Source organism: Zalophus californianus, chromosome 12 (genome assembly GCF_009762305.2).
Source record: "Zalophus californianus isolate mZalCal1 chromosome 12, mZalCal1.pri.v2, whole genome shotgun sequence".
Classification (NCBI taxonomy): Eukaryota; Metazoa; Chordata; class Mammalia; order Carnivora; family Otariidae; genus Zalophus; species Zalophus californianus.
In genome coordinates, this window is record NC_045606.1 from 57047997 (window position 1) to 57118843 (window position 70847).

The 70847-nt window shown below is 41.9% G+C and overlaps 3 protein-coding genes across 14 annotated transcripts; 2 read left to right on the top strand and 1 right to left on the bottom strand.

Annotated features, from left to right (window-relative positions):
- Window positions 1-3076: 3076 nt before the first annotated feature.
- NFE2L3 (nuclear factor, erythroid 2 like 3) lies at window positions 3077-35333 on the top strand. 2 transcript variants are annotated; one of them, XM_027573612.2, is made up of 4 exons: window positions 3077-3785; window positions 25259-25435; window positions 29232-29315; window positions 30207-35333. In XM_027573612.2, exons 1-4 carry the CDS (start codon window positions 3207-3209, stop codon window positions 31443-31445), a joined length of 2079 nt encoding a protein of 692 aa, XP_027429413.1. In that variant the 5' UTR covers window positions 3077-3206; the 3' UTR covers window positions 31446-35333. The 2 variants fall into 2 exon arrangements, with proteins under 2 accessions (XP_027429413.1, XP_027429414.1); XM_027573613.2 differs by lacking the exon at window positions 29232-29315.
- On the bottom strand, window positions 24424-46916 carry HNRNPA2B1 (heterogeneous nuclear ribonucleoprotein A2/B1). Of its 9 annotated transcripts, XR_003516412.2 has the most exons (14): window positions 45887-46128; window positions 42952-42987; window positions 42744-42854; window positions 42407-42553; window positions 41923-42133; window positions 41690-41791; window positions 41527-41607; window positions 40591-40653; window positions 39201-39320; window positions 38822-38944; window positions 38086-38168; window positions 37004-37232; window positions 36571-36708; window positions 35469-36013 (listed from the first exon to the last, which is right to left on the bottom strand). XR_003516412.2 is itself a non-coding variant. In XM_027573616.2 (12 exons), exons 1-11 carry the CDS (start codon window positions 45890-45892, stop codon window positions 38107-38109), a joined length of 1062 nt encoding a protein of 353 aa, XP_027429417.1. In that variant the 5' UTR covers window positions 45893-46128; the 3' UTR covers window positions 24424-24491; window positions 38086-38106. The 9 variants fall into 9 exon arrangements, 6 of the variants coding, with proteins under 6 accessions (XP_027429417.1, XP_027429420.1, XP_027429416.1 ...); XR_003516411.2 differs by lacking the exon at window positions 37004-37232; XM_027573616.2 differs by lacking the exons at window positions 35469-36013; window positions 36571-36708; window positions 37004-37232 and adding an exon at window positions 24424-24491.
- CBX3 (chromobox 3) lies at window positions 46796-57818 on the top strand. Of its 3 annotated transcripts, none has more exons than XM_027573622.2 (6): window positions 46796-46931; window positions 48371-48422; window positions 51329-51471; window positions 53787-53949; window positions 56100-56194; window positions 56551-57818. In XM_027573622.2, exons 2-6 carry the CDS (start codon window positions 48399-48401, stop codon window positions 56675-56677), a joined length of 552 nt encoding a protein of 183 aa, XP_027429423.1. In that variant the 5' UTR covers window positions 46796-46931; window positions 48371-48398; the 3' UTR covers window positions 56678-57818. The 3 variants fall into 3 exon arrangements, with proteins under 3 accessions (XP_027429423.1, XP_027429421.1, XP_027429422.1); XM_027573620.2 differs by lacking the exon at window positions 46796-46931 and adding an exon at window positions 47093-47206; XM_027573621.2 differs by lacking the exon at window positions 46796-46931 and adding an exon at window positions 48144-48212.
- Window positions 57819-70847: the final 13029 nt, after the last annotated feature.

A 70847-nucleotide genomic window follows, 5' to 3' on the forward strand; every position in this document is an offset into this window, starting at 1 on the left:
GTCCCTTGTGAGGATACAACAAGATGTTAGCAGTCTGCAACCTGGAAGAGGGTTCTCACCAAAACCTGCCCATGCTGGCACCTTGATCTTGGATTTCCAGCCTCCAGAACAAGAGATTTCTGCTGTTTATAAGCCGCCCAGGCCTACGGTATTTTGTTATAGCTGCCAGAACAGACTAAGCAAGCAAGAAAGAAGCCACTGAGTCCTTTTATAACCTAACCTCGAGGAAGACATCTCATCACTTTTGCTATATTCTATTTGTTAGAAGTAAATCACTAGGTTTGGCCCACACTCAGGGCTTGGGAAGCACTGGGAATCATCCTAGAACCTGCCTACCTCACAGGAATGCCACTGAAGGCAGTGCTCTGTAAACTAATCCTTGTGAAGGACCAGCTTTCTTTTTTTCCCAATCTGTTGTAGGTCAGTACTTTTGTAAAATAATTCATTTCTAAAAACATAACAGTGGCATAAAAAAGCAAACCCACTGATCATGTGTTGGATGTCACACAATGTCAAATTGCTGTAGAAACTGCTAAACACTCTCAATTCTATTACCTACCTCATTTGAACCAGAAACAGTCTGTGGGCTGGCACCAGTCTTGGACCATCCTTTGAGTAGCACTGACTTAAGGACTTTAACAAATGTAGGTGACTTTTCAAGGCTTTTACAAGACAATGCTTTGCACTTTTCACCTGGCTATTCCTGGAGGGAGGGATTTTAGAAATTTTTAAACACCTAAGTAGAAGTCATTCTTTCTAATTGCACTGCTCTCTGCAAACCTAAAATTGGGACCTCTTGATTAAAGTCAAGAGTGTGTGGGATTGATTCTGAGTCTCCTGCTTAAGATTTTACTGCAGAGTCCTTTATGTGCTCTCCTCTTCACCAATCTGTAAGCTAGAATTAAGATACTTTTGAATGAAGCAGTCTGACAAATATGATTGTCTAAGCACATTTTTAAAGATGAGGGGTCAACCCCCTTCCCAATTAATGTTACAAAGGAAGTTTGAATGTCCTTCCTGATGCTAGTCTATTATTCAGATCCCTCAAAACACCTCAAGTCTAAATTCCTCAATTCAACTGAAAAAAATATATTTTGAGCACCATCTCTGTGTGCAAGATTCTGGAAGATATGACCTTGAAGAAAGCACCATCTCTGTTCTCACCTGGTTTATAACACTCCCTTTAGGGTCACATACATCTCAATATTTTGGCATGTGAGTACATTCTTTCTCTTGTTTCTGAGTATGTCAAACATCTCTATCTAATCTCTCAGCATCAGGCAATTTAGTAGGTGCTTGGTAAAAAAACCTGAGTTCAGTGGACATGAACTGAACCCAGAACCTGAATCCCCTGTCCGGGGACTAAGTGCTGTGAACAAGGCTTTGGTCCCAAACCTCACTAATCTGGCGAGCATCTCTCTTCTAGCCTCTTTGTCACCCCCTAACCCATGCTTCAGGGTTTAAGGCAGAAGCAACTTTAAGAAGCCTGCTTCTGCCCCCATGGCTCTCAGTGGGAAAAATGAAATCTCATGTGAACTTTCCACACTAGGCCCAGAAGAGAGAACCAGGTAGAGAAAGGGACCTTTAAAAACAAGTCTTTCTTGCTCAACTCCTTACACAACTGCTAACCCTCAGTTGGTCATCTCCTCCTTCTCTGTCCCCCATCCGAGGAAGGGAGTGAGAGTTATAGTAAAAGCTACATTTGCAAGGCCCAGTACTGAGTACCATGTAGGCACAGAAGTGAGCCAAACAGGTTTTTTCCCCCCCTCAAGAATTTACAATGGGCAAATGAAATCAATCCTCAACTACAAAACAAAGTGGAATGTGCCAAGTGTTGTAATGTTGGCATATGGAGAAAGCACTGTGGGAGAACAGATCGGGGAAGAGATTAATTCCAAATGGTGAAAACTCAGAGGATATATCTTTGGGGTTAAGCCTTGGAGGATGGGTAACATAAATAATGGGTAACATTCAAAAAACACTTCCTATACCAAGTGCTGTGGTTGGTGGTTTAGATGCATCTCATTTGGGGTTCACAACAGGTGTGCTAGGGATGTGCTATTATCAGTCCCACTTTACAGTGAGGAAACTGAGGCACAGACAATTTGTCCAAGGTCCAGGGTAGTAAGAGGTGGAGTGGAGGATCTGAACTCAAACAGGGTAATTCTAGAGCTGGTGCTCTTAACGATTACTTAACAAGCAAAGGAGACCAGAAGGGAAGGCCTGGCAGTGTGCAGGGAGTGTCCAGGGAACAGTGAGGGGTTGTGATGTTGGAGCGCAGGACCTGGAGGGCTGAGGTGTGGGGTGTGTGAGGAGGAACAGGGGTTTAGGTGGAGTGTTGTTTGATCTCAACAGCAGCTGTGGAATCTATATGTCAAACTCTGGACTTTACATAGAATATTTCGTCTGACTTAACCACATCCCTATTGGACAGGCACTATTATCCCCATTTTACAGATAAGAGAACTGAGGTACAGAGAAGTTAAGCAACTTACTCAAGGTCATACGACTGGCTGATGGTGGGGCTGGGATATGAAATCAAGGGTCGGACTCCCGAACTCACTGTGCCAGCCAGTGTTCTCACTTGGTGGTAGCCCTTTGCATGCAAGCCCAGTGCCTCTACCTTTCCCCCAGTCTACACATCCTGTCCCTTCCCACCCACCTTTACTCCTGACCTCACCCCGCACATTCACCTACAGTCGCCCAGCCCACGAGCACTGAATCGGGACTACCTCGGGCCCAAAACAACCCCCTGGTCCCAGAAAGCTTTGCGTTTCGCCCGAATGAAGAGCTTTTGAGCCGGGGAGCCCCGCCCCCTGCGGGCTCCTCCCACGGCCGCCGAGCCCGGGGCGGCTGTGGGCGTGTCCCCGGCGGCGGCGCCCGCGGCTCGGGGCGGGGCCTAGCTGGGGGCGGGGCCTGGTCAGGCGCTAGGCTGCAGGGTGGCCGGGCGGGCTGACACTACTTGCAGGTGGCTCCTCTTCCGCCTCTCCTGACCACCCCCAGACGCCGCGCCGGCTGCCGTGGGAGCGCCTTTGTGTCCGGCCCCGAGAGCCCGCGACGGCCGCTGCGCGCCCGGGTCCATTGTTTCGCTTCTGTCTCTTCCGGGCAGGTGCCCGCGGCGCGCGGGGCCCGCACGTGCCAAAGCGGCGGCAGGAGGGCAGGGACCCGCGGGCGCCGGCAGGGGCGTCCCGGGCGCGCGGCGCGAGATGAAGTACCTGAAGCCTTGGTGGTCGGACGGCGGCGGCCTCCTGCACCTCACCATCCTGCTGAGCTTGGCGGGGCTCCGCCTGGACGTGGACCTGGACCTCTACCTGCTGCTCCCGCCGCCCACCCTGCTCTGGGATGAGCTCCTGCTCGCTGGTGGCCCGACGAGCTCCGCCTACGCGCTCAGCCCCTTCCCGGCCTCGGGAGGGTGGGGGCGCGCGGACCAGCTGCACCCCAAAGGCCGCGAGCCGGACCCCGAGGCGGAGCCCGAGGGCCGGCTGCTTCGGGAGGTTCGCGCGCTGGGGGTCCCCTTCATTCCCCGCACCCGAGTGGATGCGTGGCTCGTGCACAGCGTGGCGGCCGGGGAAGCCGACGGGGCCCACGGGCTGCTCGGCGCCGCCGCCGCCGCCTCCTCCGCCGGAGGAGTCGGCGCCAGTGTGGACGACAGCAGCCAGGCTGCGCCGGGGGATGGCGGGGACCCCCGAGCGGCTGCAAGTAGCCCCTTGGCAGCCGGGGAAGAGGAGAAGGCACCGGCAGAACCGACGGCTCAGGTGCTGGACGCCGGCGGCCACGCGAACCAGGTAACAGGAGAGCGGGGACGCGAGCGCTGGGGGAGCTGGCCAGGAGCCCTGCAGGCTTGTGACGGACCACACCCGCTCTGCTTCCACCCTCGGCCCCTGGTGGTTGCAGTTTCGGGACCACGCTTGCCTCCCCCTTTTTGTGAATCTAAACGGAAGCTGTTAGTGCGGTTGCTATGGCTTTTAGGTGTTTGAGAAAGAAGTAGGTGAGATCATCCGTTCGGTTGTAGAGGATACCTTTCCTGTGTTTGATGGCCGTCAAGAGTAGTTCGGGGCTGCGGAGGGGAGAAGGGATGCTGGTAGTTTTCTTTCCTACGGTCTTCGTTCTGTACCTCGTGACACGGAGATGTCTTTTTCTGGAACCAGAGGATCCAAAAGAGGCCTTGGCCACAGGGAGGACGCCTTTCTCTTAACCCATGCTCCCCGGTCTAACGTGATGGCCCCTGCCCAGATTTCAACCGAGTTACAGTTCGTTTTTGCTGCTTACCCTGGATGAAGGAGCCGTGGCCAGTGTTCAGTTCCAGGCCAATTGGCAGACGGTCCTGCTGTGACCTAACCAGCCCCGGCGCCTAACGACCCTCCTCCTCCCTCTGGAACATGTGTAACTTTTTTTGTTTGTTTTTTAAGGTTTTATTTATTTGAGAGAGAGAGGGAGAAAGCAGGAGCGGGAAGGAGGGGGAGAGGGAGAGAGACAAGCAGAGGCCCCGCTGAGCAGGGAGCCCCACCCAGCCGATCCCAGGACCCCCAGACCATGACCTGAGCTGAAGTCTGTCATTTAACCGACTGTATTAACCCCAGGTGCCCCATGTGTAACTTCTCATGAGCATAAAGAAAGCAGGTACCCTGACAGTCACCTAGTGACTTAACAAGTGCCCTCTGGTTTATGGTTTCATATCCTTCGGTTTAACATCCTTTTGAAGCAAAGTTCACTGAGATTGACTGATGGAGTATCTGTGTGATGCTCCCGTTGGCTCTTGGAGTCTAAAGACACTTATTACCAATTTTTACAAAAATGCCTTACCCAGAGTTCCTTCAAAGGGACCTTTTTAGTATCTTGGCCCAAACCATAGTATTAGCAGTCGGTATCGATCAACAGGTGTTCCTTGGATGTTTTTGTGGGGTGCAATCTTATGCAAAACGGGAACTGGGGCTAGACAGGTTTGTTTGCTGCTCTTCAGAATTGCCCTGTTTGTGTAGGCAGTTGCCAGACGAGCTTCTCCACCCTCTCCCAGAGGGGTCATTGTGCCGAAGTGCTTGTGATTCACTGTTATGCAGATCTGATCCCTTCCTCTTCCTGAGGCCGGAACTAATGGGGTGGGGGTTACCGAGAGTCTCGGTGGGCTTCTGTCCAAAACAAAAATGGAAGGTTCTTCCCCCTCATTTAACCAGTCCCGACCTTCACCTGAATCTTCTGCTTCCTAAGGAATGGTGCGTGCTGCACTACGACCTTTTCAGATCCTGGAACCGGGGTATGTGTGTGTGAAACCCAATGCACCGTGCTGTGGCAGATGGCACCCTCCCCTCCTCCGCTGGATGCCACCCACCTTGCAGAGCATACCAGGGCCTGGAGGGAGTTGTAGCTGTTCGCTCTGGGAGGACTTCTTTCCCCTTCTCGGCATTACCTATTTGGCCTGGCAAACCTGCTTTGGGGGAAACTCTGGGGGCCAAGGACCGGCCACACCTCCATGGAGGGTTGAGCCCCGCTTGCCTAGGGGGGAGGATGAAGTTCATACGGGGTCAGTCTCCTGGTGTAGCCTTCCCCAGCTGGCATGTGTGGGCCTGCTGGACCGTGATAGCTGCTAGGGTGCCCTGGGTAGTTTCGTTCCGGCGATGATCCGCTGTGGAACACCTTAGAGTTTTCACAGCCAGTTCACCTTTGTTGGTAACACCTTTTAAAAAACAAACAAAAAAGCATAAGGAGCTTTTATCTGGTTGTAAGTTTGTATCTATTTGGTAATACTTTTTTTTTTTTACATCAACTTGAGAGAGGTAGGCAGGTGGGGCATCCGTCTATCCAATTTGTACTAAAGCAAAATAGAGGCCCAGCGAGGTTAGGGCACTTGGCTAAAGCCACACAGTTAATTGGTGTCAGAAGTGCAACCAGACAGAACCTGAGCTTCCTGACTCCTGTGCTAGCACATTAAGCCCCTGTGCTGTACCCAGGTTCTCCGACACAGCGTGCAGCTGGCGTGGGGTGATGCCCGCACCCCCACTCCTGACCTCAGCACCACTGCTCTCCAATGCTGGATTGACTTTTATTTTTTTTAAGATTTTATTTATTTGAGGGAGAGAGAATGAGAGATAGAGAGCACGAGAGGGAAGAGGGTCAGAGGGAGAAGCAGACTCCCTGCTGAGCAGCGAGCCCGATGTGGGACTCGATCCCGGGACTCCAGGATCATGACCTGAGCCGAAGGCAGTCGCTTAACCAACTGAGCCACCCAGGCGCCCTGGATTGACTTTTTAAAAAGCAGATTGTACCATCCGTAATACCGAGCTTACAATCTGAAACGTTGACTTGGGGGGAAAACGGCACTGGGATTTGCCGTCAGCAGACCTGGGTTTAGGTCCATCACTTAGTAATGTCAGGTGGGAGAGTGCTGCTTATTTCACGGTTTGTGCGAATTAAATGGGCAAAGCCTGCGTGAAGCGCCAGCCCAGTGCCTGGAATGTAATTGCTGTTCCTTTGCCTCTGTTCTCAAGCCACCCTCCTTGACCTGCCCCCACTCCCTCCATTCGCTTTTCTCGTTTATGAGTCCGCCCCAGTTGTTTGCTTGCTAAGGGGGTGTGGTGTGTTGCGGCCAGACCCGCCTGGTTTTGAATCCCAGCTCTGCTGCTTACAGCTCTGTGACCTTGGGCCAGTTTCTTCACCTGTCTCTGCTTCAGTTTCCTCACCTGCACAGTGGGAATCATCAAGGGTGCCCCCCACATAGGGTTGAGAATTCATTCATTCCACGTCAGAGGCTTAGAAATGTGCCGGTCACGCCTCAAAGCACTTAATAAAAGTTAGCTGCTGTTAACTTCGAAAAGAGGGAGTGCTTTGTCCTCCAGGAACATCAGAGGTTTGTGGTGTTTGTTTTTTAAATAGATAATTACGGTGGCTTATATTTGAGTTGTTGGAGATTCTGGTTGTAGAGGATAATTTTCCATAATTTTTGTACATTTGCAAAAATGTTTTGGAGTGGGGGATTTTCCAGGTATCAAAAGAGGTACTGCTTTGGTTTCATTTCTTAGTGGAGCCAATCATTATCTGAAAACAGAATCCGGAATTCCCCGGGGCAGACCTGCTTCCCTTGAAAACCACAGCCATTCACTCACAACCGATGGCGCCTGTGTTTTCAGAGTAAGGCGCGGGTTAAATGAGGACTTGAACAGTTTTTGCAGATTTGACTGTGTGAGCATATTTGAAGGTGGGTGACTGCCTGTAGCCAGCACCAGTGTTTTAGAGCACTGTCTCCACTTTGAAGCTGAGAGGCTTGTAGTCATCTCGATAATGGTTTCAAGCCCCAGAACCAGGACCCGGTGATGGGTGAGGGGTCCCATGGGACCTCGTGGGATGGACCGGGTTTCTTCCGGTCACAGGAAGAATCTGATACAATCAGGACTGGCTTCTAAGAGTAAAGGAAGAGGAAGAGCTCCTTGATTGTTAAAATTTGTTTTTCATTCATTTCAAAAGCAAAGTTAATCCCCGGTGCCTGGGCAATTGGAGATAGATGAAATTTCAAACACTTGTTTGTTTTTAACTCACAACTGTGGTACAGAGATAGTCTTAGACATTCGTACAACTCAGTAGAACGAAGTTTCAGAGGAGGCTCTTTGCTTACTTAAGGACTCGATAAAAATTCACCTGTGGTCTTGTGGTGAGGGATGGCATGCATCACTTACTAGTGTCCTAGGGCAGCAGTAATAAAATGCCACCAACTGGGTGGCTTGAACAGAAATTTACTGTCTCCCAGTTCTGGAGGTGAAAAGTTGGGAATCAGGGCTTGGTTCCTTCTGAGGCTGAGAGGGAAGCTGTTCCAGGCCTCTCTCCTAACTTCTGGTAGTTTGCTGGCAATCTTTGGTAACCCTTGGTCCTTCCCTCACTCCCTCCCATTTTAGTTTTAAGGAATCTCCACACCCAACCTGGGGCTTGAACTCACAGCCCCAAGATCAAGAGGCGACCCTTGGTTTCCACTGAGTCACCCCAGTCTCTGCCTTCATCTTCACAAGACATTCTCCCTATGTGCTCATTTGTATCCAAATTTCCCCTTTTATAAGGACACCAGTCATACTGGATTAGGGCTCACCCTGCTCATCTTAATTACATCTGCAGTGACCCAGTTTCCAAATAAAATCACATTCTTAGGTTACTGAGGGTTATGGCTTCAACATGCGGATTTCGAGGGACACAAGTCCTCATGCCCCTTTTCCTGGCAACTCATGCCCCTGTTTAGCTTGCTTAGCAAGTAGGCTGCAACAATTTCTGGAAGCATCTGGGCTAAGTGTAGGATTTGGTGTATGTTCATGAGCAAACCTGGGTTGGTTGGTTGGTTGGTTGGTTGGTTTTTTGCTGACTTCATGTGCAGCTAACCCCAAGGAACCTTACTTCCAACTTTTTGCAGTCAGTCCTTCATCTCAGTTTGTGGTTTACAGAAATCTCCCCTCTGCACTGTCGTTTTAATCATTTGGCTACTCTCCATTTTCCCCTGCTTCTCAGCTCAGAAGTCAGAGTGCAGGGTCCAGGCCCCAACTCCAGGGCAGGCCGGGCTAGTGGTCAAGTGTGCTTGGCGCTGGGGTCAGACCAACTGGGGTAGCTGCAGATCTCGGCTCCACTGGTGACTGGTCGTATGATCTGGGGCACACTTCTTAACCTGTCTGTGCCTTGGTTCCCTTATCTGTAAGAGTACCTTAACGGAGTCGTTGTGAGGATTAAAGGTGATCATACAGGTTAGCAGGTTGGTACATAGTAAGCCCTCAGTAACGTCAGCGACTGCTGTTAATTCAGCTGGGGCTGTAATGCCCCTTCCCTGATTTATTCCTGTTCATTCTCTTGCCGAGCACAGGTTTCCAAAGCTCACGTTCGTCTCTTCACTTTCATCTGGGGAGCCTCCACCAGCTCATTACCTACCTACCAATTTGACATTTTGTCATTCGAGGCTCCGCATTTGGCTTGTGTGACCTAACTCCCCAGCTGCCCTAGCTGAGCTCATCCCCCACTACCCGTGGCCTACTTTCCACCTCAGACTTTCTCCCTTCCTTTTCCCCACACAGCCCCATGCTTTCCCATGCCTAACTCTCTGTTAACCTGTGCCCAGAATGGCATCCTTTCATTCCTTCCAAGTTTTTTATTGTTAAATTCTCAGACTCATCTCAACTATCACCACCTCATCTACAAGCATTTCCCGTTCTTTCCTTCGAGTCCTGTCAAGCCCTGTCACACCATGTACTATTTCATCTATGGGCCTTGGCACGCTCTACTTGGAACCGCAGTGTCTTGAACATGGAAACTGGGTCTTCATTCTAACCTGGAGGGTAGCAGCAGAGACAGGGTTAAGAGCAGACGCCCGCCCAGCTGGCCTCAGCTGAGCACTCCTCATCTGTCCCCCGCATCGGCCTTGCAGAACTTCCAGGATCCCGTGAGCTTGAGTGTGTCTTGGGTCATTCAGGGTAGAGTCCCAACTAGAAAGTAGGTCAGATCTGAAATCCTGATAGGCTGTCTGAGCATTTAATGCCAATTTGAGTGGATGGAGGCCATGGAAAGCTTTCAGGTTGGCATTGGAATGAATCAGGTGGTGAAACTTAGGATTGCCTAAAGTTATATAGCAAGTTAGTGACCTTACCCAGAATAGAACAAGCCTCCCACCCACTACAAAACTGTGCAAACTTGTGAAGACACACTTCTCCCATCTGTGGCAGCCTTTTGATACAAAAAAGTTATTCTCAGAATCTAGTTGTTAAGGATCTGTGTGAATTTTCAAATATGCTTCTGGGTAGCCGAAGCTGGCTGCGGCTCAGGCACACCCCTGGGTCGGTTCTGGTTCAGTTGCCGATAGTGGTTGGCAGAGTCTGGACAGTGCATAGAGGTGAAGCATAGCTTTTTGAGGTTGGACAGAACTGGGTTCCCATCGGCATCAGAGAGCAGAACCAGTATAATCAGTATGCGTGTGTATGTGTACATGTACGTGCCTCTATCTATTTCAGAGATTAATTTCAACTGGCCGATGTGATCTTGGAGGCTGGCAGGTCCAAACTCTAGGGTAGCTGGAAACTCTGGACGGGCGCTGATGCCACAGGCTTGAGGCAGAATTTCTTCCTCAGTGAAACCTCTGTTTTGCTCTTAAGGTCCTTCCACTGGTTGGATGGGGCTCACTCAGATTACCAAGATTGTCTCTTCCTGAAAGTCACTTGATTGGGAACTTGGTTGACTAGCTGTTAACCCCATGTCCCGAATACCATCCTGGCAGCGACACCTGGGTGAGTATTTAATTGCACAACCAAGAGCAGCAGCCTAGCCACTTGGACACACAGAACCAACCCTCACACCGCCCCAGCTCCATCTCTTCCGGACAGCCTCTGTGAGCCTTGGTTTCCGAATTGTAGGAGAATATTAACCTGTGTCTGGGAGAGTTCTTAGGAGGATTACATCACGCCGTCTGTCAGAGGGCTGGTACAGGTCCCGGCATGTTACTAGATGTGTAACAGAATTTGCTCTGATTGCCTCAGAGCTGGGGGTCGAATCTCCAGGGAACCACTGTCCTCTGGAGGACAGTATCAGACTGCTAGGTCATGCTGGGAACCTGCTTTGGTGTAGAAAGAGGAACCCTTCTCTCCGTGAGGGGGAAATCATGCTGGAAATGGTTGAGTGCATTGGGGATGTCCCATGCTGAGATCACACTGAGGGAAGAACACGATGGGCAACTCAAATATTTGAAGAGCTGTTATGTAAAGGAGGCCTTGAAATTGTTGAGGAGGCAGACCCTGAACCTGAAGGCTCATCTAAAGGAGGAACCCCCCCTTTTTTTTTTTTAAGGTAGGCTCTACACCTAGGCTGGGGCTTGAACTCACAACACTGAGATTAAGAGTTGCATGCTCTCAGGACTGAGCCAGTGAGGCGCCCCTTTCGTAGCCTTTCTTAAGAGCTGAGTTTCTTGGGGTGCCTGGGTGGCTCAGCCAGTTAAACGTCTGCCTTTGGCTCAGGTCATGATCTCAGGGGGCCTGGGATTGAGCCCCACATTGGGCTCCCTGCTTAGCGGAGAGTCTGCTTCTCCCTCTGCCTGCCGCTGCCCCCGCCCCCCCCCCCCCCCCCCGCTTGTGTTCTCTTGCTCGCTTTCTCTCTCAAAAAAATTAAATCTTAAAAAAAATAAAAGAGCTGAGTTTCTGCAAGGGTGATCCAGTGAATGCATCAGTTACTGAGTTGCCTGTTAAAATGCAGATTTGGGGGCCCACCCCAGACGGGCTGAACTAGAGCCTCTCAGGTGGGGCCTGGGAGTCTGCAGTTTACCTGACCTCCCAGTGATCCTTGCACCAGCCCAAACCTGCCCTCAGCCATAGTGCTTCTCTCCTGGGGCCCCCAGTATTCCACAACCCCTGCATGGAAGGGGGGCCTATCTGGCTGAAAGCCTGCCCTTCTGTGAATTTAAGGCCCAGAACAGCTAAAGGCCTGGGCAGCAGGGCCAGAGCTAGTGGTCTGGTTTACCAGGTGTTTCCAAGCTGAAGCCACATCTGTCTAGTTCCCTGCTGGAGCATGGGGAACTGGCTTGCCAAGAAACTAATAATGAGTGCAGAACTTCAACAGTCGGGTTAGGCGTGCTGACTCCACACACAGGTGAAAATCCATGTAGAACTTCTGACTCCCCCAAAACTTAACCACTAATAGCCTACTGGTAACTGGAAGAGTCGATGGCACATACTCTGTAGGCTACACGCGCTACACTCTGTGTCCTTGCAGTAAAGGAAGCTTGAGGAAATACAGTACAGGACTGTAGGAAATCCACATATACGTGGACCTGGCACAGTTCAAACCTGTGTTCAAGGGTCAACGGTAGCTTTGCACAGAAAGGCAGTTCAAAGCTCTTGCTTAAGTTCTAAAACAGGCAAAACCAAGGTAGAAATAATCAGAATAGGAGAGAACTTTCTAGGCAGGTAAAAATGTTCTGTGTCAAGTAGAGATGTGAGATAAGTGGGTGCCTCCATTGATCAAAATTGCACAGCTAAGGTTTGTGCATCCCCGCCTGTGTAAATCCCGCCTAAACACCGTGATGGAATAGTTCTGCGGGACAAGGGGTGGTTATTGATGATAGAAGCATGGCGGCAAGCTGATGGTGGCTGAAACTGGGTGATGGATACCCGGAGGGTTTACTAGAGCTTGTTTTCTGCTTATTTTATGTGTTTGAAATGTTCGATAGTAAAGAAAATACAAAAACATCATGCGTTTTGAGGCCCACTTGGCCTGCCTTGCCTGTCGGGGTAAGCCAGCAGAAAATAAATGAATCGTAACTGCATTTCTACTGCCTACCTCCGCACTCCCCTAGCCCCTCAGCCTGCACGGAGGGGCCACTTGGCATGAGGAACAGCACCTTTTAAAGTGAGAGCCTGTGAGTTGGTGCTCGTGCCCTTGTGGCATAGGTGCAGAGGCTCCTATTTAGAGACACTGCTTATTTCTATACTTCTAGTGGGCAGTCACATCGAATGACTTGGTGTTAGCCCTGTGGAGCATTCCTGCCAACTGTCCAGCTGCCTCCTCCCGCCTCCAGGGGCTTTATACAGGAGGTTAGACTCTAGCACGTGTTGTGACGGAAAATTCTCCAGCATCTGTTCCAAGTGGAGAGAATGGGGCCTCGGGAAATGGGACCTCCAGGCGCTGTTGTCTAGCTTTAACAGTTGAAGTTCATGGCCGGTCTTGGTCTGTCCATAACAGCCCCCACCCTACCCCCTTATTTTTTTATTTTTTTAATTTACTTATTTGACAGAGAGAGACACAGCGCGAGAGGGAACACAAGCAGGGGGAGTGGGAGAGGGAGAAGCAGGGGGAGTGGGAGAGGGAACACAAGCAGGGGGAGCGGGAGAGGGAGAAGCAGGCTCCCCACTGAGCAGGGAGCCCGACGTGGGACTCGATCCCAGGACCCCGGGACCATGACCTGAGCCGAAGGCAGACGCTCAATGACTGAGCCACCCAGGCGCTCCTCTACCCCCTTATTTTGAAACGAATCCCAGACATCGTTTCTTGTGATTCCTGTGCCAGTTCTTTGCAGGGACTTAGCAAAGAGAAGAGAAAAGCCCAGCTGTGCCCTGGTCTTACGCTCCCCACTACCTTCGTTGACTCAGAAAAACTTCTGTAAGGATTTCCGTACATATCCCTAAAATAGAAGGACTCTTCTAATAGAGGATAACCATTAACACCCCTAAAAAAGAATCAGCTATAATTCTTCAATGTCACCACATTTCCAGTCAGTATTCAAGTTCCCCCGAACGCTCCGGGAGTAGCCTTCGCACGGTTGGTCTGTTGGACTCACGGCGCAGACAAGATCCACACCCGGCTGGAAGCCAGCTGTGTGTGCGGGGAAAGTGATGCTCATGCCGCCAGGGGCTTCATTTCCCCAGTGGGGTCAGCCCGTCCCAGCGCGGAGCCAGTGGCGGTGCAGGCAGGGTCCTGGCGGGAAGCAGAATCTCCCCCTCGATGGCTCCCGTGAAGGGACTTAATGAATGACTTTTTATAGGAGCAGATGGGGGTGTTAGAGCGCCCAGAGACCCGCCACTGGGCGGGGTGGGGGCGGGGAGGCTTGAAAGTGTTACCAGAGCCCAGTGAGGAGGGTGAGGAGGGTGCAGTCATGGAAGATCAAGGGGGAGAGATGCTCTGGTCTCCAGCCTCTGCCTCCCCCTGGTGAGCCCAGCTGGAAGCCAGCCTGCTCGGAGCCCCAGAGCTTGGCAGGGGACAGCTTCTGCGGGCACATCAGCTGCAGAGGCCTGCAGCCAAATCCTGCTTCTGTCGCTTCAAAGCTGTGTGACCTAGGCCAAGTTGCTTAACCTCTCTGGGCCTCCGCTTCCTCCTCTGTCACAGGAGGTAACAATAGTACCTATCTTACAGGGATGCTGAGCCGCTTAAAGGAGATCATGTATGGGGTGCCTGGCCCCCAGCGAGTGCTCAATGAATGGGAGCTATAATTATTATAAACTGCTATTAAAACCCCCCCGGGCCAAATAGGACACAGCCTCTCTTTATCTGGCTCCTTGTTTCTCTCGAGACCTGATGACTCCAGCTTGCCTCCAGCCAAGAGACAGGCCTCACAATTCTTTGGCCTTTACCCCTCTCCCTCTGATGTCATGCTTCTCGTAGGCAACACATTGTTCTTTGTCTTTAAAGGTTCATCCAGCCCTAAAGGTCAAAGCAGGCCTCAGTCTTGTTCCTCCCCCAGAAGCATAAGCGAAAGGCCCAGTTAAGCCAGCTGGGACTGTCCACAAAGACTTTTTTCAGGGTCAAGCTCTGCATCACACTCTTCAGGTCCCAATACATTATAGTGAGTACAGACTTGGGAATCACGTTGCCAGTTATCAGGAGCTTCAGAGAGTCAGCAGAAAGAGAAGAGCCCAGCTTTGCTCCCCGCCTCCACTGACTCAGAAAACTTGTGTGCAAGGTCTGCTCCTTCATGTTGGTGGCAGAGGTGAATAACAGCTGGAGGACAGCTTTTCGTAAGTTTCCAGCCCCTCGGGAGGGAAAAGATCCAAATAATTGTAGTTTTAGATAGGATAGGATAAGTGTCAGAAGAGAAAATCCAGTAGCCACTGTGTTTGAGAGACAGGAGGACCAAGTTTTAGTTGAGGGGCCCAAATGGCATGGTCTGGACCCGTGCAGAGGAAGAGATGAGTCGCCTCCCAGCCGAGAGGGCTGTGATGGGGAGGACCTTTCCAGCAGGTGCCAGTTCAGTCCAAGTCACTGGATTTTTAGCTGTGATTCTTCAGGGCGGCAACTCACAAGTTCACGACGGCTTCCTATGGTGAGCATGGAAACTTTTTTTTTTTTTTTCTTTTTGAGTCTCAACCCCACAAAAGTAAAAATCACCTACACACAAATAAAAAGTAACTTAATGACGGGTTTGGCTGACCCATTCTTTAAATTAAGAGCATGGCCCATAAATCTCCAGTATATACAACAGTACTTGTAAAGCACATATGCTCTGTATCTCAGCTCCATGTCACCGGGTGGAGAAAAACCAGAGGAGACGTGAGCAAAGATAAGAATTCCTGGTACCAGGGCCTGTATCGCTTTCTCTTGAATTTCTGATGGAGCGGCCAGCAGTTAGTCATTAATTGCAACTCTTCAGAATTGCAGAGTAGAAAGAGTAGTAATTAATATAACATCTTAAATGTATAAAGTGCTTTCTCTCAACTAATTCCTTAAAATGTGAATTAGAAAATATCTTTTCACTTCAACAGACAAGGAAACAGAGGGTCAGAGTGGCCCAAGGCCATACGGCTGATCAGAGTAGGATGGGCCTTTTTACTCAGCCATTTCTGGATCTGAGCCCTCCATAGGGCTTTTTTTTTTTTTTTTTTTAGATTTTATTTATTTTGAGAGAGAACGAGCACATGGGGGTCGGGGTAGGGGGAGGGGAAGAGGCAGAGGGAGAGAAAGAATCTCAAGCTGACTCCATGCTGAGCACGGAGCCGCACCGGATCTTGCAGCCCTGAGATCATGACCTGAGCGAAATCAAGAGTCGGACTCTTAAAGGGCTGAGCCACCCAGGCGCCCCTCCATAGGGCTTTCAAGGCTGTGCAAATTAATACTACAAATACGACACGCCTTTTTGTACTTTCTAAATAGAAATGTTATAATATCATCCTCTACACCTCCCTGCCTTGAGATCCGGTCTCCTTTCTTCCCGCCAAGATACAATTATTAACTGTGATGTCACAAATTGGGTTCCCTGGGAGGGGAACTCTGAGATCACGTTAGGTGTGCGGGATGATTCTAAGGGAGCAACCACAGGCACTACATCTAGGGAAGGGAGGACAAGAAATCAGGATTGGACAGAAGCAGAAGTCTAGCTCGATGCAGGCTAAGGAAACCAGGAGCTTTGGGGCTAACGTGGTTCATCACAGTTGTCCCACTTTGGGCCAAGATGGCCAGGCCTTCATACCCTCCCTGCTCAGTCACGGGATGTGGGTGCCCAGGGAAGGGTGTGCCCTTAGGGGGAGTGGCTGTCAGCAGTTGAGGCCTTCTTAAAGGCACAGCTGGAGGCTCTCTGCCCACCAGTCCTTCCTTGAGGGTAGTCTGGGTTACACAGCTCCACGTGTGGTACACTGACCCAGGGAAAATTCTTCACATTCGTCTCTTCTCATGATCCGTTTCTGTTAGCTTTGCAGCAGCTGCCAATAAATGATAGTTGAATGAATGAGTGAAGAGCCAGCCAGGGAAACACTGAATACCTAAGGCAGTGCATGTTGAAGCATCTCTCTTCCCCACATCTGTGAAATTCCATCTGCCACCAAGATTCTTTTTTTTTTTTTTTTTTTAAGATTTATTTGACAGAGAGAGCACAACCACTGAGCAGGGAGCCCGATGTGGGGCTCGATCCCGGGCCCCTGGGATCATGACCTGAGCTGAAGGCAGACGCTTAACCGACTGAGCCACCCAGGTGCCCTGCCATCAAGATTCTTGATGGTCACCAGTCTCCTCTGTCCCCTGTGGCCTCACAGACAGGGTGACCATGTGGGACAGTCTTAGTTTGTGCCTGTGGTCCAGCTTAATTGTTAATAGCACCATCTTACCTTTTCAGAAGTGGCCTGGTTTGGGGGATAAATTCTGTAGCCACTTTCATAGACCTTTGGAGAGTCAGAACCGGCAAGGGCCCTCTCAAGAGCCTAGGTAGGTACTCACCACTGAAGGGAAGCGCTCCATGTCTCACCACCGGCCTCTCCTACCTCCCTCTCCTACCTCCCTCTCTCTGTGGCCGGAGAGGAGGAAGAAATACCTGCAGGCAGCATGGCTCAAATCCCTGTTCCAACCGTGACTTTCCTCCCTTGTCTCCTTCAGCTAGCTCCTCATGCCTCCATCTTGAAGGGTATTCAGAAACCCTCTTACATGTAGACTCTGTGTCCCCCAACTTGAATCTAGAGCACTGCATCTACTGTCTTCATGTCACCACTTGCTTCATGGGTACATTGAGAGCTCCAAGATTATTGCCACCTAATGAGCTGCATTTTTAACCTTTTAATTAACAAAATATTAAGAAACAAATCCAGAGTAGGTAGGGTATGAGGAAGTGGATATATTCAAATACCATTGAGCCTTTTTGGAGGGCTCTTTGGCATACCCCATGAAAGAAGGTCTTTGTTTTGTTTTAAGATTTTTATTCGAGAGAAAGAGCATAAGCATGAGCAGCAGGGAGGGGCAGGCAGAGGGAGAAGCAGACTCGACCTGGGACTCAATCCCAGGACCCTGGCATCATGACCTGAACCCAAGGCAGACGCTTAAACAACTGAGCCACCCAGGCACCTCCCCATGAAAGAAGTTGAAAACAACGTCAGCATAATTTTTTAAAAAAGTTAAAAAATACAGGGCGCCTGGGTGGCTCAGTTGGTTAGGCGACTGCCTTCGGCTCATGTCATGGTCCCGGAGTCCTGGGATCGAGTCCTGCATCGGGCTTCTTGCTCAGTAGGCAGTCTGCTTCTCCCTCTGACCCTCTTCCCTCTCATGCTCTCTATCTCTCATTCTCTCTCTCTCAAATGAATAAATAAAATCTTAAAAAAAAAAAAGTTAAAAAATACACACTGGTGCGGGCAGAATTCAAGAAGAAATCTTTGAGACTTTCCAGTAGGGAGTTCTGTTACATAAAGTTTCCCAATTTTTTTTTTTTTTTTCAAAACCAGCACAGCAATTATCCTAAAAAAACACATCAGAGAAATCTAAGAATCACTCTTACACCTATTCATGCAGAATACTAAATAAAATATTAGCAAGGCATACCAAAAATTTGATGCAAAAAGCATTTTTACTGTTTATATTAATTTTACCCATTGTTGACAAATTGTTGCAAATTTAATGGCTTAATACAAGGATTTATTATTCCACAGCATCTGTGGGTTAGAAATTCTGTAGCCGCTTGCCTGGGTGGTTCTCATTTTTTTTTTTTTTTTTTAAAGATTTTATTTATTTATTTGAGAGAGAGAATGAGAGAGAGAGAGAGAACATGAGAGAGGGGAGGGTCAGAGGGAGAAGCAGACTCCCTGTTGAGCAGGGAGCCCGATGCGGGACTCGATCCCGGGACTCCAGGATCATGACCTGAGCCGAAGGCAGTCGCTTAACCAACTGAGCCACCCAGGCGCCCCTGGGTGGTTCTCATTAAGGGATTCATGAGATTGTAACTAGGGTGTTGGTTGTGCTTATCTGAAGGCACGATGAAGCTGGAGGATCCACTTCCAAGATGGATCCGTGTTGACTGTTAGCAGGAAGCCTCAGTTCTTTGTCAAGTAGGCCTTTCTGCAGAGAGCTTGATCTTACAACACAAGCAATGGCTATTGCTAGAACAAGTGATAGTGAGCCAGGAAGAAACCAGGGCTCTAACCATCACTTCCACCTGACTTGTTGGGAATAGTTCACTAGGTTTTTAGCCCCCAGCAAGGGGAGGGGAATTAAGCTTTATGTCTTGAAGAAAAGAGTCAAATAATTTGTGGACATATTTTAAAATCCTTTTAATATTCAGTATCCACTTCTACTTTTTTTAAAAATACCCTTAAAAATTAAGGATAGGTATTCCCACTACTAAATCCTCAAATACAATCTTGCATCTACTTCCTACTCCTTATCTTGAAATAAAGGCTTTAACTTGTTTCTGCATCAGCCCTGCCCCCTGTACTGTGGGGTCCATCCTCTATTGCCTTCTGGAGGACCTTGCTTTACTGTTACCCTTTCTCCTACATCATTCCCTTACAAATGTACTCTAGTTTCTCTCATCTTCAAAACAAAACACTACTCTGCCCCATGTATTCATTCATTTCATAGCCAGCGTTCCTGAACAGTTGTCAGTATGCTGTTTCTAGTTTGTCAGCTCCCATTTACTCTTCTACACAGTATCACTGGCTTCTACCCTAAATTGATTTTTTGAAGGCCACCAACAACTAACTTTCTTTTTTTTTTTCTTTCTTTTCTTTCCTTTCCTTTCTTTCCTTTCTTTTCTTTCTTTTTCTTTCAGATTTTATTTATTTGACAGAGCACAAGCAGGGGGAGCAGCAGAGGGAGAGGGAGAAGCAGGCTTCCCCCACTGAGCCTGATGTGGGACTTGATCCCAACCCTGGGATCATGACCTGAGCCGAAGGCAGACGCTTAACTGAGGACTTTTCTGTCCTTACCTTGTATAACCTCTGAGCAGCATTCAACACCATCAACCACTCCATCCTTCTTGAAACACTCTCAGATTCTGAGACATTGCTGTCCTCTGGCTTCCCCCTGTACCTCACTTCCTGTCCTCTTCAGAGTCTTGGCTGGCTCCTCTGCCTGACCGCAGAATGTTGTGGTTCCTTGGGACCCCCTGCTGAGCCCCTTCCCTTTGCTTTGTACTCTCTTGCTGGAATCCTGTGGGGTTTTGTTGTTGATGTGTTCCCAGTTTATACCTCCAGTTCAAACATTCACTCTGAATTCCAGATTCTCATCTCACCAGTGTAATGGACATTTCTACTGGACTTTTCACATCTCAAATTTAACATATCCACAATGGAAGAACTCACTGTTTCCCCTGTTCTCTCCATAACTGTCTGCCAAGTTATTCAAGCCAGAAATCTAGGAGTCATCCTTCATTCTTCTCTTTACTTTATCTCCCATTTCCTGTCTGTCAGCAAGCCCTGTGTATTCTTTCTCCACAGTACATGGATTCTTCCACTTCTCTTTCCATTACCACCACTCTCTTCCAGATTCTCCTCTACTCTCCCTTAACTTACTGCAGCAGCCCCCTCACTGGTGTCCCCACCTCTACTCTTGAATTTCTACAGACAGGATGGGAGGAGGGGAGTAAAAATGATCTTGTGCTGTTAACAATAAGAAAAAGACTAACACCCCAATAAAAAAAATGGGCAAAGGCTATAAACAGTTCACAGAAAAGGAAATACAAATGCTTTAAAGCTTGTGAAAAATGTTCAACCTCACTCAATAGGAGAAAGTAAAATTACAATGAGATACCAATTTTCATCTATCAAATTAGCACGTTTATCCACTGTGGGTAGGAATTTGAATTACCACAAACATTTTTGGAGGGCTATTGGGTAGAATCCATCAAATAAAAAATGCACTTATCTGGTGATCCAGCATAAATTTTAGAAATTTATTCTACTTGCACATATATGCAAAGAAGTATGGATGAGACGTTTTAATAGTTAGAAATATTGGAAACAAGTAAATATTAAGAAACTAAGGAAATATGGTAACAGGCACATGAGTAAACTGTTTGGAGGTTATCTGTGCCTTCAGTGCATTCCTTTCTTCACACAGCTCTGTTTCTTCAGATCTCAGCTCAAATATCACCTCTCCTGAGAGCCCTTCCCTGGCCATGCTCTAAAGGAGATCTCTTTCACTTGCCATCGCTTGCAGTTATTTTGTTAGTTCACTTGTATTTCTGGCTCCCTCCCTTTAAATGAAAACTCTGAAGGGGCAAACTGAATGTATTTTTTCACTCTTGTATTCCCAGCATCTAGTGTAGTGTGTTTGGCACTCAGTATGTATTAATTGAATGAGTGACTAAAAAAATTGTTGAATCTCAAATCAAAGTCCATATGTTATCCTTATTGGTGAACCATTAAAAGCATTCCCATTAAGGTCATGAGCAGGATGAGAATGCGTCAGGTATGATTATGATTTAAAGGTGTATTCGGTCGTCATCCCCCTTTCTGGCCCAGAGCTCCCAAAACTGTTGGTTTCCTAAAAGTTAAGAGCAGTGGGAGCATCTTTTGCTATATACTATTTGGTCTTTTGTCTTCAGTTCTTAAAATATCTCCAGAGCCATAAAGGTAAAAGGAGTGTCTTGTTATTTATAACAAGCCCCTTGCAACCACTCTTGATTTATGTTAATGAGGTGACTTTTGGAAAGTCCCTAAAGGTGGGGTGCCAGGGGAATTAGCCAGATGATTAGACGGTTGGAACTTTCAGCTCCTACCTCTCAGACCTCTGGGGAAACAAGAGCAACTGGAGATTGAGTTGATGATTTATTCAGTCATGCCTACATGATGAAGCCTCCATAAAAACCCTGAGGGGTAGGGTTCAGAGACCTTCTAAGCTGGCGAACACATGGAGGTACTGCAAGAGTGGCATGCCCTGTGTGTGGAACCTCTGTGCCCCTTCGCACGGAACTTGCTCTGTGCACCTGGTTGTTCCTGAGTTAAGTCTTCTATAATAAAAGTCACCTAGTAAGTAAGATTTTTTTCTTGAGATCTGTGAGCCACTCAAGCAAATTAAACCCAAGGGAGGGGGTCGTTGGAACTTCCAATTTATAGCCAGTTGTTCTGAAGCACAGGTGACAACCTGGACTTGCACTTGGCATCTGAAGGGAGGTGAGTGGGCAGTCTTGTGATACTAAGCCCTTAACCTGTGGGATCTGACGCAATCTTCAGGTAGGTAGCGTCAGAATTAAGTTATAGGACGCCCAGCTGTGTTGCAGAATTGCTCGGTGTGTGGAAACACACACACATCTAGTGTCGAATGAAGTAGTGTAGTAGTAAGGTATCAAGAGTAGACACAACAGTAGTGTTTTCTTTGAATCGGTATCACCATTATTATTGAATATTATTCTGAAAGCATAACCAAAGCAATTAGGCAAGAAAATGAAATCTGAAATTTTAATGTCAGAAGAGGTGAAAATAATAAAGCAATTGATAGGACTACTGTACACTTTGGGGAGAAAATACAGATTAACAGAAGATTTAATGGAAGAATAATTCTGGGTCAACCTTTTGCTATTGCTTTGACTAAAGTGATTTTGCCATGTATAGATTTTTAGGGCAACTCATTAGTGAGATATAATTTCAAACTTTAAAAAAGTTGCAAGAATAGTATATATCCTTTATATATAGTTATATATAGAGAGTTATATATATAGAAAATCTATATATATATATATATATATATATATATATATATAGTTACCTGTTTTGCATTTTGCCCCATCTGACTTCTCTATTTTGTAATTATAGCTAGCTATCCATCTATACATAATTCTTTTTGTTGGGAAACATGTAAGAGTGAATTAAAGCCATTTTGTCCCTCAATATCCAAATACTTAAGTGCATATTTATCAAAATTATCAAAATCAGGAAACTAACGTAAATCTAAGACTATTACATAATCCATCCATATTCACATTTTATATATTGTCCCAGAAATGTCCTATATAATACTTTTTCCTCCTAGATCAGCATCTAACCCAGGATCACACATTATGTGCCAAGTCTCTGTCACATTTATTTATTTATTTATCTATTTATTTATATATTTGAGAAGATAGAGCAAGAGCAAGGAGGAGAGGCAGAGGGAGAGAGAGAAGCAGACTCCCCACTGAGCAGGGAACCTGACATGGGGCTCCATCCCAGGACCCTGGCATCATGACCTGAGCCGAAGGCAGATGCTTAACCAACTTAGCCAACCAGGCGCCCTGCTCACTTTTAATCTGGAAAAGTTCCTCAGCCTTGGATTTCTTGACCTAGATTTTGGAAGAGCATCAGTCAGTTGTTTTGTAAAATGGCCCCATTTTTCATTTATTTTTGATGTTGCCTCGTGATTGAGCTGAGATTATGAATTCTGGGCAGGACTAAGAGGCATATGACGATGTTGGTTTATTTCTGTTTGTGATGATGGATTTTACCACTTGATTGAGGTGGTGTTCGCCATATTTCTCCTGTAGTGTCACTATTTAAATGTTTCTCATCAAACTTACTCCCTAGTTTTAGCATCCATTGATGATTTTCTAACCCCATCATTCTCCTGTATTCATTAGTTGCATTCTACTGTAAGAAATTTTTTCCCTCATTTACTCGTTTATATTCAAATGAACTCATTGATTATTCTATTTAACTCATTTTGTTTAATGGGTTATTATTATAAGGTATGATTTTTAACCCAATTTCTGCTTCTTGTAAAGTAAGTCGTGCTCATACAGAATTTCTCTACAGTCAGTTGGCCTCTTCCAGAGCATTTAGGCAGGCCGTTACCAAACTCTCAAAGTTTTCCCCTCCAAAAAAAAAAAAAGCTTCCCAGACTAAAGTTTGCTTGGTTTCCTTATGGGCTTTATCCAGGCCTGTGTTATTAGCTACCTGTTCCCTCTGTTTCGTTTGTGTAACATGATATAACATAGTCTCATTTTTGCAAGTTCATATGTTGTATTAACTCACATACTACACATTAATGAAAGGTACCTTGCTTCATGGCTCTAAAATAGATCAATTTAGTTTAGAAGCTCCTGTGCCCACTGACAGCAAATTTATAAACAAAGTTAGCTGCCTCAGGATTCCAGAATTTTGGATTTGATTATCTTGAGGCTTAACAAAAGAAACCTTGCCTTGGCAAAATATAGACATTGAAAGACTGATGACCAGTCACTTCTTCCTTTCCCCAAATTTAGATAGGAATCAGAATTGTAATTGCAGGAAAGAGCAAGACAAAGGCAGCTCACCCACTGGAAGTAAATCCCTACCAAAAGTCTTCAGATGCTGTGTCTGGGAGTTCATCTATTCAACAAGTATGCCTAGTAAGGGTCTACCATGTGGCAGGTTCTGGGGTAGGCAGTGTGCATGCAGGAACTAAACAGAGCCTCTACCCTCAAGAAACTAGCATTCTAGCGGGATAGATGACAAATACATTCAGCTGGTGCTAAATGCTATGAAAAAAAGCAAGGGACATTGATGGGAGAGATGCCTTTTTTTTTTTAATAATAAAAGTAAGATGGTAATATTTGAATAGAGATGTTAAGCTTCAAAGTCATGGGGCTGGGGCTGGGGCTGGGGATGTGAACAGAGTAAGAGCCCTACAAGCAGAAGGAACAGCAAACACAAGCTGAAAGGTGGGAGAGTGCCTGCTGTGCCTGAGGCTTAGCTGAAGAATCATCCACAAAGAGTAGTTGGTGAGGAAGGATAATAGAGAAGGTACCTGGATGCCAGGTAAAAAACCTGTTTCCAGGAGGAGGGAGTAAGGAAGGGAAGTGTTGCTGATGGGTCTAGTAAGGTGAGCGTGGAGAATTGGGAAGACCCTGTTGAGATGTTTCAAAATTCCCACTGGAGTAGGTTCAAGAGAGAATGCAGAGTCCAGATGACTCTTTGGAGGATTATGCTCTAAAAGGACCAGAAAAATGAAATGGGATCGAGAGAGTAGTATGGGATACCAAGGGAGAGATTTTTAAAGATGAGAGGTATTTTAGGTTAGTAGACTGGTGAGAGTAACCAGACAAGAGACACTGGATGCAGAAGACAGCGCCCTTGAGCACAAGAGCAGGGTTGTGCACAGAGACTGGCTGAAAAAGGAACAAGACCAACACCGCATCAGGTTAAGTACAGTGAACAGAGAAGCAAGTAAAACCAAGCGGGCCGCTAGCACGTCAGTTTCCTTTTTCTGCTCGTTTTGATTTATCTCCTCGCTTCTGGCATCTGTAGATTTTACATTTCACTTCATGTGTTTTTAAGTGCTTGTTTTTTATATGCATTTCTCTGCTTTAGAGTGTGGGGGTGGTGCTGCTGTCCTTGAGTTCAGTCCAGTGTGCTATGCTGTTGAAAGAGAAAAATTAAAAATAGATCTTTTGAAAGAGTTTGAGAGGCTTTGATGTTATGTTAGAGGGGGAAAAAACTGCGCTTTTAATATAATTAAAAGTATCAGTATACACAGTGTATGTTAATGGTTAACTCTTAATGGTTAACTCCAGTTAAAAAGTAGGACTCATCTGGGTATGTAAGCATAGTTTAAAATATCTATGGAGATGCTAGTCTCTAAAGCTTTGTTAACTTCTATTTTTTCAAAATAAAAATATACTTTTCCTGACTTTAAAAGAAATATTTGTTGTAAAATATCTGAACAGTAATGTATAAAAATTTTTCTCCCACACTTCCCCACCCTTATTCCACCTTTCAGAGAGAACAATACCTTGTAATACTACTTTTCCAGGCTCTTCTGTATATATTTGATCACTGTTTGCTTCCAGCTTAGCTGATTTATTTTCAACAGAAAACTAAGTAAATAAACTGCCTGTTGGCAAAACTGATTTCTAAATCTAATCAAATTTGTAGGTATTTTAGACTCCAGGGCTTTATAAATGCATATAATTTAAATTATGCAGATTACAACAGCCTGTGTCTGAGTTCTTGGGCTTTTTCAGGATTAAAAAGTTTAATACTGAAATATGCAATGCCAGTCTTAGCTTTTCACTTGTGGTTTTTTTTTATCACTAAGCAGTAAGTACAATGCAGTTTTAAAGGTTGTTTGACTTATTTGGCGAAATATGGATTTCTGCTTAGCACATTTTTGGGTACTTTTATAGGAGAATGAAGTACTAAGAGAGAGGCATGAAGCTGTGGATCACAGCTCCCAGAATGTGGAAAATGAGCAAAGAGTTTCAGCTCAAGAAAAATCACTACCACAGAAGAATGAGGATGAAAGTAAAATAGCAGATAAACCTGACTGGGAGGCAGAAAAGACCACTGAACCTAGAAATGAGGTAAGCATTACCAGAGTAGCTCAGCCTTACCGTTTTGGCTGTAGATTGTTTTTAGATTTTTATTAGAAAGAGTACACAGGAGTGGTGGGGAGGGGCAGGGGGAGAGGGACCTGCAGACTCTGGTGAGCAGGGAGTTCAATGACGATGACCTTGAGGGGCTAGATCCCAGGATCATGACCTGAGCCTAATGCAGATGCTTAACCGACTGAGCCACCCACGTGCCCCTGTAAGTTAGACTTTATGGCTTTGACAATATGTGTTGGTAATGAATCTTCCATTAAGTGCCCTACTATAAGCAAATCAGATATATGAAAATATGTATTTTTTTATAGTTGTGGAAGTGGTTGATTTACAAAGGAATCCGCCCATAGACTTAGTTATCTCTGGTTAAACTCAAGATTGTGTGTGGGGGGGAGGGTGTATTTATACACACAACCCCCCTCCAGGAAGTTGCTAGCAGGTTTTGTTGTGTTTGCCATGGCAAGGGTTAAAGAGGTGACTGGCATGGTAAACCCAGGAATCCTCAACCAGCCCTCTGCAGAGGCACCCAAGCTGGCTAGGTCTGGGATAGTGAGGCAGAATAACTTGAAGGCAGATCAGCCCTCAAAACCAGCTAGGTCTTGGGCTCAAACCCTCACTCAGTCTCCTGAGAGGTAGGCCATTCTGAATTCAGGAGCCCACTTTGTACTTCTGGCCAGATCCAGAGGGACAGCCCCCTTGGCTACTCTAACCATACCCTTTGGCTATAAGAAGATGCATTATTATAGAAAGATGAATTCCAGAGGCCAGGCTGAGATGGATTCTTCCTGCAGCCTGTACTTTCCCTTCCTTCTACTCTGGTTTTTACTCAGCCCTGAGGACATGCCTGTCCACTCTGAAGACAGGCCTGGAGGTTCCACAGACCCTTAACCCACTTGGCACTTCCAAAGGTCCACCCTTGCAGGTCTTGCCCTGATGGCTCTCTCAGCCAGTGACTTGCCCCAGACGGGGAACCATGTGTTTATATTTAACACAAAGTTTTAGTAAAAATTCTAACAATCTGACTTTAAAAAAAAGAGAAAGACTGACCATTTCTTGGCAATCTAAATTACCATTAACGGGGCACCTGGGTGGCTCAGCTGGTTAAGCATCTACCTTCAGCTCAGGTCATGATCCCAGGGTCCTGGGATCAGGTCCCACATGGAGCTCCTTGCTCAGCGGGGAGCCTGCTTCGCTCCCTCTGCCTGCCACTCCCCCTGCTTGTGCTGTGTCTAATAAATAAAATCGTAAAAAAAAAAAAAAACCACTTAACATATGGAATGTCTCGTGGATGAACTGAAAGAATGGCTTAGTTGTCCATTTTTGTGCAAGAGCTAATATCTCAAAAAAATTCTTTATAATTTAAGTGTAGTAGACAGAAGAACTCTGTCACATGGACTTCAGATGTTAAGGCCCTCAACTAGAAAGCATGTAACACATCTGATGAGATTCTGAAAAGAAGTAAGGGATTTTCATTGCTTAAGAGGTGAGGGCATGTTTAAGGGAAACATCAAAGAATAAGGAAAACTCAAGGACCAATAGCAACATGAAGCTGTTATCCCCCATCAGGGCAGAAGGGAATCTGGGGAAAAAAGTGCTCAGTCACATCTGTCCCTCCCATCTCAGATCTGTGTCTCCTGTGGACCCAGCCAGGGGCCTGGCTCAGTAGGAGTTAGCTCCTCAGTTTGCCATCTCCAGGGGCACTGAAGAAGGGAACAAAGGTTTAATGAAACGTATCTGACTAGCCTAAAGGATCAAGTCCATAACTCAAAGCAGAATGGGCTTCATACCCTTACCTCTATTCTAAATATTAAGGCTTTCCTTTCTGCAAATAGTTTTATTATTTTGGGATCATTAATGGACATAGAACACTTTTGAAATTTAAGAAATTAAAAATCATTTTGAATTGTCATGTTAGCAAATAAGTCTCCAGCCCACTAAGAATGTATATACGATTTGCTAGTAAATGAAAAAATCTTGTCCGACCACTTCAGCTTAGATGGTCCTATAGCATCCAGACACAGAAAGCCTCGTATTTGTTGTACTATGGGCCTTAAAAACATGGTATTTGGTGGAAAGGGAAACCAAATATACATTTAAAACAAGTCTAACTGGTCTGAATCCTCAAAAAAGAAAACCCTTAAGTACAAAGCTAGGGGAGGGGAGTCAGGAATGTGAGCTTACTAAAATGTAAAGATAAAACCCCCATGACAGACCAAAACCGGAAATCCTGGGTAAAAATATTTTTTAAGTGCATCGAACTCAAAAGCAAGAAAGGGAACTCTGTAGATACTAGAAGCAAAGAGGCTACTCCAGAATATTTTTTTTAAAGATTTCATTCATTTATTTGACAGAGAAGAGCGACAGTGACAGACGGAACGGAACCCAAGCAAGTAGAGTGGGAGAGGTTGAGAAGCAGGCTTCCCGACGAGCAGAGAGCCCGATGCAGGGCTCAAGTCTCAAGACCCAGGGTCTTGGGATCATGACCTGAGCCAAAGGCAGACACTTAATGACTGAGCCACCCAGGCGCCCCTCAAATCCAGAATTTAAAAGATAATCAGACACCCAAACTGAAGAAGCCCCAATGAAAAATTAGATACAGATGTCATGACAGAGACTGGGGTTGAATAGATGAGGAATGAGGTCTCAAGCCCATACCTGGGGGTACCTAAATTCCCCACTTAAAGCTCAGAATTTATAAAGACTCTTCAGGAGATGGGACTAGGACAATCCTAGCCACCACCTAGGAGACAAGAGCAAGGAAGCAGTCTATCCATCCTTAGGGATCAGAACCCCAAATGAGCCCAACGTTTTAGAGTCTGAATACACACTACCATTACTATCAGGAATCCTGAGCCAAAAAAGCAAGGTCTACAAAATGATACAAAAACTGGTTGGTCCTTGCAGAGAAAAACAAAATTGTTTTTATAGTTAGCGGGTAACCCTTGGTATGTAGGATTCCTACAGAAACAATTACCAACAAAGATGAGTTCACCCTTAATATAAAAGAAAAATTAAGACAGAATGAGAAAATCTAAGTTATTTCTAATAGGAGTCCCAGAAAAGACTAGAAAGTATGAAGGTGAAGTAGTCTTCAGTGTTTATGGCAAAGTATTTTGAAAATTAAAGTGATTTTAGGACTCAGATTAAAGGAGTACAGAGTCCTAAGCAGAATAAATAAAAACAAATTAAGTCCAATACATCAAAGTGAAATAGGACAACAAAGACTACAAAGAAAAAAAAACTTTAAAATTACTGGGGAAAAAATTGGCTATAAAATGACAGACTGACATCAGTAGCAATACATGCCTTACTGCAAAGCACAAAGGGAAAACATTAAACTTGATCATTTTACCAAATCACTGTTTTAAGCATGAAAGCAAAATAACTCCCAGGTTATAAAAACTGAGTTTACCACTGGTGGAGCCTCTCTAAAAAGAGCTGTCAAAGGAGTTATTTCAATAAGAAATAAACCTGAAGGCTGGGATGAAGCAATGAGTGAAACTGGCAAAACATTTTGGTGTATCTATGTATTTGACATTAACCATGGTAAAAGTAAGGTGGAACGAAGAATACTAGCCAAAAATATGAAAGATGGTTAGGGCAAGAACGGGGGAGGGGAGGAAGATACTGAAAGAGGAACGTAGAAATTCCAAAATAGGGATAAAAAAATCCAGAACGGAGACACGACCTGGTTATCCTTTCAAGATTAAGCCTGAAGGCCCAAGCAACCTCCTCTGCCTTTTAACTTAATGGTGCACCTTACATTTTTTTCTAGAGATCTCTAAATGGGACAGAAACAGCTTTCTCTCTGGAAGACTTATTTCAGATGCTTTCATCACAGCCTGAAAATTCACTGGAGGTAATTGGAACCTTGGCTTTTACCTTGTAGGAAAATCTGCACTGATCATGAATACATTTAACCTCTTTAATGCGATGACACGGTTTATGACAGAGTAATACTGTTAACAGTACTGCATTATGTAAGTGCACAGATTTAGGATTTTTATACAACTACTTCAATTTTAGAGAATTAACCAAATATGTATACTGTTCCTCCTCCATGATCATAAGGATATAGTTAAATTTAGGATTCATTGAATCAGAACGACAGTAAATAAGGGCACCTGGGTAGCTCAGTCGGCTAAGCCTCTGCCTTTGGCTCAGGTCACGCTCCCAGGATCCTGGGATTGAGCCCTGCATCAGGCTCCCTGAGCCTGCTTCTACCTCTCCTCCTGTCCCTCCTCCCCTGCTCATGCTGTTGATAAATAAACAAAGCAGTAAACATTTGACAAACTAAGGCATAGATTATTTTTGATACCATTTATGTCTTGATCATACTCTACTATGCTGGTCCGATTAAAAAAAAAAAAAAAAACCCAGAAGACCCACCCACCTTGCCCAGAGACTACTTCAGTGTGGATTCAACGCTAACAGCTAGGTTGCTTACATCTATAAAGCAGCGAATTACAGTTAAGATTAGAATAGCAAGACCAACTTTTATATTAACTGAATTAAACTTTCTAAATTTCCAATATATACAAAAAAATCTTTCCCCAAATACGGCATCATTCAGATTTGGGCTCACATTGCATATTGTATTTGTCTAGATTTAGTAAAAGTGATTGTGATTCATAGGTAACTGTATAGAGGAATTGACAAAAGAGGAAAGAGTGCTCTATTAAGTTACTAGAACTGCTGCTGAAATAAGGTTGTGTATTTAAAGTGCTTTCCCACCCTCCCCCCTTTTCAGGGCATCTCCCTTGGAAATACTTTTCTGGGAAGTATCAATGATGGCATGAATTCTTCAACACACAATGTAAACTTTAGCCAAGCTATAAGTCACGATGTGAATCTCCATGAGGCCATGTTGCTGTGTCCTGACAATACATTTAGAAGAGAACCAGTAGCAAGGACTTCACAACCACAAGAATCATTTCTGCAGTTAAATTCTCATACTACCACTCCTGAACAGACCCTTCCTGGAACTAATCTGACAGGATTTCTTCCCCTTGTTGGCAGTCAGATGAGGAATCTAACAAGTCAAGATCTTCTGCATGACCTTGATATAAACATATTTGATGATATAAATTTAATGTCTTTGGCCACAGAAGGTTTTGATCCAATGGAAGTGTCTCACCTTTTTGAAGAACCAGATTCAGATTCTGGGCTTTCCTTAAATTCAAGCCACAATAGTACCTCTGTCACCAAGTCTAATTCCTCTCGGTCTGTGTGTGAAGGCGCTGCAGGTTGTAGTAGTGACCTTGAATCTCTTTCCCACCATGACTTGGAAGGAGCTGTAGGAGGGTACTACCCAGAGCCCAGTAAGCTTTGTCACATGGACCATAGGAGTGATTCTGGTTTTTGTGGGGACCTTGCATTTCAACACATTTATCATAATCACACTTACCACCTACAGCCAAGTGCCCTAGATTCCACTTCTAGATCTTTTTCGTGGCATGGGAAGTCACAGAAAGTGAGTAAGTACCTCAATGACACAGACAGAAACTTAAGCCGTGATGAGCGGCGTGCTAAGGCTCTGCATATCCCTTTTTCTGTAGATGAAATTGTCCGTATGCCCGTTGATTCTTTCAACAACATGCTAAGCAGGCACTACCTGACAGATTTACAAGTGTCACTCATCCGTGATATCAGAAGAAGAGGGAAAAATAAAGTTGCTGCTCAGAACTGTCGAAAACGCAAACTGGACATAATTCTGAATCTTGAAGACGATTTATGTAACTTGCAAGCCAAGAAAGAAATCCTTAGGAGAGAAAGAGCCCAGTATAACAAAGCTATTAACACAATGAAACAAAAACTGCATGACCTTTATCATGACATTTTTAGTAGGTTAAGAGATGATGATGGTAGGCCAGTCAATCCAAACCAGTATGTTCTTCAGTGCAGCCAAGATGGAAGTGTTTTGATTGTACCTAAGGAACTGGCGACCTCAGGCCACAAAAAAGAAAACCGTAAGGGAAAAAGAAAGTGAGGAAATTAAAGACAGATTCCATTAAGACGTATAAGGTTATCAAACGGGTACATAGCCACAAACCACTGAAACTGCTTCAAAGTTTGGCTCAAGTATCTTTTACTACTGCTACTTGAATCACTCAGGGCTACGTTTTGAAGCTTTTGGACAAATTTGTGGTTAGTTTTGGGGAAGCCACAACTTTTCATGAAGCCCGACTGCATTATATGCAGGACTCCAGACAGGACAGTCCAGTCACTTGGTTGCCACTTTTTTTTTTTTGGTGACTTGAAATGCAATGTAATTTAGCTTTTAGCTTTAAGTATTTTAGCACTGTAGTTAGCACTGAATATATGGAGTCTTAGTATGAATACTTAATTTACAACTTTCTGTGGAAACAAATTTTGTATTTGAATTTATAAAAATTTCTTATATAGAAATTCTAACCATATTTATCTTGGGTATTTGTTCTCCACAAAACCCACATTCAGGTATACAGGTGATATACGTAGCCAACAGGGCAGCATAGTGTGGCTTTCAGTATTTGCACAAAAATTGGCTTAAGTCCAATCAGTCACCCCTTGGACTTACCCAACTTCTAAACCAAGGTGCCAAGGAACATTGCGGCTTCAAAACATGTCTAAGGACAAAGACCTTTACACAGGTTTATGCCTCTTTTAAGTACACACAGCTACTTGCATATAGAGAAATAGACCTACCTAGCAAATTCAACCAGCCTGTAGAAATGTTTGCACATCTATAACATGGATCGCTCCCCCAAAAGGCCTCAACATAGTAATGTGAAAACATTACAAGCAACACAAGCCAACAGTAGGGGAAAGGGGAAGTCAGTAGAGTATGGGCTTTACAACCAAATAAAACCTGCAATAATTGGAACCACATGAAAGACTCTTAAATGCTTAAAAAAGGCAAAAACAGAGTAAGTGGATTTGAAAATCAACTAAATGGTCTTAGAAATAGTGGCATTTGGAATGAAAGCTCAATGACCTTATTTCAACAGCAACCTGAAGATAATTTTCTGAATATGTTCAAGGTTTGGCAACATTAAAATGAGTCGATGTCATAATGGTCTACCAAAGGATATCACAAGAGTACCACCTTGGTTTAGAGAAATGCAGTGGCTTCAGAGTCTAGATTTTTATTAACGCTTTTAAAACAAGTTATTCTAGTCAGTTTTGTAGTGCCCAGAAATTACTTCAAATCTACAACTTAAACTTCCACAGTATTACCTCACCTACAAGTAGCCTTATCCACCCAATTGTTAACACTTATGACGGTGCATTATCCTCAAATCCCTGAAAATATCAAGCACCACAACAGAACTATACACGAAAGGATCAAACGTGGATAAATAGGGACCTAAGAACAGGGACTTAAAATTTTGACATTCACAGTAACCGAAACTTAAGATAGTTTAGTTTTAATCTGGAAGGTATTTGGTGCATTGTGAGCAAAGGTAAATGCACCAAACTTCCAAAGGAAAACCTGGCCTCGAAGCATGTAAACTTCAGCTGCTTACTCTCATACCAGTTTCAGCAGTGGAAAGCCCACTGCCAAGATTTTAGTCCAAGTCCCCTTCCTGATTAGGAATGTAATGGACACCTGAAGGATCACTAAAATGTTCTACAAGCTAGTGGTCTTAAAACGTTTTCCTGGAGTTCAGAAAGGTTACAGAAAAGGAGAAATCTGATCTATTCAGCTTCAGATCGTAGAAACTGACCATGTTCAGAATCTCAAAAAGTTCTCACTGAAGCTATATCCACTTTGCTTGGTAGAACCTGAACCAAATTGCTCACTCAGCTAAGACATGGTTATACAGTTAAAGACTGTTGTACTGAGAAGCTATTATCAGAATAAGGTTTCAAGGAAGGGGCACGTGTCCTCATACCCCCAGTGTGTTCCTAAGTAGTTGGTATAGGGCTTACAAATGCAAATTTCAAGGGGATCAGTAAGACTTAAGACAGCTGAGATCAGTAATGCTTACTCTTAGGCAACTAATTTAACCCTTAGCTGCTTTTACATTTTCTGGTGGGTACCCCTTTTCCCTCCTGAATCTGCAGTGGATAGGCCCAAATTTACATCCCAGTTTGAATTGGTCCCAACAGGAAACTAGTCTTACCTTCTTTACCTATGGAAAATAATTGTTAAATCTGGTTGGTCAGCCAGATTCTCAGCATCTTTGTCCTTTTCCGAATAAAGCCTTCATATTTCTCAAGTAACCATCAACAGGTATCCATGTTGAACCACCTTACAGGTGAAATTAGATTTTCAAGTGTATATGATTTCCATGCAACATGTACTAAATAATGTCCGGATGTCTGGATCCCTCTAAAGGCTGGTTTCAGTTCAGCAAGGACCTTTCGAATATAGCAGTCAGAAAACCCATCTGCACACATTCAAGCCTCAGAACAAATGTCAGCCTACATAGGGCATGTATCAGGACTTAAAACCTTTTTATAGTTGGGATGAGTCTTAATTTTTCCCTTCCATAATCTTCAAAGAAATGAATTTGCCCCTTTCTTGGGAAGGTGAGTCTACTCACCTCGTTAGTTTGCCCCAGTCACCAAAAAACCTTACATCTATGTGATCGGCGCAGTAGTAAACAGTGGTTATTAAAACTGAGTGGGGTCTATCAACCACCCAGTCATTCCAAAGCTCAAAAGATCAGATTTTGCCAAGAATGTATGTTTTTAGTATATTGGGATGTTTTCTACCTTTTTGGAAAGGAACCCACACTTGTGAACTAGTGAATGTCATTACTGAGAAACAGGATTCAAGTTTCCTTAAATTAACTCAGTAAACACCTAGTACAAATAGTTATAATCCCTTTCAGACCTTAGCTTGTATCCATACACCAGTTATTTAAAAATTTAAACGCGACAGAACCAGTTTCAGATACTTCCAAGTAAATATTAACACTCTAATGTGGAAGTCAGCCCTCAATATGGCTCCCAATGATGCTAGGTTCTCAGTAATCCTAGAAGTAACCCCCTTCCATTCACATGTTGTGACCATTATAATAAAAGGTACTACACTTCCAAATGTTGATTCTATTGGGTTTTGATTGCTCCAAAAGCTCAGTATAGGGAAAGGGAATAGCCAGCCCCAACTTGCCAACCCTGTCAGCATGCCCTAGTGAAGTTTTTCCTAACTGCAACCTTGAGCTTCAGCAAAAATCACACAGCTAAGTTTTCAAGATGTTGACCTGCAAATACTATGTAAAGTAACAAATTCATTGTTGCTCCAAATTTCTAAGTATTGAGGTTAAAGGTTAAGCCTGATGTAGTAATATAATGCAACATATGCGAAAAAGTTATTTCCTTCATTTAGAAAACTTATAACCTACCTTAAATCTGAAGTTTTAATAGAAATTAACAGCTCAATATACAACATACACACAAGGGAAATGCCTATGTTGATTATTCAACATTACCTTAAGTTGCAATAAGCCAGTTCATTTCAGCCTATTGTGTATTTAATTTTCTTAAAATTTGTCCTGATTAAGGGTTGCGTACTTCAGGGTGTGTTGTCATACATCAACTTAATTTACCTCCTTTGAGTCTGAGTTCTTGGTAGAGCCGCATTTTTTAAAACCTTCAAATATTTACCTTATTTTTAAGTACTCTTAAGTTTACAGATGGACGTATCTACTTTAAGTAACAGCTTAGCTCATCTTCTGTTAACCATCAGTTTGACTTACCTGTGAGATACCTCATTATCAAAACAAAAAATTAAATCAACTTTACTATGTATCTTTCCTGTTATCTTTCGTTGTTTCAGGTAAATATATACAAGAAAGCCACTGCTTGTTAAATTCTCTCCACCATATTTAAACCTTTAAAAAGACAACCACTGAAACTCAGAAGGCATATAAAGGTAATTGACATTTGAGAAGCTACCACGACAGACTGTGCTTTGCACTTAATTGGGACCACTGTTTAAAATACTTGCAACAACTCCACCAGCAATGTTAAACATACAAGGTAAAGCCAGAAAACTAGAGCAGTATTCAAACGCTGAATGTACAGTATATAAAGAATGGCATTTTATTAGGGACAGCCAATAATGTCCACAATGCTTTTCTTATTTGACTATCAATACTGAAAGAAAATGGCAATATGCATAGCTTTGTGAAACTGCTTTAAAAATCTAGGGGATGGCAATCTTTTAGACAACTGAATGTTTATAGAACAAGATTCACACATTTTATGTGTAAACATTACACCAAATATTTGAATACAAAAGTGTTTATTTTATAAACTTTATATTTAAAATAGAATTTTTGTCTGTCTACTCACAAAACCTAGTTTAAAACATGATACATTTCTCTCTAGCTTACTTGATGTTACTCTTTTACAAACAATACTCATTTTGTAATTGTTTTATATTAAGAACCTGTACTAAATGAAGTTTGTATTTTATCAGAAAACATTTCCCTTTAAACTTAAAGTGCTTTTTTAAATGAAGGCACCAACAAGAACTACTTTCAGATGGTACAGAATTTCTTATTTCTTGAAGACTCTGTGGTTGACCACTTCTTCATTAGTTACCTGCAGCAAGACACCTTCCTGCCAAAGGAAAAAAAAAGTATCTGAAGAAGTTTATCATGTTTGTCCAAAGAACCTAAATAACTTCAGTGGTGGTCTTAGGATCAAAGAAGACTCACTGGTGCATACAGTAGAATATGCCCTGATTATCACATTCCTGAAAAGGCAATAAAGCCAGGCAAATCAAACTGATGGCAAATCAAACTGATGACATTTAGAATTTCAGCAGCCAACCTACATCTCTCCTATAAGGTAGGGGGTTGGGAAAGAATTACCACATTTAAACCCAAATATTTAGTACTGGATACATACAGGATTTATAATGTAGACACTTTATTTGTAAGTATAAACTATCATCTGGAAATAGTTTCAACCATTTTACCCTACCTTCTCCTGAGCCTGATCCTGATAAGCATGTAAAGCTAGAACAACCATATAACAGAAGAACAAAATGTCTTTATTTTTAATAAAAACCACTAGTTCACTCAAAATGCTTGATCCAAGAAACGTGAATACAGAAGGGTGTAATGATGGGTAATTTCATGATTTATTCAACTTGCAGCCTAACTTTTACCTACCATTTTACTACCAACACCACTGAAGGAACCAAGAAAAGCTTTATTAATGATCACTTGGCTTGCGCCTCAGCTGTTGAAATGAAGCACTTTACAGTCTTTGTGGCAGCAGAATATACTTGTCCATGGTTCATATCAATGCTAAAATTCCAGCAGGGAAAAAAATGATATGTTAAGCACCTGAATCTTCATAGAGGGGGAGGGGGGTGGGAAGGAAGGAAAAAAAAGAGGGGGAAAAACAACCAAAATAATTTAAGTAAATGACAGATTGGAAAACAGGGTTTATAAGATTATTCTGAGTTTATAAATTGTTAAACTCAAATTTATACTATGTTAAGCTACGTAAGAACCGCTATACTGAAAGGCCATTGAAGAGTAGTATTAGTTTATCTTTTGGGGAGGAAAATTAAGAAAGGAAAAGTAAATAAGATCTTACCTAAAGAAGTTTAACTGAAGCTTAGAACTATTTTGCTCTACACCCTCAGCTTTCGTTGTCATCCTTATAAACTACTGTAGTTAAAGCTTTGCAGAAACAGCACAGTTTTTTAAGACTGGCTGAACTTAGTAGCCGTCAAGAGTTCTCTTGTACTAGACCTGTATCCCTGAAGAGTACCTCGCTGGGGTTATTTCCTTTCCTTGCATTGAAGAAGCAGCATCTAAAAGATCTAAAAAGGTGTTTCTCTTTGCAGAGATATCCCTTAAGTTATCTAGATAATTTAATCCTGATGAATTGCAGACAACACACTTACATCTGACCAGCATTTATCTTACACAAATATAACAACAGCTTTGCAATGGACCTTAATTATACTACCCACTCCTTAACTTATTTAAAATAAAAAGTCTATAATTACACAATTTCCTTTAGAATTATTTTATTAAATCATAAATGTACAACAGCTTCTTAACTCTACACACGCACTTAAATTTTTTTAAAGGAAAAACGTTATGTCTTATTACACCATGATCCTGGCTAATAGCTTTTCAAAACTTTGAGAAAAATCTTAAAAAAGGTTTCACATGTCACCTGAAACTTACAAATTTAACATTATCAAAGAAGGAATGCTTCTACACTCTTACAAAGACCACTAGAAAGAAACAACAATTAAAAAGCTAAGAAACTGTCTCAAAGGCATTTTTTTTTTTTTTTTTTACAATCCTTCCTCCACAGTAAGGTAATGTTATTAAATAATCCAATCCATTCACAAAATGGCTCTCTGCATCTGCTCTGGTGTCTTCTGCCATATCACTGCATATTTATGCATGACTGAGATAAGAGTTTCCTTAACATTGTTATTTCGATAACCTGAAGCTGTTCTGTTACCTCTGGGCTCTCATCCTCTCCTATTTATACAGTGAAGCCTGTTTCAACAGAAGTAAAGAGTAAAAAAAAAATAGGTTATGAAATTATCCATCTAACCAGATTTTAAGGAAAGATAACATGATCCTAAAAAGCTTTTACTCCTGGCAGCTAGATCTCCCAAGACAATAATAATGTAAAACTCAAAAGCTACTTACCCATGGCAAATAGGAAGAAGCTCAATATCGGCTTCTCCCTCCATAACCCCCACTTCCTCCACTGCCTCCAGGACCATAGTTTCCTATAATCATTGAAACAGCAAGAGAAGGCAAACTTACTTCCATTTTCCATAATAAGCCTAATACTAACTATAGCTGATTTCTATTTTATAGACATTCGTTGAAACACACAGCTCATAACCTGTTATTTGCTTATAGTTAACCTACTACTTGGGAGATCAATTATCCAAACTCACAGGAAGTTTAATTTTGCCCTTTACACTTGAGAACATTTTACTGCTGCTATTCCTTTATAGGGTTGTCTACCACAATTATTGGAGTCAGTACAGGGTTAAAAAAACAAAGCAAACATAAGAGGCATAAAAACATTGATTTAGTACTACTACAAACTTTCTCAAAACCTTAAATAATACTTCTAGTAAATAATCCCAAACTTTTACTCAATTAACTTTCAAAGACAGAATTCCTACAACTTTATACACCTTGCAATGTGCTCTTCTTTGGCTTCTTTTTTAGGAAATTAGTGAAGGAAAAAGATCCCCACCTGAAATGTCTTACTTTTGCCAAGTCCTAAATATTTTATACCACTGAATATCCCCACCATTTCAAGTAACACTGAATTACAAAGGAAGTATTAAACTAGCAATCAGGATGTCTTCCATTCTTAAAGTCATGAAAGTATTCTTTAATCACAAAATTTAATCTAATAAATTACCTCCACCATATGGTCCTCCCATGTTCCTGCTACCACCAAAGTTTCCACTCTTCATTGGACCATAGTTAGAGGGTTGCTGGTTATAATTTCCAAAATCATTGTAATTTCCACTTCCATAATTTCCTGTGAAAAAATTGGAATAGGTTTTGCACAATAACTTTCAAAATAACATATTCAAGCATTAAACCAGTGAAACATGGTAAGCATATTTAGGACAAATCTCCCACAAAAACAATCATCAGAATAAACGCAAGACACCTATCTACAACTCTACAGTTTTTTTTAATACTATTGACAACATTGAAATGCAAAATCTCATGTGTTAAGTCATTAATTCCAATCCAAATTCCCACATAAAGGTTGCAGGTGAATTTATTACCTCCTCCATAGTTGTCATAACCACCTCCGTAGCCCCCACCCTGGTTGCCATATCCAGGTCCTCCACCACCATATCCTCCTCTTCCTCCTCCATAACCAGGGCTACCTCCAAAATTGCCACCTATTATAAAATAAGCCTTTAAGTAATTACTTAATAATTTCAATGGCATTTGAACTGTCTTATCACACCCATTTCCAGCTTTCCAAAACACATTCTTATAAACATAATATTTATTCTATGAAATCTCTTAACAGCCTCAAGGGCAGAACAGAGTACCTATCCTTGATAAACATTTAGGGGAAGGGAGCACCTGTTTAACTGGATAAACACCTTTACAGAGACAAATACTCGCAATGCCACAGCTCTCCCGACAGCAAAAATGTTAAAGATTCTCTTGAAAATATCTTGAAACATTTGTATTTTGCATAAGGATTGTGGGGGCACACAAGAGGCATAGGGTAGCAGGACAAAAAAAAAAGCCACACACCCCTACTGGTCCAAAAGATTAAGTTCCAAACGTTGTTTCCCCATAAATTCCAATGTCTCTTAAATAATATCCCCACCACACCCTTTTTCTGAGTAGAAATGGGGGGAGGACCAGAAATTAGCAAACTTGCATGTAATTCAAAACTTCAAATGGCAGTCTTCAATTATTGAAATAAAAGACCTCATCTTTCTCATAATACCAAATTAGTGTATGGATTTCAAACGAAACTGAAATAGGATATAGAATTAAACTTATTTATACTTAAGGAGTGGCAAAACCAGCAGTCAGGTCTATTACTAGCTCAGTTTTTAATATCCCATTCTTAAGAGGCCTTTTGTAAGTATTAACTTTTCTGTACTCTAAAAGAACATACATCTACTACATCACTTGTTATGAACAGTGGCTCACAACTTTAGCTGGTCCCAAGAATACAACTGTACAATTGTGCATTTTAGGAAGTTCTTTCAGTTATTTTTTTTTTTTTTTAAACAAATTACCCCAGGAGACTTATCTTGGTAAGGGACTAATTTTAAGGTAACAATTGATCTTATATATTCTTCCCCTTACATGTTTACTAGTGGTCTGTTTTTCAGGAAAGCAGCATATAGGATACATCTAGATTAAATTCTTTGCTTGACAAACAATGAATGGGATAGCATGACAGCATCTTTGAATTCTCTATTAAAATCCTAAATGATTATGCAACTGGTATCTACACCTGCCAAACAAAAATACTCTTTCCAAATGATATACAAGATGCAAATTATAAAGGAATAGCCAAATAACAACCACTACCACCTAAGCCCTTTAAAATGCAAAACATTAATGTATACATATAACTGTACAAAAATATATAGTGCTTTAATCTTTCAAGTCACAAACTAAAATGCAGAAAAAACTGACCTCCAGGTCCTCCTCCATACCCATTATAGCCATCCCCAAATCCACGACCACTTCCATATCCATCTGTTAGAGACAGAAAAAAAAAATTATACCCTGTTCACCCTAGTTGTAACTTCTTACAATCCTTTCCTCTGCATTCTTTATTAGCACCTCTGAATGAAAATTATTAGGAACCACCCTCTTTGTGCTAGAAGAGTGGTGTCACTAAATTTCTTCTTAAAATACAAGTGTTGGGGAGGGGGGTGAGAGGATGGGTTAGCCTGGTGATGGGTATTAAAGAGGGCACGTTCTGCGTGGAGAACTGGGTCTTATGCACAAACAATGAATCATGGAACACTACATCAAAAACTAATGATACAATATACAGTGATTAACAATAAAAAAATTTGAAAAATACGAAAAGTGTATGTAATTAAATCTCTCAAGGATAATTGTCTAATTTAGGGGCTTGGACTTGGCAAGACTCAAATTTTAAGAGATTCCATTTATTTATGCATAAGAATGACACTGCGTGGGGGCAGCAGGTTTCTCTGTTGGCACCTCATTACATTAGTAATTCAAATATATCTGAAGCCTAAAAGAATGATACAGACCTCTTACAGTCTATACACAAAGCCTCCACAATATCTTCACTTCCCATTGAGGGGCACACTCATTTTTTAAGCTAGTTGCAATGTGATGTAACTTTTTTTTTTTTTTTTAAAGCTGACTACCCCTAAAAAAGGAACTCTGCAACTGATTATCTTGGATTACAATTTGTAAGATTATGTTTTTAACTATAACTTCTTACCTGCCTAAGTTAGAATCTCCCACCAAGATACAATCTACTTAAGTCTTAAAGTAATTTTAAAGAATTGATTGGATTTCCTGAATCTAATTCAAACAGTTTTTAATTGAGCACATGCACCCTTCTAACACTTAGAACTCCCAACTTACCAGATCCTCCTCTAAAGTTACTTCCTGGCCCTGGTCCGAAATTTCCACCACCACCACGAGAATCTCCAAAACCAAAGTTGCCTGTAGTAAATTGCCCAGGTTAGTAACAAGTATTTATTCAAATAAGTTTTAAAAAGAAAAATAAACAAGAGTTAAAAGTTACCTCCTCTTCCACTTCTAGAACTTTGGACTTCCTGCATTTCTTGTCTAGACAAAGCCTTTCTTACTTCTGCATTATGACCATTGATGGTATGATATTTCTGCACTGCAATGAAAAGTTCACACTCCATTATATCAACATTATCAGTAAGCAACTTGTACAATCTACCTTTTAATAAAATCAACAAACCCAAAACCTTATAAAAAGCCACACACCTACTGCTTACAGACACTTACACACAATCTTATCCACAGGGTCATGATCATCAAAGGTAACAAATCCAAAGCCTCTTTTCTTTCCAGACTGCCTATCGGTAATTATCTCAATGGTATCGATCTTTCCATATTCCTCGAAGTAATCTCTAAGATGATGTTCCTCAGTATCTTCTTTAATTCCACCAACAAACAGCTTCTTCACAGTTACGTGAGCCCCTGGTTTTCCAGATTCCTGAAATAATGGGAGAAAAAATATCTTAACAGAAGAAACCAAAACACGATTTAAAGCACACTATCTGGGTACCAAAGATAGCTTTTATCCTATAATACGTCACGTAAAGCATCAGCTTACGACTAAGAACCGTTTTTGAAAAAAAAAAATATGTAAATCTAAAAAAAAAACTAACAGCTTTAAAAAGATAAGAAACAATTCTTTCAAACGTTAGTCTAATCTTCAGTGGGACAAAATATTCTTCATATTTATTGTACAGTTATATTTGCTCACCTCTCTTGCAACAGCACGTTTTGGCTCAACCACTCTCCCATCAATTGAATGAGGTCTTGCAGCCATGGCAGCATCAACCTCAGCCATGGATGAAAAAGTTACAAAACCAAATCCTCTTGATCTTTTGCTTGCAGGATCCCTCATAACCTTAAAACCAAAGGGGAAACTTTAGCCCATTTCACTACTTATGTTATGAACTAGCAATTTAAAAGACTGGCAGTTCTCACAATGAACACAGACATTAAAATAATTTTCTCCACATTTTACTCAACATCTTAAACACAGTAGTCCAACAGTTGAAAGACTAGTTATCTGTAGGCACTTTCATGTAACATACCACACAGTCTGTAAGTTTTCCCCATTGCTCGTAGTAGTTCCTCAAACTTTCTTCTGTGGTTTCGAAGCTCAAGCCACCAATAAAGAGTTTACGGAACTGTTCCTTTTCTCTCTGCAAAGGAAAACACCATTTCAATTTTTATTTACATTTCCTCTTTGTATGCAGGAAATTAAATTCTTAAATATGAGGTGACCTGCTGGCAGAGTACCTTTTTCCTCTCCAAAGGAACAGTTTCTAAAGTTTTCTGGGGGGAAAAAAAAAACTTACATCAAATTTAAACCATATGTTAAACTGCATATTAGTTGTGTTACACCAAAAAAAATTGCCCCAGCTGATCTACACAAGTTTCAAAGTCATTAAAGCTTGATCTAAATTTACTTGACATTAAATAATTTTGAATAAATTTAACATCCTTTTATCTTAAAACTTTATGAAGAGAAAGAAATCAAACCTATTCTTTGGTCCTTGAACCCTTAAAGGACTTTTGTCAAAATTTGCATTCAATCCTTTGCCCAAAACAAAGTAATTGGCTTTCAAGTATGCATTGTAAATACACCGCTTTTTAAGATAAAAACTGTTACTTCTTTACTTATAACCCATGATTTACCATTTCAGGATTCAGTGTCCAAAACAGTGACATTTCTTTTCCCTTTACTGCTCCCTCTGGTGGTGATTCTAATGTATCTCAATTTAAAAAAAAACCCACTAAGAAAAAATCATTCTTTCCCCATACAGCAACTCCCCATGGGGGGGGGGGGGCGGGACAGGACTTCAAACATTCAATGTATAATACCAAAATATCCTTATAAAATCTGCCTCTTTCCTTTGACCAAGGCACAAATGGCTTTTATGACCAACGGTGGGTGTCTAGAGCTTCAACAGTTTTTAACATACCTGGTTTTTTGAGGGCACACTTATATTTGGTATTTACAGAACACAGAACAATCTGAATTATTACTGAACCACAAATGCAGTAAAATATTTGCTATAATCTCACTTTTCAAAAACCATAAAACTTTTAAGTGATCACTGCTAACTACTCAGTAGTTTTGTACTACTACAATTTACATTTCATCAAAGAAAAAAAACCACCCACAAAAACTCAGGTGTACTGGCCTTAACAGCCACCGGGCAAAATACACAACACAAATGTCTCTAATTTTACGGGGGGGGGGGGGGGGGAACATGGGCTGAAAAATTTTAAGCCCTATAAAACCACCAAACAAGTATGGTGCATTAACAGCCCTGTATTTTCGGCTGTCAGTTAAGAAAAAAACAGGTTATACTTTGTTTTCAGAGAACTAAGTTAAAAAAAATTAAAATATTCAGAAACCAGAATCGGTCATAACGTCCAGGAGCAACTATTATGTGTGTAATACAAATCAAAGCTCAAATATAATTTTCCATACAACAGAAAATAAAATACTTTATAAGCAAATAATATTACAGCTCTCTAACTCAGTTCTATGGAGGTTTTTTCCTCCATGCATGAAATTTCCGAACAGCTCAAAAAACAGTAAGCATTTAGATTTTTTTCCCTGCACAGTTCTCAGAATTGTGAAAAATTTTCAAAGGTCAAAAAACTATCAAGCTCCTAAAACATTCAAATAACTCAAATAACGATTACTTGACATATTGGTATTTAAATTAAGCTAATTTATGTAATTAGCGTTAAGTCGGTCTTTTACAATCCACATTACGCAGTTAAAAAAACATTTACAGTAATTTTTACACATCGCTAACAAAAGGCAAAAACTCATTACTTACCTCAATTTTTTTCCAAACTTACCCGATGTCCACTATCGATTACAAACAAAGTTATTTTATAAGTGTGCTTAAGGTCAAAGAAAGTACCCAATCAGGCCCCCTTCGCTTGAGACCTTATTCTTATCAATGTAATGATCAACCATCATAGCAAACAGAGATGAGAAAAGCAAATGACAAAGTTCAAACACATAGTGGCCCAGCCGTTACTCGTAACGAAGCACTGCACCACGTTTTAACCAAAGAGCTAAAGATAAAATCATTTCTCACTTTCCTCTTAATTTCTACCGTACCGCAAGAACCTCGGGTGTTACCCAGTAAAGACTGTTTCCCAGCAAAAATATTGAAATATGAATTCTCCAGTTCAAAAGAAATCCTTCAGGAAAATAAAGAATTGTGAAACCGACACCCCCCCACCACCACCTTCCCCACTGCCACCCACTGTCAGTACTAACTTAATGGCTCCGAATTTTTATTTCTAAAGTTTCCCGCGATTCAACTAGCTTTTTAATCACCGCAAACCCAGATAAAACCGTTACTCAAAAAAACCCACGAGGCTGAAAAACAATGTTCTTAGTATGCCTCGACTTAAAACTGGGCCCGACACCCGGGGTGGTAGTTTTACCTCCTCCTCTTAAACCGTGCGAACCAGCCCCGGGGAACCGACTCCCCCACCCGCCCGCTCTTCGGTGTGGCTTCTGAACGCAATGGCGCCATTTCATCGAGGGGAAAGGAAAGAGCCTCTAACGAGGTGCGCAGGACTTTTAAAAGATCCAAGCTCACAAAACACTCGGAATCCACCTCGAAACGGCATGAAAACAGCCCGAAAACAAAGAAAAATAGTTAACCACTTCTACTCTTGATAAAGGAGTCAAACTAACAGAATCCAGAGATTGAAAAGAAAAACGCTGCGAGGAAGGAAAGGAATGAAAATGGCGGCCGCCAAATCCGGTTCCCGGGAGAGGGGAGGGGGGAGGGGAAACTCCGCAGCCTCGCTCAGGAGGATCTGAAGCCCGCCGAAAAGCTCAGAAGCGGGGACGCCAGGGCCCCCAAATCAGCGTGCTTCGAAGAGGGAGTAAGAATTCCCGCCACCGCGCCCCACTTTTCGCCGAACGAGGGCTGCGTCCGCCATGTGGAAGTTCCCCATCCCCCACCCCCCAGCAAAGGGAAATGGCGCCGGCAGGCTGAGGGTGGGGAAGGTACTGTTCAGTCAAGCCTCCGCTAACGAACCCTCTTCAAAAATATCCTGAGACCAACCGCTTTTGAAGTGGCCCAATTTCACCGCCGCTCTCAGACGGAGGCGGGTGGCCGACTTCCACCGAGGCGCCAACGGCCTCGCCATGCCCTTTTCAATAACTCATTGATTTCAAACCCGTTACCTCCATCGCGGACTCAGTCGCTTCAGCCCGATTTCCCGCAGCCGAGCGAGATGAGAGAGATCTCCGCGGACGAACACGAACCGGACTCGTCCTGGCGCTGTAGTGAGAACTGCCGCTGCTCGAGAAACAACACCGCTAAGAGCACCTCCACACGGGACCCGGCGCTGCTGCTACTGCCGCTAGAGCCGCTGCCGCCGCTTTTCTAGAACCTTCCCCCCGACTAACGCGTCTTCCCCTACGTCAAGCCGTTGCGTAAACGCCCTAACCGCCGCCAATGGCGGGAACGCTCTACGCCCTCCTTACGCCAGGTACGTACTCCTCCCTCCCCTCGCAGCCAGTAGTAGTGCTTGACGTCACTTGCGTAACTGGTCTCAGTGAATTGCGGAAGGCTCGAGTCCTGCGTATTTCTCTCTCACGGAATTGGGTCCAGCCCCCGCCTTAGCGCAGGGCAGGTGAGAAACGGTCGCGCAGTTTGAAATTAACGCTGTCGGGAGGAGCTTAAAGCACAGCCCTAAAGTCCAGCCCCCTCAACCCGGGAGGTGGTCCCTGCAGCAAAGCCTGTAATAATCCGCGCCTCCCCCCGCCCCCGAGCTCCCGCCAGAATAATCTTTGTAACCTCCCCCTTGCGATTTCCCTCCCCTAATTCTCCCCCCCCAGCGCTGAGGACTGACTCGGCCCCTTCCGGAAACACCCGAAGCGATTTCTAGTCGACACGTTACACTTCACGTTCCACCAACCTAACCCTGGCCAACGTCTTTGGGAGTCGACTCCTTGGGTTCAAGAGAGGTCTTTGGAGAGGGTGGTCTCAGAGGGGCACTCCTTCTTAGCTCCCAATTCTCCCCATGCAAGTTTCTCTTCACTCCCTCACCCCTAGCGTTTGGAGGCACCCACTTCTAGGGGCGAGGAAGTGGGCGGAGCCGGGTTTTGGCGCCAGACGCGGCTGCTGCGAAGCAGAAACGCCTCCGCCTAGAAGATCAGTTACTGTCCTCGCCTCAACTTCCCTCTCCCTCCCCTCCGGGGACCACCAGGCGCCACGCCGCGAACGGTAAGTGCAGCGTCGACGCAGCCTTCCACCTGCCCCGGGCTCGGGTTCCGGCGGGCGCGGCAATCGGCCCCTCCCCCCGCCGGGCGCGCGCGCCCGCCCGCCCCGCCCCTCGCGGCCGCCCGGCGTGGGCGGTGCCACCCCCCCCCACCCCCCTCGAGCGGCTGCCCGGCGCGCAGCTCCCCAGCCCCCTCCTCCTCGGATGTGGCTGGAGCTTGAGGCGCGCAGGGCCGGAGACGCCGCAGACCCGGGACCCGGAGCAGCTCGGAGGCGGTGAAGTCGGTGTCTTTCTTTCTCTCTCTGTCTACTCGGTGGTGGTGCTTAAAATACCACCTGCGCCCCAGGGATCCCCCCACCCAGTTCCCTGCTTCCCGCCCTTCCCCGCCCGACCCCGAGTGGGGAGCTGGCGGGAAGCAGCGGAGAGTCGAGCGGAGACCCCGCGGCTGGCCTGGCGCTGGGCCGGCGCCTGGAGTTAGTTGTGGGGGAGGGGGAGAACGAGACTGTCCTCGAGAGGGTAGAGAGCCGTGGCGACAGCCGCCTTATTTCTAGACAAAGCGCATTTCCTTTTCCCCTCCCCCATCCGCGATCAAGATGAGGGGCCCTCCTCCCCCTCACGGCCTCGGTCGGCGACTTGGGCCTCCAGTGAGGGCGGTGCGTTCTCCCGCATCAGCGCGGTCCGCTGTTCCGAGGCTGCGGCGGGCGCTCCGTTACGTGGCTACCGCCGGGTGGGGGACAACGCGGGCCCGGTGGTGCAGTGCCCTTGAGCCCCGGGGCCGCGGCCTTTGTTTCTCCCGGCGGATGGGCTGACCACGAGGCCCGCGCTCCTGGGTGGGGGGCGGGGGCCGGGTGTTTAGGCCGCGCTAAGCAGGGTGGGGCTTAACGGGGAGCGGATAGAAGAGGTGGTTTGTTTTTTTAAAAGTGGTACGAAATGGGACTGAAACATCTTAATACGGTTTTTTCCTTTTTCAGTTTTTAAACTAGTGATTAGAAAGGGGGAGGGTTTCCAAGAAACCAAGTTGGGGTTAGGCGCCTCTTTGGACTGTTAAAAGGTCTAGAGGGGAAATTCACGGTAATTTACCGTTGTGATTGGGTGATCACGTCGAATTCGAACCAAATTACCTGGCCATTTTCTTAAAAATGCTGGGTATGACATAAACGGGACTTATATATTGAAAAAAAAAATTTACTATTTTTTCTTTTGTAAAACTGCCTCAGGTACCAGCCTACCCAGTAAGGTTTTCTAGACCCACTTGGTTAGAGCACTGATGTTCTCAGCAAACATAGGTAACTAATAACGCAGAATCTCAAATCTGCATCTCTGGATTTGAGTACGAGTTTTACAATATACGATACGTAGTGGGGGTTGGAATCCAAACAGAACTTGTGTTAGCTACCTTTTTGTGTCGTGCAAACTACTTTTTAACTGTCATGCATTTTTCTAGTAATAGCTCTTCAAGTCTGCAATAAAAAATGGCCTCCAATAAAACTACATTGGTAAGTTAATGAAAACCTAAAATATTTAAGGATCTAACTCAAATTTTTTTCCCCAAAATTACAAGTTTGCATCTCTGTGGTTGAGATATTTACATCCACATGTATTTCCCAGTCCCCTCTCCTCCCCCCCTTCCCCTGCAGTGTTGTAATGGGGAGAATTAGAGGCAAAAACGAAATCATTACATTGCGGTACTTACTGACTTAGCTGAGTAGTGTTTTAATCCGTTTAGAGAAACCTAATCTTGGGAGGATAACACAATGAATTTTACAGAGTATTTTTATCTTGAAATAAAAATAAACTTGCAACATGGAAGAATTTTTACAAGCATAAACAGACAGTGCTGTAAAGCCCTTGCTCATTGGCATAACAGTCCCTAAGTCACCCTGTAACGAATTCTAGAGAATCCAGGTATTTTCAGTATTGTTAAGTTTAAAGAACCTGGATTGGGACAAAGGTCATTCAGTTATTTTGCTCATGTTGTCCTATTTCGAACTTGATTATTGTAAAATACATAAAGGCCTTAAATTCAAGTCATTGCCATTTTTTTTAATACCAAATAAAATCATATATATGTCCAGGAAGGACAGAAGAGTAGATCTGCATCTTGCGAGCAATTACATTTTTCCTCTACACTTTCTTAAACCCCAAGTTTGCATTCTTAAACTTCATTAAAAGTTCTTCGAATGTGTAAAGACATACATATCTTCAGCCATATCAAGTTACAGATTTTTTGAAAACACTGAAATAGTCACATAAAAATCGTGAAATTCAAAGTTAATGGTTCTCACAGTAATTCTAACACATTTCATCAATAATTGCAATCATATTAAAGGTCAGTGTTAATATCTGAATAAAGCAAAACATTTGGTTTTTGGTTTGTATATTCTCCCCTTGGGTTTCACACTAAAAAGGCAGGTTTGGTTTTTAATTTTTGCCATCAAGAGGTTGCATGTTTCACTCAAATACTCTGGGAAATGGTGAAATAAATATAAATTCTGTGGCACAAATGATTCCCATCAAAACCATCAATGGAAAAAACACAAAGCATCTTCTGTGGCCCCTCAGGACTGAATTGTCCTTCAAATTCCATAAGTGGTAGACCAAAGTGTAGATAACTGAATTGACTGTATGGTTACCTGTGACCTTCAGGTATTGGAAAGAAAAGGAACTAGCTGTCCCTGGGACTTTGAAGATGAATAGAGATACAGGAAGCAAACATAGATGCTTCTGTTGCTTTGGCACACAGTTTTGAGAGTCTTCGGTGTCCATAACTAACTGATACTTAAAATATCTTACTCTTTGTTAAAGGATCATAAATTGACAACTTTGAAAGTTTTTCTTAATCTTTTAATTTTAAGAGATGAGGTTTGTTAGTTTAGGTGGGAAAGTGGGTGAGTTTTCTTTTGAAAAGAAAAAGGTGAACACTTGTAACCAGCTTGTGAGTGCCATAGTAAATACTTCATTTTTTGTGCTAAGGTTTTTTTTTCATCTTATTATTGTGTATTCTTTTCACTTTGTTTATTTTTGTTATCCTCTTTATTCTGTTAATCTCTTACTTTCATGAACATAGCTGATTTGTTTATCATTCAGCATCAGTATCGAATAGGCTTTTATTTACAACAGTTTTTCTTTTCTCTTGCTACCATTCCTTGTACTGTACAGAAGCAAAAAGCTCTCCGACTGATTGCAATACCCAAGTGTCTTGACTAATGAAAATTATAAGAAGAAAAAAAATTGTAAGGCCTGATTTGGAGATAGTATCCAACAAAAGCAGATATTTGCTGGGTTATTTTAAATTCCAGAGGATTTTTATTTTTTCTATGTGTGTACACCTCTAAATAATTACATAATTTTAATTTTAACATCCTTTTGCAAGCTTGAGGCACTGCTGTTTTTCCTCTTGTATGCTGTGTGGAGAGGTGACTTTAATGACTAGGCAATTAAGATTTTTTTTTTTAATAGCTCCACTGAAATTATTTTAAAATTAACATAACATTTGAGATTTTCCCCGCTTCGTCTCTTCTAATTAACCATTTCAGTTTTTTGTTTTATCTGCTTTCAGTCCTCATAACATGAGTTATTGCAAAATAGTGGTTTTAGTTTGGTCTTTTGGCTTTTCTCATAGTATCAATACAAAAAAGAAAAAACTAACCTAAAAATTTGTTTAAGGTGGATTTCGTTGGCTACCATTTTAACACTTGAGAAACCAAGAAAGAAGGATTTTCGCATTAGAGAATTATTTTGGCCTCTTCAAGTGACAACATAACTCTGTTCTGTGTGATCTGTAATACTATATACAGAGATTATGGAACAATAATAGTGTCCTTTTTAACCTATTCATGGTCTTAGTTGACTCTACAATTGATCTCGGGATTCTGAACCATGTTTTCATTCTGCACTTATCTCTTTCTGTGTAATTGAGACTTTTAACATTGGTGTTTATATTGAGAAAGGGGGTTGTTAGTGTTTGGGGGCTGTAGTTTTTAAATGGTACTATGGTTCACTTAATAAGGTCTCAGTATTTACTCTCTTTGTATCATCTTCTAATACTTTTTAGTTTGTTGCTGTATTGTATTTAAAATGAATGCAAACTCTAGTAAACTTGGTCTTGTAGACTAGGTAAGACATTAGATTTGGAAAAGATAAAAGAGTATTTTCCAGATAGTGTTTTTGATTGTATTATTTCACCGGAAGGGGGTGGGTAATAGGTTTGAGCTAAAATGGAATTAAGTATTCTTTTTGATTATTTGTTGACTTGTATCTTTTCAGAACGTGTCTGCCCTGGGATATAGAAGTAAAAATATAGGTGTCAGATGCAACAATAATGTAAATAATTTAGCCTTTAAAATGTATGCAAAAGTGAAAAAAGAAAAGTTTCTTAAATCTCTCTTTTGTTTTATTTTAGCAAAAAATGGGAAAGAAACAAAATGGAAAGAGTAAAAAAGTAGAAGAGGCAGAGCCTGAAGAATTTGTGGTGGAAAAAGTACTGGACCGACGTGTAGTGAATGGGAAGGTGGAGTATTTCCTGAAGTGGAAGGGATTTACAGAGTAAGGAATCTGGTGCTTCTATTATATGTTTAACTGCACCTAAGTGACATTTAAAATTTGCTTTTAGTCTGGGGTTTTTAAAATCCTTTTCCCCATACATTTCTTTTCATTTAAAGACACCTTTATTCCAGGGTACTTTGAGATCTGTTTGAAAGGGTCCTGTCCTTATCCTACAGTTGTAACCAAGCACATTTGAAATTAGTTGACTTGGAGAGTCAAATTTATAGGAGTACAGTTTACTATGTAATGCATTTTAATGTGGTTAGATATTGTACTAATTAGAGTATCTAATTGACATTGTTTTCTTACATAGAGAGAACACTAAAAATATTGAAGCTATATAAGGTAGACTGGTGGGTGTTGAACAGAAGTGCTTATCATCGAGGACTTCTACAATGCACTAGGTTTACTGTATCCTAATCTCTTAAGAAGTGGCATGGGCATTTTTTAAGCTCCTTAGTTCTTTATGTTCCTTGTTACTAATTGTTCTCATAATTTTTATAATGTTAGCTGTATTGCAAATAACTCATGCAGAAATTCCAGTTTTATACTTAACATTTATCATGTGCTAAATCTGCCTTATACCACAAAAACAGCAAGGCTCTGTGGTCAGTGACTTACTGAAAATGGATAGGTAGAGAGAGACAACGGTTTTCTGAGCTTGGTGGAGATGGGGGAGTGTGCTAGTCAAATAATTAGGCTTCGGAATATCTGTTACCTACTACTTGCCCCACTATAGCAATTTGGGAATTACAAGTTAAGTGGAAGATTTAAGGTTATTTTATCCTTCTAGTATCCGTAGTTGAGCTTAAGTATATAGTATAAGTTCATAATTTGGCACTAGAAAAATTTCCTACAGATAGCAGAACAAAGCAAAATAAGTCTGAACTATTTTAAAGTTAGGTGTAACCAGTATGCCAAAGAATTGATCACCTTCATGTGATAGGTTTTTTGTTGTTTTTTGGAATCTCATGACACATTAAATGCTGTTTGTCTCTGTCCAGCCAATCAAAATGTTAAGAGACTTAACACCTTTTCTCCCTCTTTCTCTCAAACTTAAGGCCATTAGTATGGCTGAGAACCTACCATGTGCAGTATGTATTAGGTAATACAGAAGTCTGTAATTAAAGTAACACTACAAAATGGAGGCTCTGCTTCAACTCTTTTGTTCTCCTCTATCCTCTATTCACGTTGGCCAGTTTTAGCATTTCAGCATATCAGAAGACCCAAGTTGTAAACAGTACTACCTTTCTTTTCCATCATCTCTAAAATTAATTTCATTCTATCTTGTTCTTTAAAGGCTTTTTGGATCAGAGTGCACAAAGTTAGCAAGCTTACAGGGCACCTGGCTGGCTCAGTTAGTAAAGCATGCAGTTCTTTGATCTTGGGGGTCGTGAGTTCGTGCTCCGTGTTGGGCGTAGAGTCTTAAAAAAAAAGTTAGCAAGCGTATCACTAGTGTAGGATTATCTAACATTCACGTTTGGTAATTGATAACTCGTTTTCTTTCCAGTCCTTCTGAAAAACACATGAAAATAGTCATTTTGGCATGGCATTTGGCATATCAGGGATTGCTAAACTTTTCCCTTAAAGAATCATGTAGTAAATAAATACTTTAGGCTTTGTGGGCTGTAGACCTCTCACAATTATTCAGCTTTGCAAATACAGTACAAAAGCAGCCGTAGACACTACGTTAAACAAGGGAGCATGGCTGTGTTCTAACAAATGGGCCCTGATTTCCTATAATTGTCATTTTGAAATTTCGCAATTAAAAATGTGAAAAACATTTTTAGTTGGCCCAACATACAAAAGCTGGGTTTGACCTTTGGGTTGCCAACCCCTGCTTTTTATCATTGCCCAATTTGAGCACCCAGCAGAAGTTGAAAATACAGCCTCACATATAGAATGCCTTAGAATTTTTGTGTTTTCAAACATGGTGTTGAAGGTCCCAACTAGAGACATAGTCTGACTGATCTGATAAAGTAATTTGGGGTGGGAATAGGGAATCCATTTTTAAAGCCTTTGCAGAGAAATTCTGAAGTGGGTTGTCTGTGTAACTTGGGAAAATAATTGGTTCCAATTATTCTGCTAGAGCAGGTATAGTTAACTTGTAGGTCATATAGCAGACTGCCCACTTACTAGAGGCTAAGAAAATAGACACAGGAAGTATAAGCTGATTTTATCAAAAGAAATGGGGATAGGGAGAAAAAGGTAAGCATCTGCAGTACAGCAGATCTTTTTTTAGATATATGTTAAATAAATGTAGATAATGGTCATGAATCATATTTAATTGATTTTTTTTTTTTAACCGAACCCAGTGCTGACAATACTTGGGAACCTGAAGAAAATTTAGATTGTCCAGAGTTAATTGAAGCATTTCTTAATTCTCAAAAAGCTGGTAAAGAAAAAGATGGTACAAAAAGAAAATCTTTATCTGACAGTGAATCTGATGATAGCAAATCAAAGAAAAAAAGAGATGCTGTAAGTATAAAATACTGCCCAGCAGACTGACTTGGTAAAAGGTTGATGGCTTGATTTTTAAAATACATTTAAGATACTTTTAAGAATTTGAATACTTTATAATGCTTAATATTCAGGACAAAAAGGATAGGCATGATTTAGCCTGCATCATATAAATGTTCAGTAATAAGTGCTTATACCACTTACATCGTGGTGCTAGTGTTATTTTGAGCAGATTCATGGATTTGATCCCTGATAAAATCCATTTCCTGTGATCCAGGACTGGCAGTCTTGAATACAGTGAACACAAAGATTAGATCATTGCAATCCCTTACAATACAGTAAAAACAATCCACATAGCACATCCTGATTATAGACCGTTAGTGGCACTGACCACCAGAATGTACTTTCACATGTGATCTTTGTTTTGTCAGAATATTGCCAAGCAACATTTTGATTTTGAAGTATATAATCTTTGGTAATAGAGGTTTTTTTATATTTTTTGGTGTGAATTGAGACAGCTGGTTCATTAACTACATGGGTATTTTGACCCAGTCTTCGCTTCACTAATGTGTCCGCCGTGGCTTTCCGTGGCTTTGGGCAAAACATACAACTACTTGCTTATACCTTCAACTCCAAAACAGATTGTCCTATTTACCATGCCTGCTGGCAATTTGGGAAAAGGTCCTGATTCTGAATTAGCATTTAGGCTTGGGAACTAACATTGATAAGGTCTTTGGATTTAAAATTTGATCATCTGAATTAGATGCCAAGTAGTTTACAGATAACCTGTTAAATCTTCATGGCAGGTCTGCTAAGATTATAGGTATTATCCCCATTTTCCAGATGAGAAGCAGAGGTTGACTACAAATTTGGTTCTGGATGCTTTAGCAGCCAAAGCAAAAAGGTAACAGTGTTAAGAATCCCTATGCATTAATTGAAAGTCAACCATATATTCAACAGAAGCACTGTTTAATAACAGTAGTTACCCTACACTGAGCTCTTAGAATGTGCCCAGCAGTGTTCTACATAACTTAATTTGCATTTCTTATACTACAAAGTGTCCATGAGACAGACAGTAGTAGTAGTCTTGTTTTATTGAACCTGAACTACAGAGGTTAACTTGCCCAAAGCCACACAGTTAGTAAAGGTTAGAGTCGTCATTCTAACTAACCCAGGTAATCTGACTCCAGAACCTGGGATATTGATATGAAAGTCCGGTAGGGAGAAGGGATTTCTTAATCTAAGCAGTTCTCAAACTCTTTTGGTCTCAGAACCTCTTTAATACTCTAGAATATTGAGAATCTCGGAGAACTTTTATTTATATGTGTTATGATCATCAATTCTAACTATATCAGAAATTAAAACAAAGTTTTAAAACATTTGTGTATTCAGTTAAGAATGACAAAACCTATTGCATGTTCATAACTTATGAAAAATAACTTTAAATGAGAATTGGCATTTTACAGTTTTGCAAATCTTTTCAGTGTCTAGCTTAAGACATTCTGCATTTGATTTGCTGTCTTAATGTTGTTTGGTAGAGGCATATGAAGATACTCTGAAGTCAAAGATAATTGAAAGGAGGGGACCTTGCAGATAAACAGATACCCACTAAAGGTCTCAGGGATCTCCAGGGATCCTCAGACCACACTTTTAGAACCATGGGTTTATGTTAAGTATTTTTTAAGGTTTCCTATGACACAGATCGATTACAATACTGATTAGTCTGAGTTTCAGAGTTTTTACTGTTTGGCTATTTGTATTTTGTGTATGCTTTAAAAATTTGTGGGTAATTTAGACTAATTCCTAAAAGTGACTTGAAATACTAACTTTAAAGAATTTATAATTATTGATGAGTTAGCAGAAATAAAGGGATTAATTTGTGTGCCTACACAGTTCTGTCTTCGGATGTGTTAGGATAAAGAAAGGTATTTATTTTCTTGCCTTGAGATTCAGAATACTTTTATTAGATACCTGGATTTGTTTTTTCTTGGAAGGTTAATGGAAATTACAGTGTGTTTTAGTACTAAATAAGAGTTCTTTCTCCTGTCATTTTTTTCATTTGAAAGCTATATTTCATGAAAACAAATTGGAAGTTAGTATTATTAGTTTGCAATATGGAAAGTCGGTGAAACATTTATGTAAAGAGTCATTTAACATCTTTTAATCAGGCTGATAAACCAAGAGGCTTTGCCAGAGGTCTTGATCCTGAACGAATAATTGGTGCCACGGACAGCAGTGGAGAATTAATGTTTCTCATGAAGTGGTGAGTGTGCAGATGATCGCTATGATATTCTAAAGTAAGATTTTTTTTTTTTATTTGTGAAGCCTTATCTAGAAAAGGTTTTATAGTTTTCATCATTAGATAGTATCTGCTGAAAGGATGATTCTAGGATTTTTGTTGCTTGGGGGTTTTTGGTTTGGTTTGGTTTTTTTTGCTAATGGTGTTTTAAAGCAAAGATTAGCCTGTTTTGGAAAATGTAGTGTTACCAGAACACAGCCACAAGTATCTGCTTCTGAAGCACTTAAATACCTTTTGATTGAATTATGATTTAAGTGAAAGATTAGCAGTTAGCAAAAACAGTTGAGACTTTTGACTGAACTTTTTTTTCCTTACAACAGGAAAGATTCAGATGAGGCAGACTTGGTGCTGGCAAAAGAGGCAAATATGAAGTGTCCTCAGATTGTAATTGCTTTTTATGAAGAGAGACTAACTTGGCATTCTTGTCCAGAAGATGAAGCTCAATAATTGTTTGCATTGTTTTTTATATATATTTATATATATATATAAAATCCGGGTCTTTGTTTTTTGATTTATTAGTGTGAAGAAATAACATTCTAATGAAAATCAAGTTCGATATGTTTGTTTTGAAGTAGTATTGGGGGAGTTGTTGGGGTTTTTTTGCATCTATAGCACTGGTTACTTTGAACAAATAAAAGCTTTCTGTAGTTGCTTCCTTTATCAGAAAAAAAGTATTTGAGACCATGGTATATTATCCCCCTGCATTAGAGAACACCTTTTCTAAATGTTGGGGGAAATCTTCATAGTCGTTACTCAGTCAGAATTTGTGTTTAACTCCTATATGCCTAAGGACCATTCTGGATTTTTTATTTAGGGGGTTTTTGTGTGTATACTTAAAATACATACATAAATGGTTTTTGTTTTTTAACATTCACCAAAACAAAAACAGCATTTATAACCATGGATAAGCCCGTGTTTCCGGGATGCTATCATTTTCAGCAACTTAAGAAATAAATCACTTAAAGTTAAACTGAAGTTTTTCCTGAAGCCTTAACCTTTCAGATTTTTAAATTGGACAATTTAAAAGCAGCCATATCAGAATCCGTATTCATATCTACAGTCATAAATGCAAGTTCATTTGCAAGATCCCTGAAAGGAAAATTTTATCACCACCAACAACCTCCCCACCCAAATGACAAAACTAGACAAGTCCTGGTGTGTTTTAATTAGGTAAGCAAAACTTAGTTAAATGGACATTTAAAGGTTCCTTCTAGTGAACCATTCCGTTTCAAGAAGTTGAAATCTCTGTGCTGTATTGACTAAAAGGTCATGATTCATGGAATGTCTAAGACTTTGTTCATGGAAACCTAATCATAATCAGATGGTTAGAGATGTTGGCAATTTAGCACCTGTTGGAATAAATGGGTGAACAGACTTGTATAATCCAAATTCTTAACCTGCATGTATTTTCTTTACCCCAACTCGTTCCTGACATGTAGGCTCAGTCTTCTCAGTATTTGAGTTACTGGTTCAGCAGAAACCAGGAAAAACAGTAACTTTGTAGTCAGAATGTTATCCAACTGTATATTGTTTACTTTATTGTAAATACTGGTAAACAGTGGTCAATAAATAGTTTTATATTCCTTTATGTGATTAGACTTTTTTTTATCTGATTGTCTTTCTAGTGGGAGTAGGAACACAACCTTAGAATCCTCTTCATGTTTGTAAATAACACTAAAGCATTAGAGTACATGTTTTTGATCTTTTGAGCTGAGGAGTTTCAAACTTAATAGAATATATATTTCCACAAAATTGAAAATTGGTTTCTTGGGATGCCTAAGAGGAATCTGCTTCATTAAAATGAAATTTTGATACTTAGAATCTAGTTTGTTGAAACTGCTGTCTGAAAAACAGTTATGATAGGACTGATTCTGTTGTAATAGACACGTTTCTACTAATTTTCAAAATCCATACAGAGAAAAGGAAATCATTTTGCAATATATATAAATATTTAATCATGTTGTATACCTGAAACTGATAGGTTATGTGTCAATTTGTACCTCAATTAAAAAAATTTTTTTAATTCCTATCTACACTAAGCTATTTATTACTTATCTCTTTATGTACCTAGCACTGCTCTCAACAGTGGGTTCATAGGTGGTACGAAACTCCCTGTTGATACCAGAAGTTGATGGCCTCCATATTAAACTTTAGTAAGGGCATTTCTGGAAACAGTATTGTCCACATACTACTATTATTACCCCTTATTATTATGTTGTATGTTTCTTATTGGTTGTGTAAAAAATTGCATCAAGCTTAATGGCTTAAAACAACATAAATTTTATTATCAGCTATGGAGGTCAGAACTCTAATTTGTCTCACTGACCTGAAAAGGTATCAGCAGGGCTGATTCCTTCTCGAGACTCTAATGGCAAAATCTGTTCCCTTGTCTTCTTTTCAGTAGCACAGCCAGCTGCTGTATTAATGGTTCCCCAACTTAACCAACTGCTGTAAGCAGGTTAGGTTGTCATTTTTTACTATTAATGTAGTGAATGTTCTTAACATATAATGTATAGTAACACTTAAGTACATACAGATTCCCATGTACTACTGAAGTCAAGCTTGCAGTGATTTACTCTCCCCAGTAGTCACCATTATCCTATATCCCCACTTGTACTATAAATTAATAATACTGATCTTAAAGGGGAGCCTGGGTGGCTCAGTTGTTAAGCGTCTCCCTTCGGCTCAGGTCATGATCCCAGGGTCCTGGGATCGAGCCCCACATCGGCCTCCCTGCTTCATGGGAAGCCTGCTTCTCCCTCTCCCACTCCCCCTGCTTGTGTTCCCTTTCTCGCTGTGTCTTGCTCTGTCAAATAAAATCCTTTAAATAAATAAATAATACTGATTTTTCTTTTTTAGCCAGTCCGATGGTTTTGTGTTTTAATTTGGCATGTCTGTTATGTTTTTTGAGCATTCTTTTAATGCTTAATGACTATTTCCATTTCCTTATCTATAAATTGCCAATTTTACAAAAATTTTTAATTGGTGGTGCTTTTTGTAGTGAGAATATTGACACCTAAGTTTTTTGTGTTGCAAATATTTTTTCCCATTGTCTATTTTTTGACATGATTTATTGATTGCACCTTTTTAAAAATTTTTTTGTGGTCAACTCTTGTCAGTTTTTACATCTTCTGGATTTTCTGTCATGTTTAAAAATATTTCTCCCATCCTGAAGTTGAAGTTGTATGGATAGTCTTTTAAATTTTCCTTATTTTCACTGTCATTTTTATAGTAGTCTCTAATCAGATTTTGTTAGATATTGTGATGAAGGTTTCTGATTTTTTTTTTTTTTTTTTTTTTTACCCCAAGATGGACAGAAATACCACTGAGGAAGTGAGATGTGGGTAACAAAGTTTGCCTAATCCTATGGATCAAAGAAAACCATATGCCACTACAAAAATGTTGGTCAGCATTTAAAACAAGTTTTTTTTCTCATAAAGGGCTTGAAATCTGTTCAGATACCTGGACAAGTATTGATTGGTGTGGCAAGATCCCTGAGTTTTTAATACCATTGAGAACAGAAGGGAACACTTTGACCTGCAGTTTATTACCATTACCAATAGCTACTTTTAAAACCTCTGAAGTTTTAATAACGTGATTCCTCACTACTCTTTCCCTTCCCTGTGCTTTGCTTTTGTGTTTGAAAACAAATTATATATCTCTTGTTTATAAGCCAGAAATCTGGTTCTTGGTTCTAACAAGACCTGATACTTGATAAACTTAGGTATTAATGTAGTAAACCACATGGATGGTAGTGAAAGGTAAGAAAATCGGTAAGGGGAAGTATTCCTTTGGGGTAACTGTTAGTATACTGTCTTCCTATTCTTTCAAGTTTGAACCTTAATTAACTAGGCAATGAAGATATATGTTGGGAAGAAAAATGTAAGGAAATCATGAGTCTGGGCTTTATTATATTTTCCATTTCCGTCTCACAAAGAACAACTCAGGTTTGTTTTGTCTTAAACACCCCACCCATAGGCTTATGTTGGTTACATTTCCCTAGAAGGCTAATGAAGAGAAGTGCTTAATTTTACTTTAAAATTCCTGTGTGTGTGTGTGTGTGTGTGTGTGTGTGTGTGTGTGTGTGTGTTTTAACAGGGCTGAATGGCTGTCTTAAATTATATTTGATTCTTACAGTATGCATTATTTTTATGTTTTATTAAGCCAAAATTGTGTATCAAGCAAAAGAATCTCATATGAAGTGGAATATGAATAATATGTGTATTTGTATGTAATCTGTAAGATACATCAACTCTTAGTTCTGATGAATAAATGAATTTGTACCTTTGAATATTCACTGAACAAGAGATATTTTAACTTCAAGCTCTTAAAGTTGACTTGATATAATCAAGGAAGTTGATTCTGAATGTAGTATGTAATGTGCTATACTTTTCGGATACAGGGCAATCCCTAATGGATCTGCTAATAGAGAATAATTGAGGGGATTGAAGGTTTTTGGGTTTTGCGGGGGGGTGAGGTTTTGTGTGTGTGTGCTAAGAATTTATGTTGAAAAGTCACCTGGAGAAGTGCAAAAATACGAAATCGTATTCATCTGAAGACTATTTTTCATTACAGTTCATGTTTTTGCTATAAAAGCAATTAAAATGTCCATGAGCACATATAAGAGTTTAGTTCCTAAAAGAAATACCTAACAGTTGTTGAATACTGTGCTAAGTGTTTTTCATACTTTTATTTTCCTCAAATGCCCTATGTGGGGTAGGTATGATTGGCCCCATTTTACAGGTGAAGATACTAGGGCACAAAAAGGTTAAAGAAGGTTAAGGCCATTTGTATGAATTAGGGCATTAGTTGTGGGAATAAAGAGAAGGGGACTGATTGGAAGATCAGGTTTTGTCCCTTTTAACTGCCAGGTATGTGTTTGTAGAATAAAGTGGTTTGGGATATAAGATGAGGTGATGCGAGGTTGGGAAGAAAGGGATCCAGAGTGACTCCCAAGATTTCATTTCATCTTGCGTGGATGAAAATGTCATTTAGTGAGAAAGGGAAGGGAAACAAGTTGGAGGAGAAAGATAAAGTGGCTTTGGACATACTTGCACGTATTCCTTTGATTACCTTGATTAGTGTATTACTTAGTATACCTACAATGCATACATATTATATAATTTGGCTGAAAGTGCAAGATAACCAACTCAAACTTGCTTTGATAAGGGAAATTGCTCACTGGCCTAGAGACCAAAGAATAATGTGATTCACAGCACTGGTTCTGGAGTCTGACCCCATGGGTTTGAACCCCAGCTCAGCTATTGGAGTTTCTTAGCTTTCAAGCTATGCCTCAGAATTCTCTGTAAAGCTGGGAGAACCTAATGGTATTTATCTCATGGGATTTTCAGGATTAAACGAGAAACATGAAAAATACCTAGAGCTGAATGTCCAGGACTCAGCCAGTAAGTCAGTGCCAGTCTCCACCGTATGCCTCGAGATGAATGGGCCCCTGGAGTGGTACAATCCCAAGACTCGCCATCTCTGGCTGTTGGCTCTATGGAACCAGTCTCCACACATCAAAAACAAGTGCTGGCAGTGCCCAGATCCCCAAGTCTGCCTCTAAAAGTGACACTTGAGGTTTTCTCTCTGCTGTCCATGAGTTCACAAGTTCTGATTGACCTGGCTTGGGTCAGATACCCTCTCTGGAACTATCAGATATAACCAGATGTGTGGAGAAGTATGATTTGATCAATTGCCAGAAGAGTGCTTTCCAGAAAAAGGTGGATGCTTTATATAAACAAAATGTATAACTAAAGCAAAGAATATCAGCCAATTTGAAAGCATCTTCTTAAAATTCCCTTTGTCCTTGCTTTTTAGAAAACTTCTCGTGAATATTTTCAGTGGCCTGAAACATTGTAGAACTTCCTATCAACTCTTCTTTTTTTCAAATGAAGATTGAAATCTGCCCTTTTCCTTAAACTTGAGTGTTGGGGAAAAAATTGACTTAGGAGAGCAGAACAGGAACATTGATATTTAAAGCTGCTCTTGTAGTTCCATGAAAGCAGAGAGTTTTCACTTTTTAAAAATGAAACCTATCCTGATTCAAAAATTCTGCATATAGCTTCCTGAAGGAGAAAAATAAGGACACTGAAACTCACATTAAATGACCTTTCATAGCAACCTTTTTTCTTTCCTTTATTTCAATGTCTTTAAGGATCAAGCTCAGTGCTATCCACCAACTCCTACCCATTCCCCCCGATGCATTTTTTGGATACTGACAACACCCTAATTTAATATCCGGAAGTAGTTGTTCTGGTATAATCTGTTATTTTTAGAGCTCCAAAGCCACTTTTGGGTGTCTCAAAGCTCAAATCCATTTTGATGAGCAGTAAGGGGGAAGTGGGAAGGGAAATGAGGGGCAGATATGCAGAAGGAAAGTCTAGACGAGAATGGGCATTGGGGAATTTGAGAATGAGATTAGTAAACCCAAGACGATACATATTACGTTCAGGATCCAGGCCACCACTTAACAAGGCATGTTGGTAGTTCAGGAACTGAAACCTTTAGATAGAACCCAAGCTGGACTCCCTTTAAAGTGAATTCATTTCCAGCATAGTGTCACAATGAGGCTCCTGTTCTACTTTCTCACTCCATGGGTCTCTGTTTCCTCACTCCTTAGGTCTCTGTTTCACTCTCATGGATATCTGATACCTCTGCACTAGGAAAATTTTCTGAGTACAGTAATAGAAACTTACCTGATGTGCTGAAAGGGGTAAAAGCCTGGACGTTTTGCAGTGGGAATGCTGGAGCTTTCTTGCAGTCTCAGAGCGGCAACACAAGAGGAAACCCCCTTTTACCCCAAAATCCCACTTGTTTTCCCCAGAAAGTCAGGCTCAGCAAGTTTCTAGCACCAGACATTACATCTACTAATCAAGACAGGATTCTTAAATTACACTGCACTCTTATCATACATAGGATACTCAGCTCTCTGCAGCTGTTGTTATGCAAATGAGAGCAGAGAAGGACTCAACCATTGTTTTCTCCCTCTTCTAAAATGTCATTGGGGCACGTATTTGTCTTTTTCACTAGTGTATCCCTGGCACCTAGAAGAGGGCAATGGAGGAACGGAGGGCCCTGGATTTAAATTTGGGCTTTAATAATAGTGTTTCTACCACTCAAAACTCCAATAGGATCTGCCTAAAGAAGATCAAACCCCTTGGGGAGATGGGCGCCTGGGTATCTCAGTTGGTACAGTGCCTGTCTTCAGCTCAGGTCATGATCTCAGGGTCGTGGGATAGAGTCCCGCATCCGGCTCCCTGCTCAGCAGGGGGCCTGCTTCTCCCTCTGCCTCTGCCTGCCACTCTGCCTACTTGTGCCCTCTCTCTCTCTCTCAAATAAATAAAAATTATTAAAAAAAAAAAAAAGACCCCTAAAATAGAGTAAGTCAGTATATGGATCTTATATTAAGGCTGGAGGAGTAAAATTAAATATTTTTAAATTTTAAGTGTTGTGGTTTGGGGAGTCAAGTGCCTAAATGAATAAAATAGATCTGGGAAGGTACACTTTTTTCCCCCACAAACATGAAGCCTACTTTAATTTACTACATACCATTTATAATAGCCCTCCTTGTGCTTATCATTGTTTTTGAAACTGATAATTTCTCCTTCCATTCTCATTTGTCTAACTAAAAGCGTATTTGTCTTCAGTAGCAACTCTGTGTTCTCCATTCAGTGTGTGTGTGTGTGTGTGTGTATACACACACACACACTTTTTTTGGAATGTATATATATATATGTGTGTGTGCATGTATATATGTATGTGTCTATATATGTGTCTATATATATATACATTTTTTTTTTTTCCAAAAAAAGTGGACTAGAATGGTCCTGTTGTACTGTTTTGACCTGAAAGGAATGGAAGGAAGGAAGAGCAGTGAGAAGAACCCAGAGATTGTGAACACATGTTCATTTTCAGGGACAAACTAATTCCATAATGGAAATTAACACCATGCCTTTTAACAAACAGGCTCAAATTAAAAATGGTACAACTATTATAAAATAGTGTTGGCCATTTGCTCTGTTCTTGCTCAGTACTGTCCTAGATGTTGGACCCAGGTCTATTTTAGACAGATACCTCTTCCTGGTGGCATTTACATCTTAAGATGGATGCTGGTGAGAACACTCAGTTGGCCTGAAAATAAAGGACTGAAAAAAACACATGCAATTGTGACCCCTTGTTCAGCCAGCCCAAAGAAAGGCTATGCAACATTTAAGAGCCATGCCTCTGGTTACACACAAACTTGTGAATATATTCAGAGCCATTGAATTGTACACTTTGAATGGGTAAATTGTATGGTGTATAAATTATATCTCAATAAAGCTGTCTTTAAGAGAAAGAAAAAAAGGGCGCCTGGGTGGCTCAGTTGGTTAAGCGACTGCCTTCGGCTCAGGTCATGATCCTGGAGTCCCGGGATCGAGTCCCACATCGGGCTTCCGGCTCAGCGGGGAGTCTGCTTCTCCCTCTGACCCTCTTCCCTCTCGTGCTTTCTATCTCTCATTCTCTCTCTGAAATAAATAAATAAAATCTTAAAAAAAAAAAGAGAAAGAAAAAAAACAAAAAGCTGAGGCATGGGAAGGCTCTTTGCTAAAAAAAATACTTTTAAGAGGAAAATCATGCCTCTTATTTTTCTTCTTCGGAAATTCTTCAATTTGATCATGCCATCATTTCCGGTCACCTCTTTGAAATATTCTCTTTTGCTCTTGCCTCCATGTCTTCCCTTCCTCACACTTGTATGGTGTCACATCTATAAAACAGTCAAGATACTACCCATCTTGCAGAGTTAACAATGATAATGAAAGTGTTTGGCACACAGTGACTTGAATTGAGTAAACACTTGAGTCTTGGAAAGCCCTCGGCTCCTCAAGGTTGAGCTGGGGGTGAGAGAAATTCTTTCAGGCAGATTTCTGATTCAACTCTTGGGGAGATGAAGAAGTGTCTGCTGTTGGGTGGCGTAGACCACAGAGAACCCAGATGCTAGGTATGCTGTTGGCAAGAGGACTCCACTTTGTTTTCCATTCACAGCCACATCCTTGGCTACTGACTCTGGAATTCAGTACTACAACTCCCAGGTGGTCTTTTGGGGCCCCCTTTCAATTGTTCTGATCCTCCTGGGGCTCCAGTGATTTCCCACAGAGTGGAAACCAGAGTGCCAATCAAGAGAAAGAAGGATGAAATGCATCTTCTAAACGATGCCTAGACTTTAGCAGACTTTACAAGTTTCCATCAGAAAAGTTTAAAATAACCCATTTTTCACTATTTGTTCATGGGTTGATTTTTACTATTTTCTCCTTGCCCTACAGAAAACAAATCCCAAAATCAAAATGCAAAGCAATATCTAAGGTAACCCAAAGAAAACCCTGAAATAAATAACTAAAACAAGCTGGTGAATTTCAAGAATAATTTCTCCTAACATGTCAAATTAACTATTATTACCAACTTGTTCCTATGCAGCAACAAATATTCTAGTTAGAAGACTGTAAGCCATAAAAGTCCTTAGACTTTGACAGAAATTTTTTTGATAGTCCTCACATTTCATGCTCATTGAAAGGACCCTTGTACTAAAGTGATCGAGTAAATTTTAGAAGAAAAAAAAAATCACCTTGTCGCCTGACTCCCATCTGTAGCATAGAAGATGCTAGAGATGCTAAATACAACCCCACTGACGTCTGACAGAAAGGCTGCACAGGCCCAGCCATTCGGTGACCTCTCCCTTCTTTAACTTAACCTTCCCCACTTCTTACCTACTTCTTTCTGCCTGCAGTTACTCTCTATCTATAATTTACATTTTCCCCCTAAAAATACATTTTTGAGATAGACTTCCTGCCATGAGCCTCCTGTCTACCCCATCACACCCCTTACCTCTCACAGTATTGTAATTGCTAGTTCATTTTCCTGTCTTCCCATGACAAGCCCTAGGGGGGCAGGAACTGTCTCTTGCTCTGTTTGAGCCTCTGTTCCTAGCCCACACCCAACTGGTTCTGATTAACCATTTGCCAAAGATATGAATCAAATCTCAACCAGTTACCTGTTCAAGCACCACACAGCCATGTGATCCCAGAGCCTAAAGACCATTTCCACCCAACTGTGTAGGTTCCTGCTTTGCAATGTCTTTACCCGCCATTGGCTAAAAATTCAACTCCCTTCACAAAACAAGACACACTCAGCCCTAGACAGGAGCAGTTCAGGTATGTATATGACATCTCATAAAATCCCAAATAATATCTCTAATAGAGCAATACAAGTGTATCACACAGTGTTCCTGTATCATAGCAACAAAGGAGGCACTGCTCTGATTATTTATGGACTCCATACCAGGAATTCATAGCCCATTGCATACAGAATCCATTGTTCAGGAAGAGTCATTATCTAGAAACGTGAGAGGGACGCTCAAAAAGCTAAAAAGAAATCCACTCAAAAAAAAAAAAATAGGAGCAAGGACAAGTTGTTTGAATTTATATTCTTAACTAGGGGGCTAAAAGGTCTACGACTTACCATCTCCTGAGAGCAGTCCTGAACCATCTTAACAGTATTTTTAAAACTAGTAAATAGTAAGTTTTGGAGATTACATTACCCGGTCTCCCTATCTCATTCTCAGCCCTTTTCTTTATTTTCTTCCTGTTCCTCAGTTCTGTGTGTGCTGAGGTTGATCGCTGCACTGATTGTGTAGGGATCAACATGAACGGAACACGCCCAGTGTAGCCTGTGAATGGGCTGGCTGGCTGGAAAGGGGGGGCTGAGGGGTGGCAGGTGTCCCCCCCACCTGGAAGGGGGGAGGAAGGGTCCCGGAACACAGCAGTCCTGAAAGTGGCCGCAGACTTTCCACTCTGTCTCCCTACCTGACTGCGGCCGGCCTTCCCCCACCAGAATATGAGCTCCACTTGAGCTTAACAGGTTGTGTTCCCCACTAAACCTTTACTGCCTAGAATAGGCCCAAGTAGAAGCAGATGCTTGGTAGATATGTGGGGAATGAATGAGAGCTGGGACTGGCACCAGTACCAAACCCAACTGCACCTTTTTCTTCCTATAGCCTCCATGGCCTGGTCAGGCTGGCCTTGGGATACAGAAAATTATATATACCCTCGGGGCTCATGGCTAAGGGTTTCTTAATGGATTATACCCACAACTCAGCAGCTATATAGAACAGATTTGTCAAACACTGTCATAGCAAATCTTTTTTTTTTTTTTATTTTATCTATCTATTTATTTATTTATTTATTTGAGAGAGAGCACGAGAGGAGGGTGGGTCAGAGGGAGAAGCACACTCCCCAGAGAGCAGGGAGCCCAATGCGGGGCTTGATCCTGGGGATCCGGGATCATGACCTGAGCCGAAGGCAGACGCTTAACGGACTGAGCCACCCAGGCGCCCCGACGGCAAATATCAGTAAGAAATTTTACATTAGGATACAGTAGTATACGTACCCTGCTGCACACGTGTCCGAAACTAAGGTTTCACAAAATATATACTTCTACGTGTTTTCTGATCTGTTTTGTCTTATTATGATAATTATTATTATTTTGCTGGTCCCAGACCACCACTAATTGCATGAACAACCCACTAACAGATGGGACCTGCAGTTTGAACAAACTGGCCTGAGCCCTCTCAGTCCTGCCCCAGCAGTTCTTGATTGGCAGTCAGTGGAGACTTGCTCCCCTAGAAGGGAATAGAAAAAAGGCCACAGTTTTTCTAAGCTGAGAGACTTGAGTGCAAACTCATTCCACCACAGGGCGGAACTAGGGCAAGTAACTTTTCTCAGCTTTGGTTCCTGGAAAAGAGAGCCGAGGAAAAGAAAAGTCTCCTTACATGGGAAAGGAGGATAATAATATCCTTCTAGGCCTTTGCAAGGACTAACGGGGACAGTGTACTTGCTGTTTCTCAAGCTTGCCACCACTGACATTTGAGCCTCACAGTTCTTTCTGGTAAGGCCTGTCCCACACATGGTACCGGTAGCACCCTTCCAGTTCTGACAACCAAAACTACCTCCAGATATTGCCAGTTCTCCCCTGTGGAGCAAATCACCCTGGCTGAGCATCACTGGTATATTCTTCCCTTAACACTTCTTCTTTAAAAAGACTATGGTTTAGTCCGTGGGAGAGGACATACAGGAAACAGCACCAAGCTATGTGTCCATCATTGTAAGTGAGGACATGAGGGTGCTGGTGGCTGGAAGACAGGCATACACCGTGGCATCCATGCCACCATGAGGGGCCAGACTGGGTTTGGAGTTGGAGGAACATTCCATGGTGAGAACCCTGTATTGCAGGTGGTTGCATTACCATGGAGGCTCTGGGCAGAGGGAATGAAGATCTGAGTTGGACTAAGATGGGCTGATGACTGGAGGTGGAGGACAAAGAAGACTAAAGCAAAAGGCCAGCAGGTGTCCCCCACCTGGAACACTCGGTGGGGCAGAGGATAGCCCAAGTTGTTAATGGGGAAAGTAGGAATGGGAAAGTAGAAGAGAGGTCAAAGGTCGATGGTGAGTGTGGATGTTTCAGATTCCAAAGGCATGGACTCTCTTACTAGACACTCTCCTGCAGACAGTAACACACTCTTGGCTATAAGACAGAACTCCAGAATAAGGACAGCTGATTGTTGGAGGGAAAAAAACAAAAAAACACAGTAGTCATTTCTCCATTTGCATGAAGGCCCAGAAAGGAATCCCTTGAGTCCTGCAATAGTGGGTGTTTTTCCTTGGATGGTGGGCAGTAAAACTTGAATTATTCAAAATTATAGTAAGCAAAAGAAAACTATGCCATTAAGCAAATAGAATGTCAGTTTCTATTTACAGTTCCTTTTTAACCCAAGGTTGCATTATTACCACCACAGTTAATATCCTTTATTTAAGGGCATTTGTATCCTTTACAAGGAACAGAATCCTAGGACCACAGGATACAAGGTGAAAACAAAAGTGTTAATATTTTTTCCATGATCTTTCATCCTTGTTTATAGAATATTAATTGTAAATACTTTTCATACACAGATTTTTTTAAGTTACATTGTAGGTTATCTAATAGAAGCATTTATTTAGGCACAGAGGTCATGCAAATGCCCACAAGGGTACCTGTATTTCTTTTCTAATACATGCTGGAGCATGTGAATTTGAGCCCACAGCAAAACAAAGACTCTATGAAAAGATGTCATAATTATTAATAACGTTAGTGCCTAGTAACATGTTTCTAACATTACCTTCAGGAAAAAGAAAAATGATATAATGTAAAAAAAAAAACCCACATACCAGTAATTTTTTTTTCTTTTTATTAACATATAATGTATTTGTTTAGGGGTACAGGTCTGTGATTCAACAGTCTTGCACAATTCACAGCGCTCACCATAGCACATACCCTCCCCAGTGTCTATCACCCAGCCCCCCCATCCCTCCCACCCCCCACCACTGCAGCAACCCTCAGTTTGTTCCTGAGATTAAGAATTCCTCATATCAGTGAGGTCATATAAAAATTGTCTTTCTCTGACTGACTTATTTCACTTAGCATAATACCCTCTAGTTTCATGCACGTCATTGCAAATGGCAAGATTTTATTTTTTTAAAAGATTGTATTTGTTTGTTTGATAGACAGACAGCGAGAGAGGGAACACAAGCAGGGGGAGTGGGAGAAAGACAGGCAGGCTTCCTGCTGAGCAGGGAGCCTGATGCAGAGCTCGATCCCAGAGCCCTGGGATCACAACCCAAGCCAAAGGCAGAAACTTAAAGACTGAGCCACTCAGGTGTCCCAAGATTTCATTTTTTTGATGGCTGCATAATATTCCATTGTGTGTGTATATATGTATATATATATATACACATATATATCACATCTTCTTTATCCATTCATCTGTTGATGGACATCTAGGTTCTTTCCATAGTTTGGCTATTGCGGACATTGCTGCTATAAACATTGGGGTGCATGTGCCCCTCTGGATCACTACATTTGTATCTTTGGGGTAAATAGCCAGTAGTGCATTTGCTGGGTTGTAGAGTAGCTCTATTTTCAACTTTTTGAGGAACCTCCATACTGTTTTCCAGAGTGGCTGCACCAGCTTGCAGTCCCACCAACAGTGTAGGAGGGTTTTCCTTTCCCCACATCCTTGCCAACATCTGTTGTTTCCTGACTTGTTAATTTTAGTCATTCTGACAGGTGAGAGGTGGTATCTCATTGAGGTTTTGATTTGTATTTCCCTGATGCCGAGTGATGTTGAGCACTTTTTCATGTGTCGGTTGGCCATTTGTATGTCTTCTCTGGAGAAATGTCTGTTCATGTCTTCTGCCCATTTCTTGACTGGATTATTTGTTCTTTGGGTGTTGAGTTTGATAAGTTCTTTATAGATTTTGGATACTAGCCCTTTATCTGATATGTCATTTGCAAATATCTTCTCCCATTCTGTCAGTTGTCTTTTTTGTTGAGTGTTTCCTTTGCTGTGCAAAAGCTTTTTATCTTGATGAAGTCCCAATAGTTCATTTTTGCCCTTGCTTCCCTTGCCTTTGGCGATGTGTCTAGGAAGAAGTTGCTGTGGCTGAGGTTGAAGAGGTTGCTGCCTGTGTTCTCCTTTAGGATTTTGATGGATTCCTGTCTCACATTTAGGTCTTTCATCCATTTGGAGTCTATTTTTGTGTGTGGTGTA

Bases quoted from the DNA above. Each gene is read 5' to 3' on its own strand.
- CBX3 (XM_027573622.2), top strand. From the start codon at position 48,399: ATGGCCTCCAATAAAACTACATTG. The intron at 48,423-51,328 runs GTAAGTTAATGA...GTTTTATTTTAG, and splicing joins CCTCCAATAAAACTACATTG to CAAAAAATGGGAAAGAAACA. The intron at 51,472-53,786 runs GTAAGGAATCTG...AACCGAACCCAG, and splicing joins AAGTGGAAGGGATTTACAGA to TGCTGACAATACTTGGGAAC.
- HNRNPA2B1 (XM_027573616.2), bottom strand. The intron at 42,855-42,951 runs GTACTCTGCCAG...TTTCCTTTGCAG, and splicing joins TTCCTTTGGAGAGGAAAAAG to AGAGAAAAGGAACAGTTCCG. The intron at 38,169-38,821 runs GTAATTTATTAG...CAATGATTATAG, and splicing joins GGGAGGACCATATGGTGGAG to GAAACTATGGTCCTGGAGGC.
- NFE2L3 (XM_027573612.2), top strand. From the start codon at position 3,207: ATGAAGTACCTGAAGCCTTGGTGGTCGGACGGCGGCGGCCTCCTGCAC. The intron at 3,786-25,258 runs GTAACAGGAGAG...GTACTTTTATAG, and splicing joins CCGGCGGCCACGCGAACCAG to GAGAATGAAGTACTAAGAGA. The intron at 29,316-30,206 runs GTAATTGGAACC...CCCCCTTTTCAG, and splicing joins AGCCTGAAAATTCACTGGAG to GGCATCTCCCTTGGAAATAC.